Source organism: Atractosteus spatula, chromosome 12, assembly GCF_055471065.1.
Source record: "Atractosteus spatula isolate fAtrSpa1 chromosome 12, fAtrSpa1.hap1, whole genome shotgun sequence".
Classification (NCBI taxonomy): Eukaryota; Metazoa; Chordata; class Actinopteri; order Semionotiformes; family Lepisosteidae; genus Atractosteus; species Atractosteus spatula.
The window spans coordinates 37616298-37667490 of NC_142717.1; the positions used below are offsets into that span (position 1 = coordinate 37616298).

Sequence of the window (51193 nt, forward strand, 5' to 3'; positions counted from 1 at the left end):
CCCCACCTGGATGATGTGACGGCAGCCATAGTGCGCCAGAACGCTCCCCACACATCAGCTATCAGTGGGGAGGAGAGCAGAGTAATGAAGCCAATTCATAGATGGGGATTATTAGGAGGCTATGATTGGTAAGGGCCAATGGGAAATTTGTCCAGAACGCCGGGGTTACACCCCTACTCTTTTTGAGAAATGCCCGGGGATTTTTAATGACAAGAGAGTCAGGACCTCAGTTTTATGTCTCATCTGAAGGACGGCACCTGTTTACAGTATAGTGTCCCCGTCACTATACTGGGGCATTAGGACCCACATGGACTGCAGTGTCTGCTGGCCCCACTTACACCTCTACCAGTAGCAACCTAAGTTTTTCCCAGAAGGTCTCCCATCCAGGTACTGACCAGGCTCACACCTGCTCAGCTTCAGTGGGCTGCTAGCTGTGAGTTGCAGAGTGATATGGCTGCTGGCTAAGTTAAAATATATAAAATATCTTCCACTTCCTTATGCAACATTCATGAAATCTAAAGGTGTTGTTTAATGCATAACCTAGTACATACGTCAAATGTAGCACATGTGACCTATAAAATGGACAGTGTATTTAGGCAAGTCATTGTGTGCAATGAAATACCATTTTAGTTGCACACTATTTCACTTGCTGATTTTACCACAGGATTTGAAATACAATTTTAGTTGCAGAACTTTTTCTCTTGCTGATATTACCACAGGATTTCCACTGATATAAAACTAAAATGACTTGAAGTGTCATGCAATCTAATAATACATTTCTGCTCTTCGTCCACTATAACTTCTCTGACAGCAACATTTTCTGGTGTTATTAAATGGACTTCCAGCAAGGATTAGGCATCCTTGAATGTACTACTCTGAGTAAGAGATACAGAAATCACCTACAGTATATATTTTATCAAAGGAAATGTTTAATCAGACTCCTTTTGGTGACTAGCACGGGTGTATTGCGCTTAATTTGTAAAGAAATAAAGGAATCAAGAAAAATCCAGGTCCAAAAATCCAATGGAAAAAATCCATTTTGAAAAATGTGAGTATCAGATAATGTACTGATATTATATGAGACTAAACTGTAATAATATTTTTTTCTGTTTTATTAACAGTTCACTAGGGACAAGAGCATCCAAGAATTGAACGCTTTGTGATTGTTCGGAATACGTGACGAGATCGGTTTGGCTTGACCCACTAGGATAATGGGCAGCCTCCCGGCCGCAGAACAGGGAGGATCGAACCCCAGACAGAGTGAGTGGACCAAGAGGTACAGGTGGCTGTGAAGCGGAGATGGGCTGGAAGAGGGATGCTGGGGACGAATGTGAAAGGAGGCGTTTGTGTTCAACATACAGTTAATTTCCATAAATGGTGATGCTGATTAGGAACAGCTGTGTGAAATTGACTGTCGTTGTTATCCCTCCCGAACATCAGTTAATAACCACCATATATACAGTACAGTCCAAACTTTTTTCAAATATGCTAATTACAAAATTGCAAATCATGCCTTCTAATGAGGCGCTCCGAAAGAACAAAGTTATTTTGGCAGTAATCACACTATCTGTATAATTAGAAATAAATTAGGAACTGGCAGGAACTGCTGACAGCAATAATGCTTCAACTAAACTAGGAGCTAGAGAACACTGGCCTGTCCATGAGCAGTTCTGTTGTACAAAGAACTTTTAATTGGCTCATAACTTGAATGACAGTGAGCGAGCTTTGAAAGTGGGCATTTGGGAAGCAAAACTAAAGAGATAAATGGTTCACTGCACTGATGCTGGCAATTTAAAAATGTTTTTCACACATCTGTATACCGAGTGGTGCTATCTGGTCCAAGAATTACCAGAATAGTCTTAGAATACTCTGAGGCCCAATAAAATCATAAACAGTGAGTATATCCTATATGATGGTAAAATCTAAACATGCAAAGACAAATACATGGATTATGGGTATGCATATTAATTGGCTCTTCATCCAATCAGAATGTTAAATGACTTATGACTTCTCAAGCTGTTTAATTCGGCATATTAAATCAAAGTTAACAGCCACGGACAGCTGTTCAACCCTCTGGTGTACTCATTTGACCAGCATCACCGACATAGCGCATTAGAATCATTACCATTCCATGCATTAGGGTGGGAGTTAAGAATGGCAGCTGCACTAAATTAGAGCTAATTAATATCCGTCCCCATAAGTCACTGTAATGGCTGAATTTAAGACCCACTCTCACAGTGTTTGGATGATGCTGAGAGAGAAGATTAGGTACTGTAGCATGGAGAGGTAAGGCCCTCTTTTTTTCCCCTCCTTGTAATTTGGTGTTTGAGGTGCAACAGCTCGGCATGAGGTAGGAATGCACAGTCACCACTGTGTGCACTTTGCTGTTAAGAAAGAAAATTAATAATACATTTCTTTTAAATTGCCCAGATTTAATTTTTTTAGGGAATATTTTTGCAAAATTAAATTAGGGATCTTAAACGGTGGAATTGAATTGCTTATCGATTTGTCTTTGGGTCTTAGTTGGGACGTGAGTTTATGATCTGCTTAATAGTTCACAGGTAAGGTGTGGGAAAAGAAGAGAAGTGTGGTGGTGGAGAAGTTTTTGTTAGAGAGATGGACCAAAAATGTTCTTAGGCTATGTTGGTGCAAATGCGAGAGGAACTAGTCATGGCAGAAGATGTGGTGAAGCGTTTGACTTTGAAAGCCGGCAGTCCCTCCCTGTAAAGGTATTGGCTGAGGATGGGAGTTGGAATTGGTCATGGAAGGCTGTGACGCAGTTCTCTTCAGACCCTGCAGAGCATGATGGGACACGCTCCTTTGTTGATTGTGTCAAGGGGGAGGAAAGAGGGGTTTGGTGTTTTTGAATGTTCCTGGAAGGATGCCTGTTTCTCTGTGGATTTGTTTGAAGTTGCCTCCAGGTGTAGAGTGGACAGGGAGCTCCAGCACTTCAAGCAATGCGGCCAGCATGTAAATGGACTATGCGGACTTGTTTTAAGAACACATTATGGAGGTCACACGGGAAAGACTGGGGCAGTCCTGGGGCCCTTGGTTCAATTCCTGGGGTCCCAGCTGCATGGAGTTTGTATGTTCTCCCCATGTTTGTGTGGGTTTCTTCAAGGTGCTCCGGTTTCCTCCCACAGTCCAAAGGCATACTGGCAGGTAAACTGGCTTCTGGGAGAACTGGCCCTGGTGCGAGTGTGTGCACATGTCAGTGTTTCTGGCTATGTGCCCTGGGACGGACTGGTGTCCCATCCAGGGTGTACCCTGCCTTGTGCTCAATGCCGGCAATAAATAAACAGTTAAAAATGGTTGGATGATCTTTGGTGTCTAAAGAGACACTGTATATTGGCACTTGGCAATTTAAGATTGGAAGGTGGGTCTGTTGGACTTTGTGGTTTTCAGGATATTGAGAGACTTGGGGCTTATTCATTGAGGCTGGCGGTGAGTTTTTGATAGGGATGTGCTTTTGCATGTATAATGTATAATAGTGTGATAGTGTGATGTAGAATTTTTCCATTTTTCTCTTCTTTTTGTCTCTTCTGTTTTGTGACCCTCTAGAACATGCAGTGCTTTGTATGTTTTATGAATGTGTTTAATTATGTCATGGTATTCTCGTTGTTTATGTACCTGTCTGTGGCCGTGAGCGAGGAGGGAATGTGTTAGTGATGAAGTGTTTTACTTTCCATTTATACATGAAGACTTTTCAATAATGTGTCGGCCTTTTTTTGTTTTTTCTCTTTGGTTTGTGTTGGTGAATGTAGTGCCCATCCATAAAAATGATGTCAGCACTGAACCAAGTCATTAAAGACCAATACGTCTGACATCCTTAGGGCATGTGGTTGTGGAAACCATTGAATGGGCAGAATAGCCTCCTCTCATTTGTAAGTTTATCTTCTTTGAACTCTATCAACAGCTCCTGTTTTGATTAATAGAACATAATGACAGCAAATATTAAAGCTACTGCAGCTTTACAACTTATATTCCTTATATTAAAAATAATTTTAAAATGAGAACAGGGAATAGTTTACAAATGACAACATAAAGCTAAAAACACAAATCAGAGTCTGCATCAGATGTTAATATAAAATATGCTGGAGGACATGTTACGCAGATCAAAAGCAATGAAATAAAATAATGGCATGCAGATTAATCTTTAATGACAGCACAGAATTCCTGAAGGGGAATATTTTTCATTCTGGACTGAGTGATTCCTAAGCCTTAAAACCCTTTTCTATACAAACCTTGGTCATTTCAAATCCCTTACAGAGTTCTCAGGATCACAGAGCTGGGAGAAGAAGTCTCCAGTTTGGTTTAACTTGACCTTTGAAATAATTGGGACTTTCTGAAAAACCCCTCGACGCACTAAAGTCCCGTCTTACACGCAATTATTATGCTAAGAAGAGCAGCGCTGCACATCTCTTCTCTTTGATAACAACTTAAAATAGATACGATAGCCCTGAAGTGCACAGATTACTCGGGGAAGGCCAAGTATCAATAACAAGAATCAAACAAGAGGGGGGGGGGGGAAAAACTAAGAACTTGAATCTTCCAGAACAACAAATGGAAAAAAGAATCATTTGTAAAAATGAGGCTGATGGAGACTGTAATGGAGCCTACGCAGACCTGTGCATCTTAGGTAGAAGAGGCGATTAGGCCTATTAGCTCTTTCGGATCTCAGTAGTTTATTGATCCGAAAAGGAAATGCGGAGTTGTAAAGTTTGGGCTGGGAAGCGTGTTGCAGATTGTAAAGAAGTTGCTCCAATGCACTTAGGCAGAAGTGTGGAAGAGTGGTCAGGGGCTCTGCACTCTTAGCTGGAAGGCTGTGGGCTCAAATCCTGAGTGAAGGACGGTGGTTGCATTTTAAACACTGTGCCTGGCTGAAGCTTTTCTTGTTTAACAGGTCTCAGCGGCGGCGAACCCGTTACAGATGTCACCTCCTCGATACCTAGGCATCACAAGCCTAATCGCCTCCGCTACGTATCTACTTCTTTTTGGATTTCAGTAGCTTATTCCTGCAAAGGAAATGAGAAGCTCAGAGTGGGAGTACAGAGTGGGAGTAGACAACACGGCGAGGACGCTTGTCACAAACTCCCACATCCCTCGTGTAAAGAAATCCCTCGTGTTCTCAGCCTGAAGTGCACTTAGGCCGATGTGTGAAAGAGTATTGTAACGATCAGTTCTTTCCGGACCCTATGCGGATGACACAATCCAAAATCGTGAGGAAACACTACGAAAAAATCATGCAGGAATACGGGGATGAAAACAGGGGGGCGTGTCCAAAGTGCGCTGGTGCACAGGGGAGGTGTGGCCGAGGCAAACAATCCAAAAGTAATCCAGAGGGTAATCCAAAAACACAAGAATAAGTCCATAGCCAGGTGATCCATCCAACAAGGAATTAAAAACAGGAACTGGGTCGGAACCGGCTCCCAGGTCCCGGACTCGCACGATACGGAAATCAGATGCAGAGCCCGGATAAACGACAGCGCCTGGTTTTTAAGGTGGACTGGGAACAGGGGTCAGGTGCACATAATCAAGTCTGAAGTGAAAGGGCCGGAGCACCCTTAAGGAGGAGGGACTATAATCGTGACAAGTGACTTTGGAAGACTGTGGGTTCAAATCATGGGTGGGGTACTGCTCTTGTAACCTTGTAATACTGCTAAAGACGTTCTTATGCTGCTGTTGTACCTCTTAAATACAGCTGGGTATTTTACTGGAGAAAATTAAAGCACCTCCTCCCAGAATGTGGGTATTCTCTAAAATAGTTTGGTGGTGTGCCTAATGGATGCCTTGCCTCAGTGGCTGTAGGCCTGTTACAGAAGGCCACCTCCTCGATACGTAGGCAGTGCTGAATTCTCGCGTGGCCGACGATGCAGTGTTTGGGTGTAGCAGAGTTTGCTGCAATCCAGGGAGTAACGCTCTGAGCCCATGAGCAACTGAGGGACAAGTCTCAGCAAAATCTGTTACCTTTGTCTGTATCTGCTGTTTAGTCTAACCGTCTCCAATCTAGATCAAGGAACACATTCACACATTTACAAAAAGGAACCTTTTCTAGTAATATTGGTAAACATGATGAATAATTGCCATTGTAGATGGAAAAAAATAAAGCTTTCGTTGAAACAGTTTTACAATTTCCTGAATCTATTTGAAATGGCAAGTAAAATGAAATGGGTTGTGGCCTTTGCAGATATTGACAGAATAATGAAAAACAATTGTGTTCAATGACGCTTTACAGCAGGAAGTACTTAAAGCCTGCTTTAGCCTTCCTAGTTACCATGACAGCGCAAAGGCTGAAAAAATGTACACAAAGGAAACTGTAGGAAGATAAAAGATGTAAAGCCAAATCTATACTACTTTCCAGGGACAACATTTTATTCATAAACATTCCTCCATGGAACTTACATGTTTTTCTTTTTCTAAACACTGATGGTGTCTCTTATATAAGGTAATTAAACTGCTATTGATGTGATCATCTGACATGCAACATTAATCTGCTGCGTAAATAGAGAATTTGGTTAAGTCAGAGATAGACATAGCTCTGGTATAATGAGCAGAAAAAAATCTAAACTTCCTTTACATTTAAACTCTGGAAAAAAAGAATGAAAATCGTTCATACTGCGCTGTCCACAGCATCACCATTTCTACAAAAAGAAGCCTTTACCAGTGAGTTTCGTTTACATGGCAAACAACTCCTGTGTTGGCCACAGGCCTAATTGTCTACCCAGGGAATCAAGGTGCGCCTTTGTCACCGTTTCTCTGGATCTGGCATCTTAGGCAAGAGCATAAGGTGGAAGTACAAATAAAACATATGAGTCATTTACATTTGCCAGGCAACACCTTTAATCCCACTTAAAAAAAGCAGTCCTCCATTTCACCCAGACCTCCAGTTTGTTTGCCATAAGCGATCAGACATGACTTTTCTTTTCCTATTCTGTTTCTCTTTGTTCTGCATAATGCCACGTGGTTACTCCATATGCTTGTCTTGACATTTTCCCCTATCATGTCAGTTATTCATTGGGTTCTCCATTTTATTTGTTGGCGATTTGGTGACTTATCTTGAAGCAACGATTCATTATGAATTACTAGATGGCATTGCCCCCTCCTCTCAGCTAATTCATAAGAGTAAGACAGAGTCACGGACGAAAATTTGGATACCATAGATACTGTAGGTGATTGTCTGCCACTACAACCAAAAATAAAATCGGACGAAGAGAAAATCAGTCTTGGCATGGAGTGGGAAACATTCTTTTAAATTGCTAAATTAAGTGCACAACCCTGTATTGTAGTTGTTGCAGCAAACGTATTTGTAGGCATGACAATGAAAGCAATGAATGGAAGTCAATCAACACCCCAGAGACGTGATTAGAACACCAGACAGAGCCACACTTTTATCACTCCAGGGGAACAATCGAGCAGCTAATGTTGCTCACTTGAGGAACTGTGGCACCATCTTGAGCCACTGGGGTGCTTTTTAATTATAGTTCCCACATGTTTCAAGTCACACACGTATTGCAGAAATATCTCTTCCCATTTTAATTGTCTGCATATGGATGTGCAGATATTTACCTCATATAGATAACACAGTGCATGTTTGAAACTGAAGGCGAGTAAGCCAGTCTTGAGTAAGCTGAATTTAATTCAAGTTACGGCTTGAATTCATAGAAAGAATTTAGTCAAAAATATGCTGAACATCAAAAGAAACATCATTATTGTTACAACTTTGGGGTCTTGTTATGCAAGCAAATAATAAAGATGATTCATTTCACCCCTAAAGTCAGGGATTACAGAGTTACATGGCACGTGTGATCTTTTATTGTCCAGCACAATTTGATGATAGATTAATGTACAGGTCCAAAAGTACACAGGGCAAAAATATTTACTAACAATAAATAGCATAACTCTGCAACACACAGTGTAGTACAACATACAGCAGTAACACAATTTACAGGTCTGTGAGTTTCAGAGCCCTACCAATTCCAGAATTACACCCCTACAATCTTAATACACAAAACACTTTACAAGGCAAAGGGAGAACTTGCATCCCATTAAAAAAAAATTAGATCCTAACCAGGACTAAATCTCCTTCTCAAAACAGGTGCTCAGTAATTATGGGAACAAGTGTTCATATTCTAAACAAGAACATATTAACAGCTTAATGCACTTAGTGCTGTCAGTATGTCGGAGGCTGGCATACACTGTTGGTTGCCAAATCAAGAATTTATGTAACGCACTCTGCTGAATGTACATTGTGTACGACAGACCAGTCAATGGGGAGGTGCAAGTATGAATCTGGGAGCTCACCTGCTGCCCTTCTTGCAGGCTCATCCTGTCATGACAACATTTGGCAAGGCACGTCCTGGGGATGTCACAGATGCCCCACTTATCAGACTTGAGCCCCATTGAACATCTGTGTGATCAGCTGGAATGATGTTAAACAGCTAGGGCTCAAAGACCAAAGAGCTTGTCCAGGAACTACAAGGAAGACCGCACTGGTAACCTGGAACGAAGAATGTGTTGCGAATATGGACAGTAACTGACATGTCTTCCAATGAGAGCCACACAAGTTACTAGCCTGTAACTTTCACAATAGCTCCCATGTTGATCAGCCCTGTTAATGGTAAATGTTATTCAGCATTTTGAATGTACCTAAGTCCAGTTCAATAATATGTCAGCGCACCCGCTACAGTCATTTTTCTGATAAATATGTGAATTTGTTGCAGCCTTATGTAGTTTCTTTTGATGCCCAGCATGTGTTTGAAGTACATCTGTGTTTGTCGCATATTTCCTTCACAAAGGTATGCTGAATATAGAGAGATCTCAAAGACATGCGGTGAACAGAATAATGAAAGGATACATTTCTTTTATTTTTTTTAAGCTAATTAACTTTTATACTGAATATAAACAAGCAAAGAATCCCTTGGAACAATTTATATCCCAGGCTCAATTTATTTTGCATTCTACAGCATCTCCTTTCTGTCCTTCTGAAATATTCAATATACATGCATGAGTTTGAGATGGTAGAAATGCAGATGTTCACAGACATCAAGAACAAATCTCCCTTGATAAAAGTAAGCAATATTTAGGTAGAAAAAGAACGGAAGGTAACAGACTCCAATGCAAAAAAATATTCAATATCAATGCTGACTTTAAAAAAAGCTCAAGCACAACCCAGCTACTCACCAGTATTTATTTGACCTATTACAGAATGAGTTGTTAGAGGATGAAAGTGGGTGTTAATTTAGGACAATGTTCTTTAGATGAACTCTCACGCTCAGCTGAATGTTCAGGCTGTGGCACAGCTACAGTGTTGCAGGTTTCACTATAGAAGCCTAGGGTCCACTCTGAGCGATCATCCGACTCAACAAAGAAGTAACAGTGCTCTTTTCCTGCAGGAATACACAGGAACTAGAATGTCTATTGGTCCATTAACAGGAAGTACGAGCACCTGGTGTGGCATAGACTGTAATATACCCCTTCAACAACACTCTCTTTAAAAGGAACTGCAGTCCCAATTTCTCAGACCAGTTATTAAATCTCTCTAACAAATTAGTTGACGATATAAAAAAATGTACAAATTTCAAATTAAGCACAAAATCACAAACTTTGAGAAAGTCCTGCATGGTCGCCATGTAGTCACAAGCCCCTGGTCTTGCCACAGGAAAGAGTGAGAGGTTTGCACGAATTGCGACATGTCGCTGCCCTTCGTGCTCACTAGTCACTGTCAAGACTAATGTAATGCAATGGATGGACGAATAAGTACAGGGTGTGCAGCAGACGTTTCACTGCAGAAATATTCCAATATGACCTGCATGCAGAGTTAACAAGTACTGTAAGTTGCAGTTAACAAGCAATTTATTTCCCAAACACTGAACACTACCATTTCCATTTGAAACACTGATACACAAGTTCCGTCTTGGAATGTGAAAGTCTGCTGTTTTTCATTCCACCCCTGGTCTTTATGACCATAAACGAGTAGATCATTAGCTTAAGATCACCATTTTGACTAGGAGATTTTATATTAGACCATGAATGAATATGATAGAAGTGCCTTTCTGACTATTATGGAATTCTATATAAAGGGAAAGGCATTTGACTCATCGGCTCTATTTCAGTAATGTCTGTACAGAGAACAAACTTCCTAACCATGAAAACCCAGGAAGAGGACGATTCAGAGTAGCAAATGAAAACTAGCTTGCATGATTGTGCAAGAAAACTGGAGCACCTGGGAAAAGCTGGCACAAATATGGAGTTAGTGTGCACATTCCACATGGACAGGCTGCCAATCCACGCTGCAAGCGAGTCCAGGAGCCTGGAGCTGTGAAGCAGCAGTGCTGTGTGTTTTGTATATGTGAGATAAGGGTAGAACAAGTAACATTTTCTTTAAGAGAAATCCACAGCTATGGCATTAATTACAGTACATTAGTAATGATGTTTACTTTTCAAAACTGAACGTTTTATTGTTCTAAATGTATTGAAATAGAGTTTACATGCTTTTTATTTCGCTAATGATTATAAGAAAATCAGATTCATTCCTGTTATGCATGACTGAATATATCCTTTTTCTTGAAAATATATTCAAAAGAATTTTCTGAATATCAAATATCCTTTCTTAACATGCCACTGTGCAAAGTCATTGCAGAATCCAGAAAAAAAGTGCATGGATTCAGCATTCCTTTTCGGAGAAATGAAAATAGCTTTTCCAGCACACATGTTATAATGAACTGCCAACAGGGACTTTCTCATCTCAGATGTAATTTGTGAATTAGATTTCTAATTTACTTGATTTTATTGAAAGTAATTCATCTTGACTGATATTGAAACTGATAATTGAGTTTCAATAGTACTGTCAATTGTTATTAAGGCCTACAGGAAAGACAGGTTGTCTGGTAAAAATGTTTGCTGCGAGTGGCACAGCGCTGGGAATCCTGGGTTTAAATCCTGAGCTGCTATCTGCGTGGAGTTTGTATGTTCTCCCTGTGTTCACATGGGTTTCCTCCTACAGTCCAAAGACATCCTGGTAGGTTAATTGGCTTTTGGGAAAACTGGTCCTGGGGTGATTGTGTGTGCCCTGCCTTATTTCTTGCCAGGATAAACTTCTCTGCAATTCTGTCTATAACTGAGTCATTTCTATGCTAATAAACTCTGACAATGTGCTCAGATAGAGTACAATCAATATAAAACTTATCAACGTATCCTGCCTGGTATCAACCATTATGTTGATCCCAGCCTTGTGACTGGAAGCAGGAGGTGTTTGATACCAGGCTAAATATTCTTATTTTCTTGGACTGTAGACTACTAATGTAATAGTCACTGAAGCAGTGAGGAAAAATCCAGAAAAAAAAACATTTATGTAAATATAACAGAGGGGATAAATTCTACCTCTGAGCTTTACAGTGTTATTTAAATAATCTGGAAGTCTACATTAATGGGACTAGCGAACGATAAGCCTTCTTATACTCTTAATAAGAACAACAGCATTTTCAGAGTCAAATTAGCAATTCAAATACATCAAGTGGAATTAAAACACCAGTTTTAATCAGATACATCTTGTAAAGATGAAAAGAGAGAAAATCTCGAGCTGCATTAAGAAAAATCTTTCACGTACATGAAAGAATGTCCTGTGATGTTTAATTTTAATCCATCCTATTGAACAATGGTTCCCAAAGCTGGTCCTGATGACCCACACACTTGTTGGTTTTTGTTCCAGAGGAGCCCTCAGTTAAACAGCCGGACCTCCTAGATCCAGTAAGGCTTCAGTTATGTAATGAAGGTGGGGAAATGAAAACCAGCAGGTGTCGGAGTGGCCAGGACCAGGACTGGGAACCGCTGCTATTGAAACAGGATTGAAATACAGATTGAGGAGACCAGAATAAGAGCACTGCCATCCTATCCTGACATCAGTTCAGCTGTCGTGCAAATTTGCAAGGCTTCAACAGCTTCGAATAATAATTCTCAGTACAGATTGTCATCTAATAAATAATAACATACTGTATACTATGTGAAAAAACATTTTCAGATGGTCAGAAGGGCAAAATCAAGCAAGTAAACAGTAAAAGCAACAAAGCTGACCCAGCTGCCACAGACTGTTGTATCTGAGACAGCCTCTTTCTGGATTTCAGGTGCTTTAAATTTACTGTACAGCCATTGCAAGGTGACAGTGCCCATTGTATTATTTGTCTATTTTAGATTTACTACATGTTAAATCAGCAGTTAACATTCCCACCATCTTTAATTGTAATTCATTTATGCAAAACTGTTTCCTTTTCTTTAAGCATTTAAACAGCTAACAAGGTGCCTTCTGAAATGTTTTGCATCTTGCCTCATCCTTAATCTGGTCTAATATCTGCTGATTTCAGAGGGTGATGTTGATGTGGTCATTCATCCTATCCTAAATCAGGTGTGTCCCATTCTGTTCCTGGTGTTTTTGTTTACATTCAAACTGTCGACATGTTTACTTGCACATTGTCTATTGTTTGTTTGTACATTGTCTTGATGCACTGTTTGCACTTTGTCTTGTTTTTTACACTTGTTTTACAATCGAGAGACTTTCTGTAAGTAAGAATTCCATTGTACCAGTACCGGTTACATATGGCAATAAAGTTCAAGTTCAAGTTGAGGTGAGTTTCGCTCCAGCTGAGCTCTTAATGAGCTATACCTGTTGGTTACTATATTAATTGTTCAATTTCAACAGTTGTCTCCCTGGTGCCGGTGCCTTAAATAGGCCTAGAAGGACCCATAGACACCCCAGCCCTTCAGGACCAGGACTGGACACCCCTGTTCTAAATCATACACCGTCAGAATCATTACTGTGGAATATACTGGCAGTCCATTCAGTCAAGTTAGCAGCAGGCAATAATACAAGTTTTCTACAAGTTTTCAATGTGGTATAAAATCCCTCAAGAAAAGGGTGCACTTTATTTCTCATGACTATAACTTTCCTTAATTATTTTCCATTATTCCATTCTATTCTTCAATTATGTTTTATTCTTTCAAATTACATGAGTATCATTCTAGTTTAATATCACGAACACTTCACTTTTTTAACCTTGCTTTCAGTGTACAGGCTCCTACAAGACATATTTCATAGTTCTTTTTTTTTCTTTTCTCCAAGTCAGATCTTACAAAATTAATTTCTTCCATCGGTGACGTCTTTATTTCTGGCATTCAAAGAGAATGACGTAGGGATAATCAACCCGGTTCTTGCCACTGATAATTTAATTAGCGATTGATTAAAGCCCATGAATAGGTGAAAATAGTTAGCCAAATTATACAATTCAAAGAGAGGGCTGGAATGAGATCGGTATCTCAAGTAATAGCATGACTTCCAATAAGGAAGTTGTCAGTTTTAAATGAATTTCCCCTTAGTTTTGACTTTTGTTCTCTCGTTTGTGATTCATTGTAACTACACTGGATTGACTTTGATGCTGCCTCTTGGTACATTAATGACAATAACAAACAATTAAAATTCTGCTTGTGTTACTCTAGTTCTTATGAGCTCATAGTTAACATCCAAAATGGCTAGGAAAAAAGTGTCCCTTCTGGCCAGTTTCAGCTAATAAAAGAAAAAGGGTTGGTTACACAGGTCAGGATTATAAACAATAGATTCAAACAGGATATACTGTAGTTTCCATGCAGTTACTACAGAAGTTACAGAGCAAAGCAATTGGAATGAATGAATTCAATTTCATCATTAAACATGAAAATGTGTTAGTTTGTTAGAGTCATGAGAGTCATGACAATTGCTTAGAAATATAAGTAATAAGTGGGAAATACTACAAAGTCATTTGAATTAGCTGAGACATTTTCTATGATTACTTTGTGCTCCCAGCGTTGGTGACAAACTTTGTAATCATATAACTGGAAGAAAAGAGATCTTTTGGCAACCAAGACACTGAAGGGGATTTCTAAGTGTGGATCTTACAATAAATGTGATAGTGTGCATCAGATTAAGAATATTGTAAGAATAAATTGTATAAGATTAGGGTTTTATCTTAAAACTTTCTTTGACTCCTTTCTGCATTTCAGAGGACTCCAAAATTGATCAATTTCTGAGGATTACTTCAGGCCTATCACGGTGAAGCAGGCAAGGAATTTTGCAGGACATCCATGCTTCAGGAGGATATTTCAGTGTTTCATGATTTCCAGAGTCAAAAGCCTTCATCAATTCAATGGTGACCAGAGGGGTGGGTTTTCCTGATAACTTTACTGTAACATTCAGGTTAACATTCAATGTTCACTGGACCATTTGACCCCAGAAATAAAAATACTTGAAAAGGAGTTTTTACTTTGTTTGGGAGTGTGGTGATATCGGTGTGGTAAATTTCCAATTGAAGATGTGGTAATTTGATTTTACTGAGCTTGTCTATGTCTCTCATGACATTTTGTGGGCTGAGTGCAGAACTAAGAACAGGTAAGAAGCTGTTGATGGAAATTAAAAAATGAGGGTGGTGTTTTAAAGATGGACGTTTGGTGATGTTAAAGAAGTAGCACTTGAACTTATTAAAGATGAATTGTAACTGAGATTGTACTTTAAAAATCACAGAAAATGACGCACCAAGAGCAAATGCCTTCTTCCCTTTCAGTTACAGTCATGGGAGCAGTATAACCACAGATCTGATTGTCAACTGTTCAACAGAGAAAACTGCCATTGTAGTTGAAGCTATGCTGTGATGGAGCTGAGATTACTGTGTGCAGTACTGCACTGCTATGTACTTTTGTATCTTATGTAATATTTCAAAAGCATAGAATACCTAATATTTTCTCAACTCAGAGACAGCCTCATACTTCGGAAATCCACAAACTCAATCATTAATCTCCTTTAAACCTTACCACAGAAAATCATGTTAATACACTACGAAAGATGCTATTTAACCTTCTGACTTTACAGAGGCTGTAAAATCACGCTGTGCATGTTGGTGTTAAGGCAGTAAGATTCCCTTCATTATCCCAGCTAATGTAATGTAAAGAAAGGTCATTTATCTTTCAAAGACTCCTGAAGTTTTCAGCTTCTGCTTCACCAGAGGATTCCTCATGAATAATAGAAAACTTAGGTATATTTAAATGTAAGCAGAGCTTGCTGCTTCCCCCAGAGATAGTCACAATTTGTTTCTCTTAAATGTGTCCTCCTAACAATTTCCTGCCAATTGAAAACCTAGAGAAACCTAGAGTTTTTGATGCTTTTCATTAGTTAGTGCATTTAGCACTGCAGGGGTCTTCAAACATTCTAATAAGGCCTTGTTATGCTGAATTTATTAAGAATGTGCTGTCACCAATACTGCTCAGTCCCATCACAGAATGTTTCCCATACATACATATTAAAAACCTCTCTTACAACTGCTGTCATATACTGTTTGAGAATCTGAAAGTAATACAGACTCATGCTTCAAGCAATTAAATTCCCTCCCATTATAGGGGAAAAGATCAGCCTTTTTTGCAGTGGAAATTATTCAGTAATTCTATCAACTTTTTTTTTGCCACTAAAAGCCATCTGAGGGGCATTTAAGCAAACACTGTTTACAAAACAGTTTCCAAATTATTGTTCCCTTTACACAGTGTTAACACTGCTATGTCCAGGACTATATCAATGCTTTTTTGGTTAAAAGGAATGTGTTAATCTATGCTAAATAAACAATAGCACATTGAATGATGTATTACTCCAGAAATCTGATTTCCAAAGTCCCATTTCATTCTTAAAATTTTTAAGTATGACAGATATCCTGTAATGATTACATCCAGAATGTTCAGCTATATAGGTAACTGCACTAGGATATAATCAATTCCTCAGTAAAACCATTTTATCTATACTTTAAAAAAATAGGACAAAGGACATTCTTAACTGTTCTCTGCCATTGACTTAGTATTATTTCAGCCATAGATGTGATTTTTCCCACTATTGTGCTTTAAAGTAAACCACTAAACATTACTGCGATACCTCTCAATGTGTATAGTCCTTACAAATCATAATGGTTAACTGAATGCATTACAATATGTTACCCAGCAGGGGATGCTTATTCACAGTTTTGCAAAGGCAAAGCATTTCTTTTAATCCTCATGACTTGAGAATTAACACTCAAGTATAATGTTTTGGCCGATACTTGCCCTACAGAGATGATGGTGGCGTAAATGAGAACTCAACCAGCCATTGCATTAGCATAGCATTATTTTTACAAGAACGACACTTACAATCTTAATTATGTTATTAATTTTGATAAGACTAAAATATGATTTGGGTTGAACGCTGTCCAAGGCACAACATGTCCATGAGTCACTCATTGAAAAGGCTCCTACAAGGCTGGCTGGTTGCTAAGTAACATGACAGTAAGTTTGCGTTGCTAAGCTCCCTGCTAATAGTTTCATCAATGAGGAGCTTTGTACGAGCCTAACTTACTGTTTTCCTAAAGCTCTTGGTCTTCCTTTTATGGTGGTAACAATACTTTTAGTTTAAAACTAGAAAGGAAAAATGATAAGAGAAAGTAGAGAACAACGCCACATCTCCAAACACATTTTAGGTATTTAGCAGGAGTCTTTAACGCTCGCGCAAGAGAACCCCAAACCAGCAGAAATCATTGGTAACCAATTAAAATGCTCAGTTTTTAAAGACTCAGAACAAATCGGTTGAGAAATTAAGCAGCTGATTTCCTAAGTTTGAGATTTCTTAACCCACTCATTAACTGCTTGTTCTCATGGGTTTCGACCGAGAGGACTGCAGTGGGAAAATATACTGCAAGGTAGTGGCTGACTATCCCTTTTCAAAACAAGAGCATTCAAGAGATCGAGGACAAAAGGCAGAGAATGAACATGAAGAAAGTCCAACACTAGAGCTTTACTCATCAGCACCCCAGATTGCTCCAGAATACAGCCACCTCAGCTGTAGAGAGGAGGTTGTATGGGGAGTTACTTTGTCAACGTAACAGATTTGGAGCCCATTTAAAACTCACCACAGGAGGCACTTCTTTCCAGAATTGTTCGAGTCTGGAACAAGCTACCCAACCATGTTGCTGAAGTGGATACCTTAGCTTTGCTCAAGAAATATCTGCATGTGATCTTCGGGGAACTTGCATTAATTATTCGGACTCTCAACTAATAGCTTGACTAACCATGAGAAAAATCTAAACTAGTTCAGTCAGAATATTCTTGCTGCCTCAGTCTTCCCAATTGCCTGACACTGACCTCAGTGAAATACAATGGTAAGAACTCACAACCACCATAAACATGCCACCATTACAATTACCAGAAATAATCTGGGGGGGGGGGGGGGGGGGGGGAGTTCAGTCCAGTCCAAAATCTTAATCTGAACATCAGGCCAGACCAGGGGTTGGGCACTCATATATGGGAATGTGAAACATTATCAAACAGTATGTGGGGGGGTGGGGGGGAGAAGTTACCTATAATTTACTTTTGGTTTCTGTAAAATAGTAAAAAAAAAAAACAGTTAAGTGGATATACGGACAGGCAAAGCACTGAATATATGCCAGAAGTTGATTCAGTGTTTATTCACAGCATTTCAGTAGGGATGGTTGAATGACTATAAGGTGAGAAACACAGAGCCGTGAATGGAGGACTTAAGAGGCAACAAAGCAGAAGACCTGAACAATCACCAGGCACTGCGAGCAATTATAAAGCTTAATATTGCTTTAAAATTGGCACCCCCGCTTCTGCCACAAAACAAAAAGGACAAACCACCAGCAATCATTTCTTGAAAAAATTTAATTAAAAAACCCTCAAAAGTTAACCCTTAACCATGGACGAACCCTTTCTCCGATACAGTAGTGACGTTCTGAGATACTGCTCATTTATATTACATATAGCTGATCTTCTGTTCCACTCCCGAGTCTCTCCTATTTTCTACACATCGTGCTGAGACCCGTTTTAAGTCACTAGGACTACTTTAACAAACAACAAACTACGCAGGTAATCATCCTATGGTCCCATCCTGAGCCACATGCAGGTTTTCTTCAGCAGGGAGCATTTCCCACAGGATGCTCAAGATGTTTTTTCAAACACAAACACCAGGTATATGCCTGTACAAAAGAAAAAAAAATCCATTTAAAGTTCACAGCAATAAAAGCCTAAACCCCGGTACATGCATAAATATGAAGAAAGTCTGAAGGTTGTTCAGATTTATAAACTAAGCATTACTTTGCTTTAACAAACATTTTTCTCTTTGGTCTTTCATTTGTGTGCACCTAGCAATTAGGATCTCACTGAGGATTTCAGCATCTTAACTGTCATGAGTCATTCCAGCCATGAACTCCACTGCAGGAGAAGCAAACCTATTACGAAAGTAAGCTTGACTTGATCAATCTATAACCCCTTTCCTGCAACACAAACACAACCCACCAGTCTCAAAGTATGCTTCAGGCAGAGTGCTTGTGCTGAACCCTCTCAAAGCTACAGTGAGGCAGTCCTGCCTTTCTCTGTGGTTGCTTTCTCAAGGCAAAAAAAACTATTGAAATCACTATTTAAAAGCTATTTAAATCACAGGGTATGAATCTCATTCAATGCCTCTCATTTTCTGGTTGTGATTTGCTTTTAAACTTAGTTATTTCTAAGCTTAATGAAGTATTACATAGTGAACAGCCTATTAAATGTTCACAATTTTTACAAGACTCTCCCACTGTCTGTAGCAGTAAGTGAACTAAAGGTACATGACTCCACTTGAGTGGTACACAGGTGGAATCTCCATGAAATACAGATATTTTTATATATGGTGGGAATAATAATGATAATTAATAACTCAGACTTATATGGTGCTTTTCGGGACACTCCAGTCAAAGCACTTTACAGGTAATGCAGACCCCCCTCCACCACCACCAATGCACAGGCCCACCAGGATGATACTATGGCACCAGGACTCTTACCCACTCATCAGCTATCAGTGGGGAGAACAGAGTGATGATGCCAATTAATAGATGCGTGTTATTAGGAGGCGATGGTTGGTAATGGCCAGTGGGAAATTTGGCCAGGACACTCCACTCTTTTCAAGAAATGCCCTGGGATTTTCTATGACATTAAAAAATAATTATTTTTTTTTTTAATGTTTTACATCTCATCCAAGGGGTGTAGAGTGTCCCCCATCACCATACTGGGGATCAGGACCCACACAGACAGCAGAGTGAGCGCCCCCTAACCGGCCACACAAACACCTCTTCCAGCAGCAACCTTAGCTTTCCTAGCTACGGAGGAGGAGGAGGAATGACTGGAGAAAGCAGGGAGATGGACACCAGTCCAGCACCCAGATCACTGACTACTACCTTATTCAAGGTATCAGAAACCACACACGCAAAGAATATAGAAAAGAGACCTGGCATGTTCACAGGTAAGAAAAAAAACAGTGTACTAGATTTGATCTAATGATTAAGACATATTGAGAAGGTATATCAATGGAAACAGATAAACCCATTTCACCACAGCTCAGCTGTACTTCCCAGTCATATTCATTCAGGGGTAATAGGAGCAAGAAGAGGACTGAATTGCATTCTACAAAACAGGGTAAGTACAGGCTTTTTTTCCATTCTTTAAGAACAAACCATTTGAAGTCAAGTATTAATTTCTTGAAAAGCATAAGGGAACATTTGATAATTATGCCAAAGCACCTTATGTTTACTGGAGAGAAAGAAAACTGCTTTGCATTCAAGTAACTTAATAAACACAGCAGCTCTTCATTCTTCCTAAATGTACTGAGGTCAAGTGCAATTTTAGTAATCTTACTTCTGACATTAATCTGTACCTCTAAAAGGACATGTTACCTTTTTGAATGAATGCCTAGAGTGCACAGGAGGAAACAAAACTTACCATCCTCTCTTTCAAAACAAAAAACCATAATGAATACTATTTTTAAATGGACAATTTCAAAAGTAGCTAAAAATAATTTCCAGTTACTCCCATCAGAACACAGAGACCCATCTCCAAAACCAACAGATTCAAGTTCTCATTCATACTTGTAGCCATATCGTTACTCAACACTTGACCTTCTATGCAAATATGTAAGTATATTGTTGTTCCTGTCATGTTTTCTTCTTCTGTCCATCTGTACACCAACACTGCTGCTGTAAAACAACTCACTCCCCCCTCCCGGGGGAAATAAAGACACGCTCTCTCAAATAATGACTGGATTCCTTTAAACAGCAGAAGGATTTTAACTTACTTGTTGCATCCCATTCGGACTTGCTTAAAGTGCCCTGTTAAGAAAAAACAATGCTCTCAGTTTTTCAGAATACATTGCTACACAATATATTTTATATTGATTATATCTTCAGAGAGCTCAAAGATTTTGCTATTATGCTTTTTAGAACTTAATAAATTCGATTGAAACAAAGGCTCAGGGTTTAAGTTCACAGTCTCACTGGAACAGAAACCTAATTTAAACTGGCTCGAAGCTGACAATTACCTGACATTATTTTGTTTGGCATAAAAAGCTGCCTACATGTTTCTTATATACAGTGTACAGCAAGACAGAGGTTTAGTTTCTTCAGAAAGATGCCACTTGATGGGCCTTGAGCCAGCCACGTACAACCCGAATAAACCACTGCCACGTTTCAGACTTCTTATTTCTTACCCAAGAAAAATCGCCGCGCAAAAAGAAAGACAAAAGGTACATGACCATGATACTAATAAGGAAATGAAGCAGTTGAAGGCAAGTTTGAAATGTATTATTTAGTACTAAAGTAAACAACTGATTGCTGCTATACATGGCTCTTACCAAAGGAATTTTTACATCAGGAGATTTTGCTTTTCCCTCAGCATGTTCATAGTCTCCCGGAGTGTCTGACACTAACTTGTTTCTTCCATCAGCGGGGTATTGCTATATGCAACAGAAAACATTGTTTGATTAATCATTTAAATACTGCTTCAAGTAATTTCCCTAATGACACTATATGGGTTCTGATTTTGTACGAGTTCCTCCTTAACAGCATGTCAAAGGGGTTAGTGCTGTTGCCTCACAGTGCTGGGACCCTGGATTCAATTCCTAGGATGCAATCGACACGGAGTCTGTACGTTCTCCCTACGTCCATGTGATTTTCTTCCAAGTGCTCCGAATCCCCCCCCCCCTTCCAAGTCTGAAGACATACTGGCGGGTTAACTGGCGTGCGAGTTTGTGTGTGCTCTACTACGGACTGGCGTCCAGTCCTGGGTGTATCCTGCCTTACGCTAGTTGCTTGCTAAAATAGGCTTTGGCTCCCCAGCAGTCCTGTACTACATATAGCAGTTAGGAAATGGATGAATGGACAGAAAACAACTGAATTCTAGTGCAAACAAAGCATTCTCATCAGCATTATTCAGTCTTCTAATAAATTCCAAGTGTCCTGATACTACATCTGTTATAGAAAATATATCTCTCTTGGTTAAAAATTCAGATTAACCATTTGAGTTAAGCCTGTTGATGTCAAAGGCACAGAAAAAGAATGCATGCTGTTTGTCGATATATAGAAAATATAAAAGAACCCTGTAAAAAAGGTGATTTTGACCTGTATATTTATTAGAAACATCAGAATTGAATCACAAACTGTTAAACACAGATATTTCACAAAATAGTTAAAGACATCGCAATAACAATGTTATATTTTATAATAAAAACTAATTTAAAAGCATGTAAGGCCTCAATCTGAAAAAAACATTTAAACATTTTATGTACTTATTTCTCTATTCTTGAGGCAATAAACTATTCAACATGCATAACAGTAAGAGAAACCCTTGCAGTTGCTCACTTATAGCAATGTGTGAATGATGTTGAAATGCAATCTGAAAACTATATCTCTTATGTCAATGTTTTACATATTAAAAGACTAGAAATTTCCATATTTTTTTCTGTTACAACTAAGTGTAGAGATTTTTTTCTGAAGCTTTACAGAGTTCCTACTCAGTCTCTGGCTTCTCTCTTCATTAACATAGGAACACCTTGTGCATGATTCAATGTATCTACACCTACATCAAAGCAAAACCCAAATCAGAATACTCAATTAGGTCTTGCATATCTAAGTAGCATAGATGTCATCGACACAAAAAGTAAAAAATACATTAACAGATAAGACTACAAAGAAAAGCTGTACAAGAGAAAGACGGCTGACATTGGGTTTGCATAAGAGGGTGACTCAGGATGCAAGATTGCTACTAACCATAAGATCACACAGAAAAATATTATTCTAATCACCAGTACCTAAGAGCGAACAAAAAAAGAGTACACAGCCAGAGCTTACTTCCAGTGCCTGCATCCTTTTCATTAAGAGTCTGTGCTCCTCATTCTGAATCTTCTCTGCAAAATACTCACAGAACGTCTTCTTGAACACTAGGCGCATGTTGTACTTCTTAGCCATTCTGAAAAAAAAAGTGAAGTAATTATTATTATTATTATTAATGCAGGTTTGTCAGTCCTTTATTTGTAAGTGTCTTGTCATTTCACAACACTGTGATACTGGTCTGTTCTCTTCTAGTACTATACTTATTTACATCAGTTATATTTTTGTAGGCTCCTGCAGCTACCCCTCTGTGTGGAGCTAAGTTATATTCTTTAAAGGACACAGTTCATTTATATAAAGACATGTTTTCTGGATAATGTTTTTTACAGAACTTAAATTTATTTTTTGAACGTCCTTTTATCTGGTTTACTCTTGAACTGTGATCGTTAAAAATATAATAAAAATAAGTTTTTAACCTGAGAGGTTCTAGTGAACAGCACTAGGGAGCAGATGTACAGTTTTTAACCTTGCCTGATAATCAGCTTCACAGACCAAAAGGTGTAGAGTGACACCTGGTGGTACCAAGAGAAAACTGCATTTCAGGGAGAAAAGGAGAGTGTGATCCAGACTCCAGCAAGGCTTGAAGGCTTTTCTGTCTCTTCTTTGATTAATATGTCGCATCATCAACTGTAAAATGTATTATCTTTCTTCCTTGCGTATAAACACCTTAAGCTTGACACTCAATCTGTTCGTTCCAAGAACTTTCAGGGATTTCTTTCAAATTCTCACGTACACCTGACAGTTAACAAAAGGTTGTACAGGCCCCCCGTCTATTCTAACTTTTGATCCAGAATTGATTTTAGTTTTCGATTTAGGCATACTTTCAAATCTGCTCTCAGCTCTTAGATTCAAATGGTATACGTAATGTATGTATGTCTTCGCGCTTTTGTTTCACTTGGGGATTGTGTTACAGTGCATACATAAAGGTAAAATACATTCTGATTTAATGCGTCTTGATTTCAGGCTGTTAGGCCACAAAATGTGTTACTTTGGAAAAGGTGTGTAGACCTGTATGTGGCCACCATCAGAAGCAATACGAGCTTCACATCTGCTATGGATGCAACACGCCAGATTGCACATGAAGCCTCATAGAGCTGGAGAACCATGTGCCCGTCATTGATCTGAGCTGTAGTCCTAGATGCTGCATGCTGGACTGCTTCAACTCCGTCATCCCACAAATGCTCATAGGATATCAAATGTGGCATGTAGGGCATCTACAACGCATCATTCACAACTTCTGCTGGCAAGAAAGGCACTTTTACGCAAGCAGCATGAGGACGTTCGCTGTCCTGTTGGAACAGCATGTCATGATGCGCCCGCAAAAAGGAAGAGAGGTTCCAGACTGTGATTGATGTAACGCTACGGCCAAACTGCATGATGACAAGAAGCTCGTGTTCAGACCAACACATCTACACCACATTTGCAGACATTCATCAAGGTGGTCTGCATAAAACCTTGATTCATAATTAAAGATTCCTTGGCTCCACCGCAGAGGTCAAGCCTCCAACACACAGATGCAAAAATGGGATCGATCTCTTGAGAAGCAAGTATGGTTTTTCTTTCTCAGTTTTCACCAGGCATGAATGAGCATGAGGTGCTCAAGTGACTTTGACCATTACATAAGCTAAACCCATAAAACAGCTCATGGCTCGTGTCCAATCTTGCACTAATAAGGTGATTTAGTGCTTATACAACAGTCAAAACTGCATTGTTTTGGATGCTTTGTATACAAATTCACATATACACACAAAACACAAAAGTACTTACTCCTCAAACAATGGGAAATACACGAGGAACTCGGGAACATTAACCACACCTTCTAGGTTAAAGTCATACTGGCAGCCGAAGAGGGGATACTCCCCTTTCTTCTGAAATGTGACTCTGTAGACATCATTTCCAAAAGAATTAGTCTCTGAAGTTTCAAGTCGTTTTCTGAAAACAAAGTTAAAAAGTCTTTGAAGTAGCATGAATGAAGTTTTATTTGAGTTACTCCTGCAAATACTTTGTAATATCTCTAACTTGGGAGCTAGACGTTACAGTTGTACTATCAAATTAAGTTCTGAAAGATTATACACATGAATGGTCAACAGCCCTCAATTTCCAAAAGTCAATCACTGCTATTATTAGCCCTAGGAAAAGTTTTATGCCCATGAAGATGTGGCATTAGCATGTGTGGACATTAAACAAGGCACCACTGGACTGAAGGGTAGATTTTGTGATTGGGACAGAGCTGGCAAAATGCATAATAGCAGACCTCAAGCGTCAGGCAGGAATGAAGAAATCATCAATACAGATGACAGAATATTGTAAATGCAAAGTGAAAAAATGAGATTTTAAAGAAAGGCACTCACACCAACTCAAAGGCATTAGGGGTTGTGCCAATGAAGTAGCCCCCTGGTCTCAGTCTTTCGCAGGCATTTCTCAGCATCATGTCAGCCTGCTCCTGCGTCTCAAAGGAATAGTGATACACAAACTGACAGCTACAGACATCAAAGGTCATCTCAGGGTCTTTTAGCTTTTCCGCCAGGACTTCCTAAAATTGGGGAAAAAAATAGTGCGTCACTGTTACCGAGAGAACTTGCAAGGACAGATGCCATGATGCCGTGACCTTTCAAATCTTTTGCACTCGAACTCATTAAAGCCGCCCTAATTAAATGGTTTATTTTTTCATGCAACTGTGAATCTTGTAATTTTCTATGAAAATCTAACTTTACATACAAACAGCATTTTTAACTATTAGTGGTTTACCATTTTGTTTGGATGTTTGTTTAGATTAAAAATATAACAATCTGTTTTAAGGGGTCATGATAGTAAGTTCAGATGGCAACGAATCATGGAAACTGTATGGAGGTGAATAAAATCACAAAGGCTACTTTCTCATTTTATTTATTAAAATAGCTATGAGAACACAAAATATGATAGTATCGATCAGAAATCATTGAACAAAACACACTGTGTACTATGGACACCTGCAGTATTGTATTAAACCACCCTAGACATGACATTTCAGCTGGATAGGAGGAACGTCTTATCATATTACTGATTATTCTAATGTCTCTATATTATTGTTTCTTAATAAGCACAATGTATTATGTTACAATTAAGTTCTCATTTATCTGTAGGTAAAACAGGGAAGATGAGCAGCATTTAAAAAAAAAACAAAGACGCAGACTTGTGCCGATTTTAAACGCACACCTTTGAGCAATCTGCCGTAATGAACTCCGCGTTGAAGATATGGTCATTGGGCCGGTTCCGACTCTTCATGTCCTCATATCGCTGCTGGCACTGGTCTACAGACACCGAGGCGATATCTGTGAAAAACGCCACAGCAAGGTGTTGAGAAGGAACTACCTTAAGAACCAAGGCAGGTCTAGAGGATAATAAGAATGAGCGGAAACTGAAAATGAAATTATCAGCCCCTCACCGACAGACATTTTCCTTGGAGTTGCCTATCTAAGCCTGTAAAGCAATCTCACAATAACTGAAGTGTTAAAAGTTAAACAATTGGCAGCTATTCCATTCTTTCTCATCTAATGAGTTGTAGTCTACTCTTAGAAAGATCCCGCAAACCTTTTAATACCAGAGGCTGGCATTTGCACAAGTCTAAGTTAAAATAACAGGGTCAGCAATAATAACATTAGGCCAGCAGAAGAAAAAAAGAATGACAAAAAAGTGTATTGGTTCAACAAGCAAGGGGGCTTGCTCAGAATGAGCAATATGTCCAATAGATGCACTGCTTGATTGTGCCTGAACTATTTTATTAGATGATTATGACAAGAATTCCCCAAGTGAGGGTTGAGGGGCCGAGTCGATCAATGTGTCCTCAGACATTTATGTAATGTTTTGGCACAATAGCCTTTATTAGGACAAACATTATTTGTCTAACTGAAGATCCAACTACATATAGAACAGTTCCCCCAATCATCCTCACCACATGTGAAAGTGAAACACCATTTGTTTTAAATTGGTAGGAAGGTTGGGATCCTTAAATACAGTGCATTTTCAGTGAGCAGATATTAAGTGAAATGTATTTTGTTGTATAGTTGTATATTGCTTTTTCTCTGGACAGGACCTCTGGGACTTTTGGGTGTGCTTTCTTTGCTTCTCTTTTTGGATCCTGAGAGACCCAACATGTGAGCACACGTGCAAGTACAATGTCAGCTAGAAGCAGCGCTGTTCTGCTCCATACACTCTCCAGACACAGACTGTGAAGCCCGCAGCTCCACAGAGCACGCAGCGAGGGAGAGGGACCATGTAGTCCGCATTCCCTACACGGTGGGGCAGGGAACTGGAGCCAATTTCAAATTATGAGGCTTCAGAGCAAAAAAAATAAGTTCAAATTCTTAAAATTAATAAAACAAAGATGCACGATCTAAAAACAGTTACTTGAGGATTTTAACTCAAGACTAAAAGGGCAACTCTGCATCTTTAAAAATCCTGAGTCACCCGATAGTAGGCGTGGGGGCGTAAAGCCAAGGGGATAAAGCCAAGGGGGGCAGAATGGTAGCAGGACGGCAGATGGAGACCGCTGCCTCAGCCACAGCCCTCACAGCCTGCTGGGAAATGACACCGAGACGATCTCCAATCAATCCGACGCTCACGACAGTGCCCCAGACTTGGGACTCCACCTACCTGCACACACAAGCCTGCTTATTCTCCCCTTCCTCCACTTCAGCAAATCTCCCCCTTTCCCACAGCCAAGATCCAGAACGGTCACGTCCCTACGGCTTTGTCGCACCTTCTCCAGGATATCCCCTGTAAGGAATACATCCAATTAACCAACATCTCTTTTGTATCCGTCGTACAGTGGTGCCTCTGTAAGATACATTTTAAATGGCTCCCAAATAATACCATCATTAGGAAACAAAAAGGACCGCAACCATTTTGTCTTTGTTGTTGCCTGTTACACGTTTGCCCTTGATAAAAAAAAACAAGCTCACATTTTCTATTTATGAATGGTAATTTATCAATTATTGAGGTTTTGTTTTGCTTCAGGGGATAATTCCCTAAAACAATTGTTGCCTTTCGCAAAACAAAACTGTGAGACATATGATATGTGTTATTTGGAATATTATTTGTAAACTTCATTGCAGAAATGAAAACAAAAACAGTGAAGTGGTTCACATTTATACCTTAACCACGAGAATTAACAAATCTGCCCATGCATATTTCATCGACGAATCTATAGGCTATTCTGATGTTCACAGGAAAATAGGTGCTGAATGCTAGAAATTAGGACGGCAAAAAAAAGTTGCAAATCCTTGTTTCATGTGTTCATTGAGTTATTTCATAATTCTATTGATCACATCCTTGCTTTCAGCCTAACAGCAGCTCCCTACATTTAAAATATCATACAAAAGGAATAAATAAAATCAGAAAATAACTCACCAATGAGCACACTCTTGAGCCAGTTGTTGAAGTTTCGGAGGTAGAAAATTCTGCTTTGGCTGCGAGCTGCTAGGCCGACTTCCTGAAGTGTATTATAATGTATGGCTACCTTTTCACTATGGCCCGGGTCTGAATGCTGCAAGAAGAAGCAGAAATAAAAACTGAGGGACCAAATCTTCTGCTCAACATAGCAATACCAAATGTACCTTTTAGATAAAAATGCGTTCTCTTCATCTGCCACTGGTAATGCATCTGGACCCTATCTTTGCTGAGGCTACGTGATAAAAGACCTTTGCAGAGCAGAGTGCATTTGCTCCTTAGAAGTACAAGATGGAACCAAGTGCCTTTCAGCATAGGGAAGCACAACGCCAAATAATAACAATGTCTATAATAAGAACCAACACCGTTAAGAAAAAGACACTACAAGAATATAAGATGGCTCAGATATCATTGATCGTTAAACACGTGACAATCATTCAAGATCTCCAACTTATCTTACAGAGATGAGTGAATTTACAATAGCCTACAAAGTAAATGCACTATAAACCCAGACTATGAACTCAGTTTAACTATAAAATTGGCCCTTCTGATGTTCTAAAGTGCAGTGGATGAATCTCGTTTGAATCTTTGAATGATAGCAAACCTGTTAAATTTACAGCTATTGTAAATTATCCTCTGCTCAATTACAATTAATGTTTATGACTATGCTGGAGACTAATAAGAAGAACTGTACTAATGTTACAAACTTTAAAACTGCTTTCATACACCCACCACCCTGTGTGTGTAAAAGTGCCTCCTGCTCTCCTCCAATTTTTCTCAGATGTCTTAATCTTTGATGTGGAACACTATCAGATGGCATACAGTACATAGACCATAAGCTCTGCTAATATCCATCATATCATTGCTTTTGTAGAATGTAGACTGTCTCTAATAAACATTCCACTAACTAGCTGCTCCCTACCAAATGACAGCGGTCAAACTAGTTGGTGGGATTAGTCTATATATTTTTAAGTGGGAGCAAATCCTGTTTTGAGTAACCCTCACAGATATACATGAATAACATACTTCACTTCTTTGAGAACAACTGGAAACATATCTTCTGATGCTCGAGATTTACTGAAGTGTCTTTAAGACACATGTAAGATACTGGTTACAAACATCAGGGTGAGCTGAGCTGCTGCTGTACCCCTCTAATGAGTACAGAAAGTGCCTCTTGGAATTTCTGCAGTGCTGAACATCTTCAACAGACCCTCCACAACGTAGCAGCCTAACAAAAAGCTTTTTCAATATCTTATCAACGCCACATCCAGTGCAAAGAAAACGCAACACAATCGAGCCACACATCTCTACTGGGTCTCCTGGTTGTGGCCACTGCTGTAGGACTGCAGACTCCTACACCCAGACTTTCCAAAACTGAGCACTTCCTCTTTCAAGCCGAGGCACGTCCTTAATTAACTCCTGTGTAAAACGGTTATCCAAAGTATGACATTTCTTTTCATTCTCCATAGGGATATTCCTGCTTCTTACAGTCTCTCTGATGTGCCTCTCTTACCTGGCCTTGCAGCTCATTTAGCTCTTTTCCATACGCTCCTATAGGCACACGTCAGGTGTGCACATGGCCAGCGCCATTTCTCCCCAGACACTTACTGCTACTCAGTCAAATCAACGTTTTTGTGGCCGTACAGGGTAATACAGCTGAAAAGATGCATTTTCTAACCGCTTCTTCCAATTCAGGGTCTCGGAGGAGAAGGAGCCTATCCCGGCAGGCTATGGGCACAAGGCGGGGTACACCCTGGGCAGGATGCCAGTCCTTCACAGGGTGCACTCCCACCAGAGCCCATTTCCCCAAAAGCCAATTAACCTACCAGCAGGTCTTTGGACCGTGGGAGGAAACCCACGCCAAGATGGAGAGAGTACACAAGCTCCACACAGGCAGCACCCTATGCCTGGCATTGAACCCAGGGCCCCAGGGTGCAAGGCAGCGATGCTAACCACTGCGCCACCTGAAAACAAAATCAGGACCTTTCGCTTAGAAGATGAAACCTTCTTCGATTAGGCTGTTTTCGAGCTGTGCACAGAGTGTACAGACCTACGAGACTCTCCTCTTAGTGATTAAGCAGCATATTTAAGGTTTCTTACCAGCTTCTTGGCTGGAGGCTCATCCTCCGGCTCCCGTTTCCTCTTCCCAGGGGACCGCTGGTCCGATCCGGCACCTTCTCCTTTCCCACAGATGCCAGAACTAATGCAGGAGACGATGCCATTCCCATCTCCCTCAGTGTGCCTTTCTGTAGCCGTGCTGTTTAAATCCTTGCGGTCCTCCGGTTGGAGAATGCCTCCATCCGAAGAGCGTTCCTCCTTCTGAGCCACACCTTCCATGGCTACTCCTGAGCACCGATTCTCCACAGAGCTTTTCTTCTGTTCTTTCAAATTTACTACTAGAGATGTGTAGACTGTTGAACCAAATCTTCACTCCTCCTTCGCTATGTTTTCTACGAAACAAGGCAAAATCTGTAAACATGACTGCGTCCAAACACCAACAGACACCTTTACAGTTTCTTAGGTAAAATTCTTCTTCATTGCACCTCTTTGACTCTACAGTGAACGGTGAAATTGATGCACATACTGAAAAACCTTAGAAATGCAAGCGCCCCAGAATAAAAAAAAAATAATGTTTGGTTTACTTAATAATTTCCAAATAGGCTCTCGAATGGTTTAAAATACACGATTTGATCTGGAAGGTCCTTGATGTTACAGGCTCGAGTGACCCTTGCCATATGGGGACGTGCGCTATCTTGTTAAAACATTAAGGAATTACTCTGGCATGCTGCAACAACAGCTGGTGCACTGGTCTCAGAGTGAGGCAAACGAAACAGTGTCCAAGCAAGATTACAGCATCACCAAGCCAACTCCTAAACCTGGCGCTGACTGACCCCGATACCAACAAAACGGCGCCTCAGTGCAGAAATTGCAGTGTCGCCTTCATACATGCATTCTACCAAATGACAAGGAACCCCAAACCATTCTTTGTCAATATCCAGGAGTTCGTTGAATAAATAACAGTCATTTGATGATACCAGAGTGGAAGGGGGGTGGGAGAGATTGGAGACTATAGTGTGGTTAATGGGTCTCACACAACGCCAGTAAATTCTTTAGTGTGCAGAAGCCATGGCAGAGTCCAAACCAGATACTGAAGTGTTAGTTACGGCAGGGCTCTACTTATATTGGATGGATGCTGTATGTGGCAGTTTAACGATACACAAAGTCCAGGAGAGCTACCATATCTTCATTACACCCTTGACTCTTTACGCCCGTTCACTCAGGTTCTCCGTTTCCACGCCTTTACTTGTTGATGAATAAACGCCATTCCGAGTAAAATCGATTCATGCCGATACCAGAGACGCAGGGTGTATTGCAGACTATACTTTGAATATAATGTGAATAATTTATATAGAAATATATTTTTATATATTTTACGGTCCTTTAACGGAAACAGTGTTCGCTAGAATTTAGCTGTACATGTCGTTCTCTGGGTATATGATTTGTAGCATTATTTACCATAATTGTTTTTTTTATTATGAAACGATTTTAAATATTGTAGTTGTGGTTGTTTTCTGTTGAAAACGGCATTGTAGGGGTGTCCTACCTAACAGGCGAAATGCGCCACCACATGTACAAGCGGTCAACAGCAGGATTAATCTTAGATTAATGATCAGCGTCACCTGTAAACCTGACAGACTGAGGTGAAATGAAAAGCGCCCAGTTTTATTTCGGATTTAGCGGGTGTTTCGCGTTTCTTAACTGGGAAACAAAATCGGGCAAAGCCATATTTCAAAAGGACCGTAACATGGCAAAACACCGCACCCGAGAAACAAGAACCACTCAATGAAATTCGTGAGAAAGCCAAGTGGACCGCTGCCCTCCGCAGTGAATGGCCTCACGCTGCTACTCCCCCATCCTCCGACGTAGCTTGTTCCCCCACTCCGGCTCCATGGAAAACTTTTCTTTTTGCTCCCGAATATACGTCTTTAAAACAGTTTCCCCCCCCCCCCCCCCATTTCACGTTCAGATAGTCTACTCTAACAGATAACACACGTTTAGCGCTGCGTCGTTAATTATCAACCGTGATAAACGTGGGGCGCGTACGAAGTTCTTCAGTATATACCATCAACTCAGTATCACACACCGGCTTCGAGACGTCCTGAAATCATTCAATAACCCACTCCGAGCACAACACGTAACAAAAACATCTAAAGAGAACATGCATCAAGCTACCGACTAAAAAAAAAAACAATACATTCATAGGGATTACACTGCAAACCGCGACAAACATTTCGTTACTTGTCGTTTAACAAATCGAGCCACGGTTTGTCTAACGATCTTACGTGGGGGTTTTTTTCAAACGTCTAAATCCAAGATTATAGTTGATAGTAGATTTTCGAAGATGCGCATGAACACGAACGAAGCATTACAACACAGTTGTTTACATTACACTCAAAAAATTATCCGAGGCTAATTCCGAGCTAATCTAACTAGGGAAAGAACCAGTTATTTTGAAACATTAGCAAACGCGCAATTAACAATACTGAAAAAGATATTTAATTTCTGTAAATAATAACATCCGCACTATTAACATTTCACCGTCGCACCATACCTACTTTGTTACGGCATGCTACTTCCGCTCCTAAGCATGGTGGGAAAGCGGTGGATCCTGTTTCCTTATTTGAGAAAATCCCCGCCCTCTCGCCGGTGCTGGACCTTGTAGTTTTAATGATGAAAGTTGCGGATAGTGCCACACTAGTTTTGAGGCTTCGTTGCACTACATTTCCCAGAGTCCCGCGCGTGTTTTCCCACCATGCGGGGAGGCATGCCATCTAGCTGGTGTGTTCTGAATGACAGAGCGGGCATGTCTGTCTTTCGGTTCAAACTTTAGTTGGGATTTCATCGCATCATGCTGGACCTAATTCTAAACGTACGTACTCTGAACATTTAATGGAACTGCGTGTTAAATCGAAAAACCCCGTGTGTTTTTTACTTATAAGCTGGAGAGTTTTTGCCGACATATATTTGGCAGGTGTTCAGAATGGGGCCTTAACTGCTTCTAAAACTGGACTTGATGACTGCGAGGGCGAAGGCTAAGACATCACCAGTCACGTACAAATCTTCCAGCCAGGGCTTGTCAATGCTAATTGTCTCGAGAGACCTTTTAAATTAGGTGAACAGAAACGTAGGCATCACAAATGAAACCAATATACAGTGTAAGAAACCAGGCATTTAGAAGTTTAGTCGCTGAACGTTTGTTTTCTTTTCCTGTGAATAATGATAATTTCACTCTTGGACAACACGAATTGCAAGAATCTCTGTGTAGCCAGAATATACTGTATGGTTTAAAAGAGTGATAAGATTTTTTTAACCAAAATTGATATATCCGGCCTTGATATATTCGGCTTCGCAGATGTTTTTATAACCAAAATATTTTTGTATTTCAGCTCAGGTAATAAAACGGTTGAATCAATCATTATTTTAAGGTAAGACTGCTTTTTAAGTTTTTTTTCTTAGTACACTAAGGTTTTTGGACTACTACAACCGAAAGGGCTCTTATCTCTAGATGATGATTGTTTTATGACAAATTACAACGTGAAAGTTACTTTCTTAATCATTCTTGTTCATAGGACTGACAAAAAAAATCACCTATCGATTTGTCAGACTCCAAAATCTGTGAATGTAAAGGTTCTTGAAAATTGTGTTGGTCACAATTATTAAAAATATTCAAAGGGAATCCTGTGTGGAATGCAAGTCACCAAATTCAGAAATTAATTATAATGCAGGTTTATATGATGAAACTAAGGATATATATATATACAGTATGTGAAGAAAGAAGTGGTTTTCATGGAGGATTTTTAACTTTAAGATTGGGGAAAAACCAATAGGAATGTCAGTTTAGGAATCTAGTAGATAACTGCGTCAGAGCACCTCCCGGAGTAAATACTTGTATTGATGTAGTCTCTTCTGACAAGATGGAGTAAGAAAAACAGAAACATCAAGGACCTGCTGTCATAGTATTGATGTTTTCGAATAGGTCTTCAAACTGCGCGGGCGAGTCAACACAAACATTTGCAAGTTCAGAAAAGCAGACAATGAAGGAATGAGACAGTACGTAAGTAGAAAGGGAAAATCTACATATAGATCCTCTAGAAAGTGTATGGCAAAAGCTTACATGTATTCTGCTTGTAACACAGAACAGATTCAGTTCATGAGTAAACAAATCAGAGTCAGGAAAACAGTGGCCCAGAATGCTGAATAAGTCAATTAAGAAGAATATAAGGAGAAATGAAGCACTTCATAAAGAGTTAAAAAAAACAATGTTAAACTAATGAACTGCAGTCTTGAGATAAAAAGGATATTAGATCATGAGAAAGATGGTAAGGAATTTTGCAAAGGAGACTAAAATAAATATTACGTTTTTTCCAGTATTGCAACAACAAAAAAACATGAAGAAATGATTTGTCTAGGGGATAAAAAAATGGGAATGATTTCAAATGATGACGGGAAAATTACTATTCAGAGAACTCAGGGCTGGTCAAAAGCCTGGCTGGTGCATTTAACACAGATATAGGGTCTTGCCTTTGGGTAGCAAAAATATAAATTCCAAATATAAAATGTAATACGGGAAACCAGAGTTTGAATAGGCTGCCTTTGAGAAAGATTATCATCGTTTTCATCTTCTGGACAGCTTTGGGAGAAGTGATTAAATGTGAGGATACATTGTTAAAAACATAACTTTATAAATCAAGAAATGTTATGTAACAATATTGCATTGCAGCAAGACCTCATGATAGAAAATATTGCTCTGGAATCATGCAAGTACAACAAAACAAATTAATATGGAGTAAGGATAATAAGATTAGCAAAACCTGTCTGCACTGTGCTACACAAAAGTATTGTAGTAAGAATTAGAACACAAATACTGTGGACGGATTTTTAGTTGTATAATCTAAAAGCCACATCTTCATAACCGTAGAACGTACAGTTAACAGAAGTTCAGTGGGATATCAAGAGTAATGGAAAAGATGTGGCACAGGAAACATCAAGTTGAAAGTTCACACATAAGGGAGTTGTAACATCGATCTACCCCCGGAATAGTTCAATTGTCTATTCCTGGAATATTAGCAATTATACGATGTAAAGCATTAAAGCCAGAACTTAATTTTCAGGATACATTCTATTTCAGTGAAGGTAAAGGAAGCAATTTCTTCATTAAAATGCAAATAAGTGTTTGTAAAGATTATTGCACAGCAAATACGAAGCATTAATTAGTATTACTTACAAGAAAGCAATTTGTCGCATCTGATAATGCAACTCAAGTGGGTACATTACCACGATCGTGTTTAATTAAAATAATTTTTTTTTGTTCGGTCCCAGGTTCAGTAACTTAACAGAGTTCAGTCCGCTTTCCAGGAAAGCGGGAATGTACATCGCCCGATTCAAATGAAGACAGATCTTTTAAAAATATGTATGTAGGTCGATATTCACGCGACTCCTTTGCGCTGGTGCTGATCGCGGGGATTCGTCAGACCCCACCGGAGTAAATGCGTTTTCTTGTTCTTTGTAATCTGCTCCCAGACGGTACTGGAGGCTGGAGATGCAGCGGCTTCTGTTACAGACTGTTCTCCGGCAGGTGCGCACGGCACGCCCTCTCCTTCTGTGCCCGGCTCCAGGCCCGGCGGGCGGTGTCCCACCCGGAGGTCCCTGCAAGGGGTGGCTGTCTCCCTCCTGGCGATGGGTGAGCGCGTCCTCCGCACGGACGGCCAGCATCAAAGAAGAGCCCCCGCGGGCGTCTCCACAAGGGCCGCTGGGCGCCACGGGCAGTGATCCGCCACCCGGCGCAGCCCCCGAGACAGAAGCGGACCCCCTTCAGGACACATCCAGCGGCCTCTACCAGAGGTTTAAGAAGACCTTCAAGCAATACGGAAAAGTCATGATTCCCGTGCATCTTGTGACGTCCACAGTGTGGTTCGGCTCATTCTACTATGCTGCCATGAAGTAAGTGGAGAGCTTTGAGCTTCAGACCTGTGTGGAAAGTGGCTTCCACTTTGTTAAGGGTCTTCACAAAGAGCGGTTCGCTCTGCAACCCGAGTTTAATAAGGAAACGACCATTTATTGCCTGGGAAGCTCCATTGACAATGCCAGGCAAAAATAATTTAAAGGTAATTGTGCTATGGTGAGGCATTGCCAGTATTTCACTCGGTAAACCACAGGAATACAGGAGCTACTTTTGAGTTTCCCACAGATCCTGAGACAAGATCTCCAATAAGATGCACATGGGGGCTTCAAATAGTGATGTCCTGCGAAAATGGGGAGCCTGCTGGGGAAAAGACAAGCTTACGAACAGACCTTGTAGTTAAAACAGTGTCGGTGGGCTATAAGTGCAAAACTGGTCACTGTCCTATTAAAAAACAATGCTCATTCCCCAGCTGAAACTTTTCTATTAGCTCTCCAATACCCACTTAAAGAAGAAGGTTGGAAATAAAGACAAAGATTTGTTCCATCTTGTTTACCTCCTGAAATAATATTTTGAATGTATCCTCTAGTTTGCCCAGGTAGAGATGGAATGGTTCTGGATGGAGCCCTCTCTCGTTGATGTGCTGCAGGGTTTCCTCCAGATTTGCCCCGTCATGTTGTTCTTTAGCTTTGAAGACCACAGACCCAGTTTCAGCTTGAATACATTCACCGCATGCAGCTTGTGCGACAGTCTCTCCCTCCCCTGCAGTCTGCAATTTGGCTTGTTTGTTTTTACCATTATGTGCACCGGCCTACCACCCGTGCATCATCTGACATCTCACTGTACGACTCCTTTCTTGATTTGAAAAGGGCGACAGTGTCAGACATCAGATCTAAAGGTCTCCGGAGGACCTTCTCTCAATGTAATCACCTCACATTTGCATAGCTAGCATCAAGCTCATTGTGTAATGATTTGATCAAGTGATGCTGCAGAGCTTTTGCACAAACTGATTTTGACAGTCATGACCAGTGCCGTCACATGGGAACATTCAATACACTAAGTCAATTTTAAGTCAATTGCTTGTTCAAAGGATAACTGGTAACTGACAAAGAAGGGGAACTCAGGATCATTTCAACAGTGTGCAGTAATCCTGCATTGGCAGCTAGCATTGCCTGGGCACCATCGGAAGTGGTTGATAACGGTAGTCGAATTTGGAGAAGAAACAACTGTTTGTTTCAATGTGTTCTTCAGGGGAGTGAACTTGGTTCCCTTTCTGGAGTTTGTCGGATTGCCCGAAAGGCTTGTAAGCATGCTGAAGGACTCCCAGAGTGGTTATGCACTGACGGCGTACGCCATGTATAAGGTGAGTATTGTACTTAACTTGAAATGCTGGAAATGAATTTGAATGAATATGTTAAAATCAGCTCAAGAACCGAAAACAGTTAGACTAGAACTGTATTCAACGGTTGTTCAGTTATTTGTATTGGGATTACATATTAGCGTCATTTAACACAAATAATTCTGGAGTACTGTCATTGGAATACATGACCACTCTTAAAGCGTGGACACTCTGGGGCTTGCGGTCTGTATATTAATTCCTCCTCTCTTCCTGAAGATTGCCACACCGGCGAGATACACTGTAACCCTGGGAGGAACGTCCTACTCTGTGAAATACCTGCGCAAGCATGGCTACCTGTCCACACCACCCCCCGTCAGGGACTATATCCAAGACAAAATGGAGGAGACGAGGGAGCGTCTGTCGGAGAAAATGGAGGAAACCAAGGAGAGGATCACAGAGAAGATGGAAGAGACTAAGGACAAACTTACTGAAACCAAGGACAAGTTGTCAGAAAAACTGCAAGAAACCAAAGACAAAGTGGCTTTCCGGAGGAAAAAATAATATGTTTATTCTGTCTCGAACTGCAAAGGGTAATTCTCGTCATTTCTGGGGACAGGATGACTAGAAAGCGTGTTGAATGTGAATTGGCCATGTAGGTACTCATCATGTTTGCAGATTTCCTGCACTCTGTTAGCAAATCTCTAGGACCATCAAAGTCCCGCTTGTCAATTTCATGAACTTCTGGAAATATCTTGGTGAGATCTGATTGAAAGGTAATAGTATCCTCTTTCATTGTCTGTCCTCTGTTCTTCCAGTGATGACGGTATATATCACAAATTGGAAGGGACGCTACTTCTGTACAATATATAGGTTTGAAAAGTAATTGTTTTTACATGAAATACCAGTGATCAAATGCTAAAAAGAGAGACTAAAACCCCTGAAGGTTTGTTTTCATCAGCCTGTACAGCACTATAATAAATTATTCACGTTTTAAGAGATGTTTTGAGGGCTTGGGGTTGGCTTTGCTTTTAGAAAATATTCAACATTTTAAAATGCCTTCTGCTTGTGACAAGAAAGACATTGAATTATTCATTTGTTTCAGGGTTTAATATGTCTAATGAACTGTTCTGTGATTGTCTATTCAGATCAACAATACCCAATAACACAAAAATTCCAAGTTTGAATAGGGCCTGTATAGCTGGATTTTACATTGCATTGTGAAGATTTCCACGACGTGGACAGGCATCGTATTTAATCCAGAAACACACACAATAAAGGAATTATCAATAGCCACTGCTTTCAACTTGGAATGCTGTCCTGAATTTAAAAGTGTTCATTGCTGTGTACAGTCCTCGATGGACATGGTGGGTGCATGATGGACATGCTGGGAACCTGGCATTCAGTGCTTGATGTATCAGTGCTTTCATGCAAAGACCACTCTACCCAGCTAGTGTTGCATTTTCAACTTCCTTCTTTACGAAAGAATGTTACAGTACATACAGTGTCCTACCACTATTTTGCTCAAGGCACGGTGCGTCTTTAATAAATATAAGATGAAGGAAAACATCATACAGCACAAATCTCTTCAAGGACAGACTTATTTTAAGGCACTAGTACTAAATTATTTCGAACCTTTGAAAACTGTACCCTGAGAGCGTTACCGGCCAGCGACGGCAAACAACAGAGCAGAAATCATTGCCACAGGCCGGGGGAAAAATTAAACGGTGAAACTCCCCTTCTCCTGTATGAGATTACAGTGGTCTATCTTCACTGACATAGTGACTATTTCAGTGGCTTGAGACTGGATAAAAATGAACCTCAGTGGAATTCTTCATTTAAGGACATTTAATTTCAAAAGCTGAATTTATTATAGTGCAAGACTTTGTGTTGCAGGGGCTGTGTGTGTCCTTGTCACCAGGCCATCTGTGAGCTCTGGTTGTAAACAAAGAGAGAAGTTCTTTATACATCTCCCGTGTGGCAAAAAACAAACAAACGGATGAACTGAAAATCTGACGTAGCAGAAGCAGAGGAGATTGAAGAAAAATGAAATCTAGATTCTGCACTAGGTTGTAAAACCAGTCACATTTGCAGGTGATATAATAAGAGGACTCAATAAGTGGCAAAGGCAATTCAACAAGATTGAGATAAAATCCAAGACACGGCATTTATCTGGCAAATGAAATTTAACATAAAAAAGCACAGAGAGTTCAGTGGGCTCTGAGATTTGTGACCTGTCACTTCTGCTTCAGCAGTTGATGAATCCAAACATACACTGGCTGAGATAAGTGACTTTATGTTGGTAACTAACACAGTTGCACTGGTTTTACACTAAAAACACGCGTCTTCTGTCTAGAACAATAAGTGTAAATGTAAAATCCACATTGTTACTCTTAGAAAACATAAAGAACTTATTGGACATGAACAGGCTTACGGAGTATTTTGTATCTTGGTGAATATGATACTTTTTCTTCATGAAAACAGCAACAGAAAATATATGGTGTGACTGCCATGGATGAGATGTGTAGGGTGTGAGATCACATGGACAGTATGCTGGAGTGGTTGTTGGCACTGCTGCCTTATGGCTCTGGGTTTGACTCCATTTTTAGGGTCCTCCAGTTCTCCCAATGATTAACATTAATTAACATGATTAAATTACCCCTTGTATGACTGTGGGCTAGAATGAATCTGTGTGATGGAGTGATCCAGAGTATGTCTCCTTTTGGGGAAAAAAACCCCATCATAATTGCCAATTACTTTTTTGGATTCTGATATCTGGTGTGAGTGAGGGTAGCACCGTGGCCAGCAATCCTGCCTCCCAGCTGGGGCCCTGGGTTGAATTCCTGGGGCGCCAGCTGCGTGGAGTTCATGGGTTCGCCCAGTGTTTGCATGGTTTTCCCTTCGGGTGCTCCGGTTTTCACTCGCTAGCCCAAGGACGTTCCGGGAGGTTAACTGGCTTCCTGGGAAATCGGCCCTGGTGCGAGTGTGCGTGTCTGTGCCGGAGTGGTCGGCGATGGACCGGAGCCGCGGGTAAGGCGTGCCCTGAGTCGCTCCCTTCTCGACTCTTGCTTCCTCGCGGCCGTGTGCGGGATAAAGCGCTTGGAAAACTGATGGAGGGAAGCGCACCAAGGGACGTGTAAAGATTCGGCCCGTCAGTCGAGCCACGAGTTCAAAAGGGCTCGAATCTGCAACTTTACGAGCAAGACCACTGTTGCACTTTTTATGCAAAGCCCATTCGTCAACGTGAAAAAGAACCGGGGTGTTTTTTAAGGGGCACTGCGTACAAGGTTGTCGCGGGTAGTAAATAACACATCCGAGAAGCAACACTGGAAAGTCCATCGTCTCACACCTGCGGACCGCGGCAATATTGGAAACATATTTTTTATTTTCACATAACAGAAGTGAACGTATATCTGAATTCTTTAATAAACTCATTATCCGTGTGTTTGTACTTACGGTGGTCTTATGCGTGTGTTTCCGGCCGGTCCTTGGTGTAGAATACAGCGTGAGGGCACACCTGCCCTCTGAAGACACAGGTGTGGGCGCTTGTGTTAGATCCTCGGGTGAAGTCGAGTCTTCTGCAGTCTGCAGTGTAATGACCCAAACCTCTTTGCTTCTCCTGCTCTATGAAGTTGCCCACCCGCCTGTCGAACAGCACAAACGACGAAACCCACCGCAATCGTTAGTGCTGTGTTGCGGTTTGTGTCGCTGTAGGTAGTGTTTGTGCTGCTTTCGTTTCCGAGATATAGCGCCTTGTTTTTTTCGGGTAATCACGTGACTATCTACAAGGGTACTTGAATTCCTGATTGTGATTAAAACAAAGGGGGGGGGGGTTGTTTAGCGCCTTCTTTTCCTGGATTTGACGTCAGCAAAGTCACGACCACCAGATTTTTCAGTTGTGATCTTTTGATCTGTTGACCCCAGACTTTGCAGCCTTTACACGAATAAACAGTTTTACATTTAGGGAGGAGTTACTATGTCAGTTCATTGGGTTAGGTGTTTTCTTTTCATTTCTAACCATGTTCTCGAAAACGTATTGCTTGTATCCTTCTTTCATTGGTGAAGTGACAACAGTTTCCAAATTACCGCTGGTACAACACGAGAGCCCATATTCACATTTTTAGGTATTACTTTCAAGATCGATATAATTTAACAATAAAAAACACAGGTGAAAGCACGAGCATAATACAATGACTACATTTCTATTAATTTTTGAAGTACAAAGCAGAAGTTGTTTCCCCTACCTTAAATATACGATTAAATTGTTCAAATACCATGTATTAATTACAGAAAGCAGCGGAGACAGTTATATTGCAAATAAAAAATGTATTTATTTCGAAGAGTATGGGACATTGTGAATCAATAAAGACGTTAAAAAAATAAGCCGATGTAGTTATTTTGCAAATAAGTAAAGTATTTTAAAAATAGATTCTCATTGACAATAAACAAGCCGACCACCTGGCGCTGCTAGCATGAACAGCTCTCAGACCCGTGATTGGCTAAACCCCCGAACAGCTCGGGCCGCGATTGGGTGAAGGTGAGAATCGACACTCTGATTGGGTAAAGCGCCACAGCGGAAGTTCTGTGTGTACCGTGTGTGCTGTATGAGCACGCTGGATACACAGTAACACATCCATTGGTTTCCAATTACTGATCAATCACGCACAATGTCGCACTGAAGTCAAAACTGAATAGCAGACAAAGAATGTAATGGTGTCCGCAGCGCGTCCACGACTCCGATAACGTCACGACAGGAGTGCGCGCACCACGATCACATCGCGATATCCATTGCGACTGGCGCATCACTGTCATGGTGCCACTGTCACGACATTAAGTCCATATATCGCGAAATTAAATACCCCGACAAAAATGCCCCCATGTCGCGACATGAAAGGCCCTATATCGCGATATGACAAATGTCCCCGCGCCCATGTCGCGACATGAAGCCCGCCTATCGCGATATGACGCACCCGGCAAAAATGCCCTGCTCCCATGTCGCGACATGAAAGGCCCTATATCGCGATATGACGAAAGTCCCCACGTCCATGTCGCGACATGAAGCCCACCTATCGCGATATGACAAACGTCTCCGCGCCCATGTCGCGACATGAAGCCTGCCTATCGCGATATGACACACCCCGGCAAAAATGCCCTGCCCCCATGTCGCGACATGGAGTCCATATGTTGCGATAGGACATACCCTAACAGGATATGCTGACCACATGTCGTGACACAAAGTCCATATATCGCAACACGTCCTATCTGGATATATCATGTCCTGATGATGGGTTGATGATACCGTTGTTGCGAAAGCGGACCAGGGTGGCATGGAAGCACGGCGCCAGTCGTGATCTACGCTGCCGCGATATACGTTCTTGGGAACGAAAGCAGCAAACGTAGCACTAATGAATGAGACCGGTTTGGTTTCCCTACGACATTGTAGGGGGGCGGAGTGACGTCAGGCCCCCGAAAAATCAAGGCGCTATATTTCGGAAACGAAAGCAGCGCAAGCGCTACTTTCAACAGCACAAACCGGCACAAACGTAGCACTAACGAATGAGGTAGGTTTCATCGTTTGTGCTGTCTGTAGGGGAACAACTTCACGGAGATTTTACCTTGCCTTTAAATATTCAGCGGACTTGAGCATAACATACCAGAAGAACGTGCACGCACGTATGGGTTTCAGAGGTTGGAGTAAATGCATCGCCCCAAGCGGTAATACCGAGTGAGGCGCCATGAGAATAAAAACTGCGAAGGTATGAAAATATTAAGTTCTGAAGATCTTGATAGATCCTTCATGATGCTTTTATACTTGTATGAAACCCACGAAATTAGTATTCTATTTTCGATGCCAAAAGACACCTAATTTGGAAATTCGTGACTTCGCACAAGACTTAACACTGAATTGGTATAGTCGCATTACAGTGCTAACCAATTCATCGAACCTTTAATTTCAAGAATGGTCTGCTAATAAAAGCGTCAAATACATACTTTGGATTCATTTTAGCTCTGTAAACGTCGTTCACTTAAAAATACCGCAGGGCATTTAAAGGCGATCTGGATAGTTATCTGTAAAATGCATACTCGCATCTGTCCGTCATTATTATCGTGATGTTATTCATGCATTCCAAAACTTGTAATTTGTTTACAGGAGAAATTTTAGAACCTCGTCGTGTTTAACTCCTACAGGTCGAGCATGTATCGAGCTGCTACTTGCGTTCCAGAAACACTTGTATTCGGGGAGCCAGGCTGTACTCCTTAAAACCCAAGATGTCTGTAGCATCTCATGTGTCTTATTTGTTTCGGGACTGGTCTGGTCATCTACAGGCGGCTTTTTGAAAACGTAGATACAGTAGATGCATTTGTTTTGCCATGTTGGCTAATAAACCAAAAACGTAGCGCTAGATATCTCTAAGAGCGTCTGACGACAACGACAGCCGATTAGTCTACAGCTACACACGCACCGCCCCACTGCATTTACATCATTTTCTTATTGGTCACAAAAGATCCAGCGAGCCAATAGCAAATCACATACGATGAAAAAAATAAAACACGTAACATTAAAAAGCAAATCATGTAACGCGAACAAGGAAAAAAAACTTAAATTACTTTGGACTGATTGGGAAGGCCTAGGATTAATCAGGGCCACCCGTGGCTACGCCCCCGATTCAGGGAGGTAAAATTGTGACAGATGTCCCAGTAAAAGAGTAAAACTACAGAATGAGTTCTTCAATCTCCTGAGAACATGCGAAATTTAACTGTAGGTGCCTGTGTAAGTAGATAGTGGCAATTAACATGAAACGGACTACACAGCCCTGTTGATGAGGGAAAATCCAGGGATCTTTCACAATGCAACTGTGGGAGTTTTGTGTATCAATAATCTAAAAACGGAGCACTCGGATTTCATTAAAATTCTCCGGGACACAGCTGACCACAAACATGCTTTCTCGTGTCTTGTTTCTGCTCCTAGATCAGGCTCAGTTGTCATTATTTGCAGGGTAAAACAGGTTGAAGGACAATATTTTTACAGATTTTCTAGACAAAACTGCTCACATGGGCCAAGGACAAGCTGCTGCACAATCTGCTCCAACAAACCACACAAGACAGACACTTCTTTTTAAAGTTTTAATAGTTCCGCCATGGTTTGACCACGGATTTAGAAGTACAAGTGGAATATTTGTGACTATGACAGCACTTGGAGCAACAACTAAACTTTTTTTCTTGTAAAAGTATCGCAATCATAGATTTTGGGTCTAAAACCTATCACATCACAACTGCTTAAATTAAAAAAATACAGTCTATACAGTATATAAACCATGACTCATTCTGTAAATAAAGCCAACAACTCAAAGTCCAAGGAAGAAGTGCTGCAAAAAGTCCCGTTGATAATGATAAAAGACCAAAGATGCATAACTCTTGCACCTTTAAAAACAGAATAGTAAAACTGCTACTGATGCCAGTTGTGTACATATTCCTGATATCTGGAAATGAACACACTGGTAAAGGAAAGGAGCCGAAGTTAACTCTTCAGGCTAGTGCAGAAAAGAATCCTCTAGTCTCTGGCTTGAACAGGGGCTATAGCAGAACTCTCAAAATCTACACAATTGCCACTTGTTTGGTGCTGAAACAACGGCTTTGCTATGTAAACTACCTAGATGATTAATATGCTCAGCTGTTATTCTGCAGTGGATTTTCAACTTATAAACAAAACCATAATTTAAGTGCATTCCCCTATACCACATACACTGATTTAGTATAAAATAAGACAAAGGTGAAAATATTAAACCATGTTTTCCTCCAGTTTCTTTTCTGGTAGGATACTAGAGCTCCAATGGTAACTCTGAGCATCAGACATCTTGGAATAAGAATTACTCTAATTTGTTTGAAGGCAGTACTCGTATAAACAATGTCTACTGATGAATTGGCGACAGCTGTGCATAGCCAATTTGAAATCACTTTGTATAGTCAACTACTATGTAGGCCTAAAAACACCTTTCTTCCCCCCCCCCAAACACTAGCTTTTTTCAAATGGCTTTTACATTTTTTGTTCCAAATGCAAAGAAGGTACACTTTATTTTTATACTACAGGACTGTGTTCTTACTTTTATAAATGCTGTGCACTGTCATCCTTATTAAATATGCAGCGCAAATCAGCTCACTGGTCTAAGTGCGATATGAGAGATTGTGATGGGGCCGTACTCAATCTAGAGCTCTCGTATCCTTTTTGCTTGAGCATGACAACACAATTAAGAAATGCATGGGGGTGAGTTGACATGTGCACAAAGGATTTGTGGGTTTCCCCACAAGAAAGCGAATGTGCCCTAGGAGTGCTGCAGGGGGTCAAGGGAAAATTGTTAAGACATTCAGGGTCCACTTGCCCACCAGCACCAGAATCCAGCAGTGCTGGAAACTGACTAGAAGGACCTGTGACCGACTCAGAACCACAAGACTGGTCAGCCACAAGCAACAGCCATTAGAGCTGGGGTGGACCATTTGAGTGTGCTTCGGTTCCACAAAACCCATAATTGTCAGCATGATGGAGCATCGTGAAAGATCAAAATGACCGTTTATAGTCTTCCTGGTCATCATGACTGCAGTTTGCACACTAACACGGACGACAGTCTCCTCGATACTGGCAAAGGGTGGCATTTCCTCCAAAAACCAGTCCTGCATTTCAAGAATGCAGATTCCACGCGAAGACACTAAAGGTTTACTGAAGACTATTCATGGAAGCCATTAATATCCGCTTCAGCATCCAGCTTGGTAAATCACATGCTCATCTTACCGAACAGTGTTAAAGTGGTCTTTTGTGACTTGTGTTCCACCTGTTCTAATGGCAAAACCAGCATCAACAGTCTCTGAATTATTGAGCAGAATACTACTCATCCTCATGTGGACAGGACCGGTCTTTCTGCATCATCACAATATCAACTTCCAAGTTCTGGCTTGGTGTTCCCTGGAAATCTGCCCAGGTAAGCACTATTGTGGCGAGCTGAGCAGATATCCAATGACAACCACCACCAAGTGCTACCACTGACTGGCAGGTGCAGACAGGAAACTGAAGTAAGAACCCAGCAGCCACAGAAGTCGACGAGGATACCCTGGTAAAAATCTTAAGATTTGTAATATGAATCTCATGTAAATCCCTCCTATGTGGAAGGCCTTCCTGTGCCTCCTCACAAAAAAGTGCAATTGGAGCTGTGGATTCTATTTGCTTACACAGGCTGGATCTCAAAATACATGTCCTACAGCTCTAGAAAAAGGGTTGTGTTGTGTTGCTGAATTACAGAATATCAGTCCAACATAGACATTCCACACCTTGTGCTGAAAATGGCTTCCATGATCGTGGAAACCATGTCAATGTGAACAGCAAACATCTGGAGAGAAACTTTTTGGTCAGCTGTTGCAACAGGCCAGCATGTATTTCATAATCAGTCCTGACACAAGGAAGTTCAGAAGTGAGAGGGCAGAGCAATCTTTGTTGTTGCAAAAGCCTTTAAAACTATTCAAGTGCCACTACCTCCTTTCTGAATGACAATGGCTCTCATCTGTAGAGAATTAAGACTCTGAAAATTATACTAACAAGGATTCTAAATCCTTACCGGATTATAAATAGATAAGTGAAATATTTAAAAATGCTTTAAGATGGGTGACGAGTCCCTTGTTTCCCTTGACAAATACCTGATGCACCATTTCCTGGGTGCTGTAGTTTAAAAATCGGTCTTTAAAGATAAACTCCAGTCCTAACAGGGATGCAGTCAGTTTCAGCACAGTAATACACCAGCACTTGTGGAGATTCACACCGAGACATCGTTAGAAAAGATGTCCTGGGAGACTTCCCAGGGCAAAAAAGACATTTCTTACCAGTTTCATTCCACTTATGGTTCAATAATCTTCTGTAGAATCGGCAGCTTCATTTTTGGGAAGAACAAAAAAAAAACCTTTCAACATTTTGACACTGCTCTGGTCAAATATGTTTATTTAACTAATACTGGTCCAACCAAATAACAGTGTCACACACAAATGGCAAGCGCTCTGCTGCAGGTTATTTTTTCTGGGAAAAAAAAAGATACCAAACAACTAATAATCCTGTTCCACAACTGCCTAAATTCATAACATGTTTTTCTTCTTCCTTACCATAACAGATTTATAGGAAAATAATAAGTAGTGTTTTTTTAATAATTTTTATGCATTACTTTGCAAACGTTTTCCTGTTTACAAAAAGACAAAGCACATTGGAGGCATTCACAAATTTGATGCCATTGTGTTAAAATTTTATATCTATACATTATCTTACATTATTAACAATGTCTTTTTTCCGTTGTTTCTACCCATTGGGTAGGATATGTGCATAATATATATTCAAGTTATATACAGCACCTTACAAATAAACAAAGAAAGACAGACAACTGAAAAAGCACCATTGGAAAGTGAGGCACAACGAAGGTGGGAGCATTTGAGTGCAAGTGGGTTCCTACATCTGCTCAAACCTGAACATTAGGCACCTTATTTGCTCACATTAATAGTAACATGCAAAACTCCTCATAGAAAACAATAAAAAAAAACTTTCTTCCTTTTGAACTACAACAGCAGACGGAACAAGCAAACAAGAAAAAGCACAAACATAACTGCTTCTCACACCAAAAAAGGTCCTAACAAATACTGAGCTCTACAGGAAGCTAACATATGAAACAATTGACAACAACAACAGTAGTAGCAGTAGCAGCAGTAGCAATAGCAGCAGCAATATAGAAACAACAAACAGAAACTCTGGTCTTTAGCATGGAACGGCAGAGTTCATCTTAATGCATGACAAGCAATACATCAGTATCAAAGCAAGGAAGGTTTTCTTCAAAATCGTATCTGAAATCAAAGTTTTTACAGAAAAAGAAAGGTCTTCATTGCTCATCAAAACACAGTGAAGTAGCAGAATGAAGTCTAGACAGGGGGAGGTATATTTTTGCGTTTGTTCATACTAAATACCAAGCGTCACATTGCCCCTTTCACAATTTGCAGAACACCGAATACAATTCAGATCCATTTCAAAATGCTAACGCCCCATTACAAAAACTGAACTTGTTCAAAGGTATTTTCTGGAGGAAAAAAAATCCTACATAAAAATAGTTACTTCACAATGAAGGCATTAACAAAAAGCCTTTATTAAAAAAACAAATGAGCTGCTTCAGGAAATTCTCTATATTCTGGACATTAAGGATATCTGCTTTCAAACTTTCTGCACGTCAATCCCTGCACATTTCCATTCATGTCCATTTTTGTTTTTGCCTCTGGTGCTCATCTCTCTGTAAGAACATTTACCTCAGTTCTTCACCAGAAACTTCTAACTTTTAAATTTCAGCACTGACAGCAACCTTACAACCGTGTACCCTGATCTCGAGGCCAAGCAAGGCTGGGCCTGGTCAGTACAGTACTGGGGTGGGAGAGCTGCAAGGAAAACAAGTCACAGCTGTAAGTGCTATTGGTTGACCAGTAGGTGGCACCCTTCCCACAGTACCAGAATGTCTTCTCTATGGTGAACAGGGACAATATGCTGTAAGAGGTGCTGTCCTTTGGATGAGATGTTAATCAAAAGTCTTTACTACTTGGTCATTAAAGATCCCATGGCACTGTTCATAAAAACCGGGGAGCCTACCCCAGCATCTTGGCTAATTTCTACTTAAGGTTTGTACCATTTAGCCTCCCTCAAGTTCAACCAATTAAGCAATTTCTCAAGTTTTTAGCAAAGTTACTTGCTGTCACTTAGGTTACCAAAGGGAGACATCATGAAACCAAGCAACCTCATGGTTAAGAAGCACACTAAGTAGAAGTTTTTTTTTTGAGAATCGCTATTTTCTGTTAAAACCACCAGATCTGGAATAGCTAACTCTCTTAACTTGGATCTATGAACCTGTGAGCTTGCACAGGAGAATGAGAGAGTGCAGGTCGACTCCTCCAATCAGCCCAATGTGGAACCACTTGTCTATTACCACACTGCAAACAAAGCAGCCCTGTGCAGGAGGATCAGAACTGGTTGAAGGAGAGGCGGGTCCCTCACCAACAGACCACAAGCCCGTAGACACCTGAGGAGGCTGCTGGGAACCCAGAGTGCCCCGCCATTTAATCCCACTTCGACCCACTGAGGCCTTCAGCCAACTGTGCTTTGCTGCTCGGGCAATCCTAGTTGCAGCCAGCTAGTGACACGACCCAGGCTCGAACCCGTGACCGTGGAGCTCGACCCGTGCTCAGGACCAGTCAAGCCACTTGGAAGGACCTTAAGTTTGTTGGAGCACCTTGGCCAGCACTTGGAAAGTGTTCTGAAGGCTCATTTGGAAGGTGATGATTTAACAAAGGCCAGGATACCCATCCCTTAACCAAAAGGGCTGCATACTCATTTTGAAAAGGATCTGGAAGCTTTGTGCACAAATACTTCCACTTACGTTTAATTTTCAGTCAGGTGGGCAATACATTACGTACAAAGTGGGAGTTCTATTGATACTGCTGTGTGATAGCAATAACACAGAACAAGGCAACAAGCGCAGAAAAAGGCTAAGAAAGAAGGTTATTAAAAGGTCCCTCGCGTAGCCCTTAACTTGACAGTCCCAAACCTGGTTTCACTAACACCAGCTTGAATCTTCACATACGGCTTATGTGAAATAGGATTTTCCTTGTTTTCCATTATAATCTTATTTCCTAGGCTCCTATAAAAGAGAGATGCCAGACAAAGTGTCTGGGATAGACTCTGGAACAGTCTGCCATTTGGAGTGCTGCTGGATGGAAAAACTGAATGAGTGGCAAATTCTTCATCTTCATTTTTGTTTTTAGATGTATGGGACATTTATGGGAAGAAACACCAAGAGATGGTATTTATAAGATTGAATCAAATCACAAGACTCTTACGGACCTCAAAAGTGCGGCCACTAATTTGCTACGGGCAAACAATTGAAAGAATCCGATGAAATAAAAAGGGTAAAATGATGTACCAATGCACACCACAACACAAAGGCAATGTGTTTAAGAGCCCTTGTTCCACATTCTCTGAAAATAGTCATTTAGCACAGGTAATACATTTAAGACCAGTTCATAAAAAGTAGTTGAAATGTGCTACAGGACACCATAACTCTGTTGAAAAACATGGTGAGAATGTATGGAAGTGACCTGGATACATTACATTAAAAAAAGTGTCTTTATGGTAAAAATGGCTTGCGCTATTTCATCCATCATTAAGACTTAATGACTCCTTTTATATGGACATTGACAATTAAGCATGTACAGTGTAAGAAGAGTTTTTAAAAGTGTGAATGTCAAGCCGACTTTTTAAAATAAGCTACAGGGGACTAATCCTATAGGTCTTAATGCACATACTGATAATCAGATGCAACTTTATTCCTGCTGCAGCCCTTCCAATCCATTGCAGTCCGACTTCATAATCGCTTGTATTGATTAGTTAAGTTTCAATTAGTTGAGGAGTCTGCAGTGTGAATAAGAGGCAATATACAGTAAAGTGACACATGCAAACTCACAGGATTTGGCCAGAAGCAGTGGCTGCTGCTGCATAGCAAGCTGAGGACATCTTAGCCATCTCAGTCAAACCCATCCCCACTGGACCAAACTCACACTGGCAAGGGCAGCAGACAGGGCTCAATCTGCGATCCACACACATGCCTTTAATGTTCGAGCCACTCCAGTGTACTCTTGGAGAGCTTTTTAAACAACATACCAAAGCTGTCGTCAGCTCTTTTCAATCGACAAATGGATGAAGATCTCCATGACCCTCCGCAGATCTGCCAAAGTATCACTTTTTAAAAAAACAACGAACAACTTTAAAAGTGAAAGTGGCAATTGAGGACCGAAATATCATATCGGCTAATATTGCATTGAGTATACAGGGCACCTGCCCTTTCATAAAAAGCAGACGGGAGCTTTCAAACCAGTCTCTCTCATAGTCCGGTAAAACAATGTTCAGTTTTAAAGTAAAAGATGAGCTCCAGTCTGCACTTAATGGCCCTCAAAATATTTTCTGAAGTAGTTTTGTAAATGATTTTGGTACTAAATTGCCAAAACAATGACAAGTCTTCCATCCAACAGACTCAAAAAAAAATATTAAGCGGTCACTTTAAACAAGTTAAAAGAATTTATAAAATGTGTATCAATACTGAGCATCCCCATGTTTTTCAAATGTTCTGAGGATTGTAGGCTGGATCTACGTATCCCTTTAGATTTTGAAATTAAAAGGACAAC

At 40.6% G+C, this 51193-nt stretch overlaps 2 protein-coding genes across 4 annotated transcripts; one reads left to right on the plus strand and one right to left on the minus strand.

Annotated features, from left to right (window-relative positions):
• Positions 1-17689: 17689 nt before the first annotated feature.
• rnmt (RNA (guanine-7-) methyltransferase) lies at positions 17690-32315 on the minus strand. Of its 2 annotated transcripts, none has more exons than XM_088929000.1 (11): positions 32279-32315; positions 29763-30112; positions 27624-27759; positions 26868-26990; positions 25431-25546; positions 24587-24768; positions 24003-24167; positions 22197-22314; positions 20702-20803; positions 20147-20180; positions 17690-18020 (listed from the first exon to the last, which is right to left on the minus strand). In XM_088929000.1, the coding sequence occupies exons 2-11, from the start codon at positions 29997-29999 to the stop codon at positions 17983-17985; spliced, it is 1251 nt and encodes a 416-aa protein (XP_088785126.1). In that variant the 5' UTR covers positions 30000-30112; positions 32279-32315; the 3' UTR covers positions 17690-17982. The 2 variants fall into 2 exon arrangements, with proteins under 2 accessions (XP_088785126.1, XP_088785127.1); XM_088929001.1 differs by lacking the exon at positions 32279-32315 and adding an exon at positions 32006-32260.
• A 156-nt stretch (positions 32316-32471) lies between these two features.
• Positions 32472-39382, plus strand: mims1a (mitochondrial inner membrane scaffold 1a). Of its 2 annotated transcripts, XM_088929002.1 has the most exons (6): positions 32472-32592; positions 33110-33148; positions 33700-33773; positions 35244-35663; positions 36874-36985; positions 37238-39382. In XM_088929002.1, the coding sequence occupies exons 3-6, from the start codon at positions 33766-33768 to the stop codon at positions 37520-37522; spliced, it is 825 nt and encodes a 274-aa protein (XP_088785128.1). In that variant the 5' UTR covers positions 32472-32592; positions 33110-33148; positions 33700-33765; the 3' UTR covers positions 37523-39382. The 2 variants fall into 2 exon arrangements, with proteins under 2 accessions (XP_088785128.1, XP_088785129.1); XM_088929003.1 differs by lacking the exon at positions 33700-33773.
• Positions 39383-51193: the final 11811 nt, after the last annotated feature.

Coding starts and splice junctions, on each gene's coding strand:
- rnmt (XM_088929000.1), bottom strand. CDS start 29,999: ATGGAAGGTGTGGCTCAGAAGGAGGAACGCTCTTCGGATGGAGGCATT. Junction 26,991..27,623: donor GCTCAAGAGTGTGCTCATTG/GTGAGTTATTTT, acceptor TATTCCTTACAG/GGGATATCCTGGAGAAGGTG. Junction 24,769..25,430: donor TTACGGCAGATTGCTCAAAG/GTGTGCGTTTAA, acceptor CCCCAATTTTAG/GAAGTCCTGGCGGAAAAGCT.
- mims1a (XM_088929002.1), top strand. Junction 35,664..36,873: donor TTCTACTATGCTGCCATGAA/GTAAGTGGAGAG, acceptor TGTGTTCTTCAG/GGGAGTGAACTTGGTTCCCT. Junction 36,986..37,237: donor CGGCGTACGCCATGTATAAG/GTGAGTATTGTA, acceptor CTCTTCCTGAAG/ATTGCCACACCGGCGAGATA.